The following is a 60948-nucleotide window of genomic DNA, read 5'->3' on the forward strand; positions in this document are numbered from 1 at the left end:
GTATTACTACTTTTACTTTAAAAATCTCACTACTTCTTCCACCACTGGATAATTATTATGAGAATGAGTTTTAAAATAAAGGTTTGCGGTGACATCCTTATCAGATAGAAGACATTTCAACGTTGATTCAATGTTCAATTTCATTTATGCTAATTTCCATCTTTGGATCTCCGATAAGTTACAGCTCCCATCTTCAAACACAATCTTGTTGACAAATGTAGCGTGTCATCTGAGGTCATTTAGATATCTTTGCTCGATAAATTCTGCTGAATGTGCATCACAGATGAATCTCAGAGAGCCACTGCAAAACACTGAGCTTCATTTAAAGATCATGAATAAATCATGAGCAACAGCTTGTACAGTAAGGTAGGTAGCGGCTAGTGTAATATATTTGAATCCCTTTTCATAATAGAGAACACAGTGCGCTGCTCTTCTGTGAGAATGAGTAATTTATTGACCAAATCTGTCAAGAGCTCTTGTCTTCTTAGTATCAACACAAATAAGCAAAGGCCAGCCGGCGAGTTTCGCCTTGTTTCAAGAAGCCCATTTAGACAAACAGTCTCTTCACACAGCGGTGGGTTTCAACTCCGCCTGATACTTTATTCCAGGACTCTCAAAGCAAAAGTTATCGTAGAAGTAGTGAAAAACTGAAGTGAGCCCGATCTCAAGGAAAATTATGCTTTTTTTTTAACCAAAAAAGTATTTTTCTTTGTCTGATATGTACAAAAAAAGCACATACAAACTGTAACTAACTCAAATCTTAATCAAAATACTTTCCTCTAACCCCAAAAAAGCATACAAAACACTATTAGATGACAATACTGAAAAAACACTTTTTATACTTTCTAATAAAAAGATTTATTAGATAAAAATACAAAATCATGACATGAAAACTTGTTTGGATTCAAGAGCTGTGACTATATGTATAGCTGAACATACCTTAAAATGTTTCCCAGTGCTCTATCTTAATATCTTTACAGTTATTTATCATCTGTGGTGTAGATGTAACAGTGTTGTTTACAGCAGTGGGTCCCACCCTGGGGGGGATCACAAGATAAATCTAAAGGGGTCACAAGTAAAGCAGACAAAATATGTTTCTGCTACACAAAAAACACAAAGTTCTGTTTATTTTTTGGGACTTTTCCCTAATCAGTGCTTTTGCTTGTTAATTACTGGATAAGTTCACTTAAAAAGCGGTCAAATAAAACAATGTGAGAAGGCTGGTGACATCTGCACTCTGTAAGGACGGATCGCAAGTAGACACCGCTTCATTTTTAGCCACAATCGTTAGGAACAACTGGTTTAAATCATTGTATAGATAATGAAATAACTATGAGATGTTCTTAGCTGAGCTTTAGATGTGTGTCTATGACTTCTGGGTGAAATATTAGTTGTCTTAGAAGCTGATTGTGGTTTATTAGCTGGTGAGCTGTGTGGTTTAGTCATGATACACAGAGGACAGAAGTATAAAGAGAGCTTCTTTTAATGTTATAACTGTGATTCCTGGCTTTGAAATACAGAGTAAAATATTTTCATGAGAGTTTAAAGAATATTTAAAGAAATAATTATACTTATGTACTTTACTTACTGACATGCTTAAAGACAGCTGATAACATCTGAGCATATTAAACAAAGTAAAGGTTTAGAGCGTTTGAATACGCTTTATAAGACAGACTACTGTAGTCAGTTCCTCTAAGAGATCATTTTTATTAGACAGTGATGTTGGTCTGTGGGCCACTTTGGTCCAAAGCGAACTATCTTAACAACAGTTTGATGGATTGCCATGAAAGTTTGTACAGATATTGTGTCTGAGGACAAACAGTTTGAGGATAGACACTGTTACAAACCTGTACGAATGTTACCTATATCACTTCAATGACACTGTAAAAGGCTCTGGCAGTGCGCTCATTAAGGAGCCAATTAATCACCAGAGCAACGGCATGTTGTATGCGTAGATGACAGAAAGTAACTGTTGTAGAGACTGTTATGTGGTTATGTTGATGTTTGTCCGTCATTGCCTGTTGTTATCAGCTACCAGTGGCAGACACAACAGAGACAGAATAGCCCCCTAACGGTGGACGTCCCTCATTGCACCAAATTACACGGGACACAACACTATAGAGACAAACGTTTGAAACACTATTTCCATATTAACATTACAAAGAAAACACTCGTCTTCATAGTGTAATATTTTGGCAGCTGGTGTACAGCAAATCAATGTATTGCACTGACAGGAAATGACAGAAATATCAAAAGCTGCAAAAACTTAAATGAGCTGTTATCAGAGTCAACCACTGTCCTGCTGTGTCTGTCTCCCTATTCACTGTATAGCTCATTGTCTTTACTGTCTGCCGTTTTATTTGAGTGTCTGAGTGTGTAATTTATACACAATATAGTGCCCTCAAAAGTTCCCACAATGGAACAGTGCCTAAACAAATATAGACTAAAAACAACAGGGCTCAAGTTGACTCACTGACTCATAGAAACATACATCCCCCCAAATTATGGGAGCTGTAGTTACAAAACTTAGAGTGTTTTTTATGTCCCAAATGAAAGTAAGACAAAGAAAAATAAGAGTTACAAAATGCATTAATATGAACTTTTGTCATACGTCACATACTGACCGTGTATTACAACCACTTATTACTGTGTCCATGTGAGGTTATTCACCACCAAGTGTTGCAAAAGCCAATCCTCCATTTATTACGCTGAATTTATTGACGATACGCATCATAAAATCTTCAGTGACTTACGAGCAAATACTCTTCATAAAACAACTACCCAGGCTTACATCCTAAAGGGAGTCTCCTCATCTCAGTACCGCACACGACTGTCAGATTGAATGAAAACATACACTGAAACAATATTGAGTTTTCCTTCTCTGCTCAACCTCCCATACATAGTCATTTAGAATCAGGGGGTTATTTGCATCAGAGACCTGTGGAGGTTGAGGAGCGGTTGCTATGAGACAAGCTTTTCTCCAGCGCTGTAGATTAAAGTGATTGTGGAGAAGCTGCGTGCAGCTGTACATGTGCATGTACAGGTTTATGGGAGTTGAATGAGTCTTTGTATGTGTTTGTTTGTGCGAAAGCTTCTCTGCTCTTCAGATTAACCAACATGAGTTTACGGGAACATTGAGACATCATATCATTACAGTTTTAATTGAAACATTAAAGCTGTTTCTGTCTAAATATCTGCCAATAAATATTAGTAGATTTTTGGTAAAACAAGAATACTTTTAGCCGGTGATGGAAAATAACTCACTACATTTATTCAACTTTTTTGGGAAATATAAAAGTCTCACATCTATCTATTAAATGTCAAAAAGTTAAAAAGTTAAAAGTTCCACTTCCTACAAATACAACACTAAAATGCTGCTCCCACATGAATGCATCAGCAATAATAATGCATAATGAGTACTTTTACTAGTAGTGGATGGGTAGACAGTTAAAAAATAGGATCAAAATTGATGCAACAGAACCAGAAATATTGTCTTTTTTTATTCCACACATTCTTCTTCCTTGTCAAAACCAGGCGCCCACATTACCCACGATGTAGGCTACAGAGGTCTGGAAAACTCCACACCACGCAGTAGTAGTACTCCCAAGACCTGTAAGCAGACTTTAATGTGTAAAATCTGCTCTGAGATGTTTTAAAGATGTCAGAAGATTTGTATCCATTTATAAATGTGGATGTAGCATAAAAACCGTGGGTCATGATAAAGCACACATGTGAACGGATGCTTCAGTGGATGTGCAAAGCTTTCATCGCCACTCATTTGTACGGCAAACATTTTGATATTGATCAGTGGTTATCAGTGTACTTTGAACTTTTGTGAAGCCTCGCTGCATGTTTGGTGTTCAGTCAATATTATTGCCTGTGATGTTACATTTGCAGTCATTAAAAATATCAAGTGCTTAGAAAAAAAGGTTTGAATAAATAGATAAATAAATAAGCCTGTATGAGAGACCTTTGTTGATTAAAACATGGTCTAGAAAAATTAGCTGTATGTTCTGCATATGTTTCTACAATTCAATCTAACTGCATGTTAGTATGTATGAGGACCATATATGTTACCGCAGCGTAATGTGAAGCAGAGGAATATGGGAGTCTCCTTTGAATAACCATTTCTGCAACCAGATTTGTAATCGTTAGTGATTGTGCATACGTCCTCTGTGTTAAGAGACGCCTGGCTGTCCATATAGCGTCACCACTGTGAGAAAAAGGTTGCGTATTTAATCAAGTCTTGTCTATCAGTGTTTAAGTTTCATCTGAGCATCTGTATTGTATTTTCTGTTAAAAGCATGAACATTAATTATTGCACTGACTGATTAGAAATGATTCATATGACGTAAATGTATTTGGCATGGAAAATAAGGAACACTTACAAGGTTCAAAATTCCATAACATGTGAATTTCTGCCCTTTTTTCAGGACATATACGAGCCCGAGGCACTCAGCAACAACCAGACTTCATACACATAATTGATTCATTTCATACAAATGTCAAAAGTGACATTTGTTGTCGTGTTACTGTAATGTCAGTGGTGGAAGAGGTACTCATATGTTTTACTTAAATAAAAGCAGTATTACTGCTTTGTAAAAAAATACTAGTTTTAGTATTAACAGCAAAATATACTTAAAGTAAGTAAAAGTACTTGTTCAGCAAAATGGTCCCTTTCAGAGAGTTATACTATTATATATATCATATTATTGGAATATTATTACTGATGTTGGACAGCATTTTAATGTTACAGCTGGTGAAGGTGAAGCACATTGTAACTACTTCATATACTGTTTGATAGTTTAGTTTATAGCTCAGTATCATGTTTCATAATTTGATCATATGTTTTGTTTGTAAAATCTTAATCTGTAAAGTAACTTGGAACTCTAGCTGTCAGATAAATGGAGTAAAAAGTACAATATTTCCCTCATAAATGTAGTGGAGAAGTATAGTAAGTATAAATAGTATAAAGCTGAAATACACAAGCAAAGTAAAAGTACCTCAAAATTGTACTTAAGTACAGTACTTGAGTAAATGTACTTGCCTGCTGAATATGAAACATAATTTATTTAACATAATTCATATGAAATAAAAAACAACTTCCTGATCACTGGTTATGTTGTAGTTGCTCATTTGATGCGTTTTGACAAAATTATGTTAGATGTTGTCACAAATAAGCTGGATGGATCTATTTATTCTATTTCTTTCGCACAGTCAGTATCTATAAAGCATTAGGTATTGCATGTTAGTTGGACATGTACTGTTAAATGCCAGAACTTGTTGGTGAGTCATCCAACTTATTCTTTCTGACCGTAACATTTTTATAAAACTTCTCAATATAACTTCCCTCCAACGGCTCTTTAAGTCGTTCAGGTGAAAAACACATTTCATGTACAGGGTTGGTCAGTCGTGATCAATACTCTCTGTTCTGCAATCAAAAATGTCATAAAGAATCGCACAGCAACGTCTCATGAATTGATTAACCGTGTGTTATGATATTTCTAGGAGCAACACGGCCGTCAATATAGAGTTGTCAATTCATATTTTATGTGTCCCTGGAGGGGAGGTTTTTCCTCTACGCTCAACCCCTAAATGTGTATTATTGTGTGATTTCTGATTAATAGAAATCAGGATAATAAATGAAGAGAAGCAGCCCAAATTACAACAAGTAACAACTAGTTTGGGATTGATCTCCATTGTGTCAATAATTTCTTATTAGTGACACATTGCTTCCTTTGAAACTAATATCAGCTCAACACAGAAACAACACAAAGACAATAACAACCACGTGGCTGCAAAAAATGAATATGATTATTTAAGCTTGTGACAAGAGCAGCCATGCTAGCAGCTCTGTGAGGCTGTTGGCTCACAATGACAATGCTGGGTGACATGTGGGTGTTTAGCAGGTATAATCTTTACCATATCACCAGCTTATATTAGCGTGTTAGCATGCTGATATTTGCTAATGAACACTAAATACAAAGTGCAGGTGAGGCTGATGGGAGTGTCATTAGTTTTGTAGAAGTAAACAAACATTTTGACCTGATGATGGAAAGTTAAGGGATCACAAAAGTTATGTCTGAATGTTTGTACCATGAGACCATTAATATCTGTACAACAAGTCATGTCAGTCAATGAATAGTTTAATAGTTGCTGAAATATTTCAGTCTGGACCAAGATGGTGGACGGACAGACCGACAGACAAATCCTGCCGTCCTGCCGTTATAACATGGCTAAAAATACATTAAATAAGCCCTCCGCCAAAGTACTAAAGTCAGTTTTTATCTGATCTCTCCTTTGATCTGCCGAAGCAGACAATAGAAAGACATATTTGAGTGATGAAAGGCCTACAAGCTGCTGCTGTCTTTATTACGCTTCTCACAAGAGGAGCTTAATTCAGCCAGACAGCTCCATTTCACTGGCTATGTCAACCTTATTGCAGCTCAGTGTCCCTGCAGTTATGACAATCTCTGCTGCCATTATTAATCTGCTCTTTCCCCCCTGACATTTGCTGTTGTGTTTGTGCCGTAATTCAGCCGTTGACTGGATGCGAGGTCTTTCATGCTCTACTGAAAACACATACGACTCTGCTCATAAGATGCTTCGCTCCAGACTTACCTCATATCAGTGTGGCGTCTATAAATGAGAGTTTTGCTTGACTGCTTTAAATATGAATATAGAGCAATCTCCGTCATGATTGAGAGTTAACTTCCAACATGATCTTACAGTAAGTACGTGTGATTACAGGGACAGCATGTGGGGGGACAACAACACAGCTGAAAGTCACACTGGGGAACATAAAGAAAAATAAAGGATTAGCAGACGTAACACATGTGGCACTCATACACGTGTCTCAATTCATTTGGTGTTACACTTCTCACACAGGAAATTATTAATTAAAACACAAAAGTAGCTCAGAAAGAAATTCCCACCGTGATCCTTCTGGGACTCCATACATAATAAAGCAGTACATGAGCTTTTTAGTGCCTTTACTACAACTACAGCAATGCTAGCAGCTCTGTGAGGCTCTAAAACATCCATGGTCAGGTAGTACTTAGACACAGCAGATGAAAAGGCAAAGCAAGGCCAACGTCATGACAATCCATACACTTTGTTTGTTGTTGTTTTTTTTTCTTTTTTCAAGCGTTCATTAATCATCACAAACGCTAATGGGAAATAATGGAAATGTCGTCAATATTTACATTTAATTTCATATATTTCACTAAATACAGATTGTTGGACAGAATTCAGGGAGGAATTGATGATTTTGAGATTGTTGCATCATGATCCTTAAGATATTAGAACAAAATAATAATAGCAGAATAGTTTCTTTGATGCGATGTGATTTTCATCATTTATGCACGCAATGTATTTGTAATTTAGCCAATAAAACCCACAGCCTTACAGTTAGACTTAAATACATTCTTGTGCATGATAAATCACATGATATTTGGTGAGTGAAGCAACGTGACGGTGTGAAAACAGCCTAGTTAAGAAATATATGCTACTTATTACAACTACAATGATAGCACTCATGACAAAACCACATTTTGTGAAGTGCTGATGTTGGTTGAAAGCTGCATTTGAACTTTATCTTGTTTGCTCTAGAGAGGCTGTCTGCATCCCGTCCAAACCTTCAGCCACAACAGATCAATACGCCTGCAGACAAGACAAGGCACAAAATATTGTAGGAAACCAGCTGGAAAGCTTCAGCTGCTCATAATTAAGAGGTGAGGTGTAACATTCAGGGGGAAAAAAGATATATAGAAATATTTTTTAGTCAAGTTTATCCCATAACGAAGGGATTAAATTATATTCTTTAGGAAAGTCCCAGAAGAAATGACATTTTAGGAGTCAACAGCAATGTCCCTTTACCTTGAGCCAACTTTAACCTGAATGAAAAAGTGCCAAATTGAGTGAAATAAAGGTCTGAAGTAATAATGCAGAGGCAGAGTGGAGGCTCCGGGAGGATCATGGGCAGTGCGAGCTGAACTCTCAGCTGGCTCGGCCTTGGACTTGGCAGCAGATGGTCTCCCTCTCAGAGTCAGGCGTCAGCTGTTCACATGAGCACAGGTCGGACGCTGAGTCTCACCCACAGCTCACAGAGGGAACCACACGGTCACACAGACGAACTCCTGACAGCTCGCTCCCGGTTGGGTTCACTGGAATTTGACCCACTGCCACTAAAAGATGCTTTTGTTTCTCTGTTAAAGCTCACATTTCCTCTGCGAAGATATGCCCCGTTCCAGGTAGGCCACAGAAATATTATTTTGTCATTTCATGCCTTCTTTCCTCACAGATTCATCACTGTTATTTATCGCTGATCTTTTGTTAGGAAGTTCTTCGATCTTGTAGGTGATGATCACATACTGCGGAATGAAGTTACAGATTTACATCTTTCATGAAGTGGAGTTTCACAAAAACATATCAAACTAATAAAATAGGAATTATCTCAGTAGCTTTTCATCCTCCACAGAGCTTTATTTTTTATTTTACCAAGGTCCTGTAAGAAAGTGTAAGTGTTTTTGTGTTCAACCCTCACCTTTACAAGAGGACACGAGCAGACAGGAGGATCGCTCACCTGCTAAAGCTCCTCTAATTCCATTTGCTGACCGTGAGATCTGCCTGAAGGGCTTATAAAGTCCTCACAGTGACACACACTGTAGGTAGACAGCTGTACTCTGAGCCAGTGTGAGAGGAGTAAGTAAACATGCCTTCACACAGTTAGATTTGTACTCTCCTTGAGTTAAAAAACAAATGATTTATAGTGATTTATTTCAGTTTAGAAGTGATGCAAAGCTGTGACCAGTGGTGGAATGTAACTATATTTACATATGTAAATTTTGAGGTGTTTGTACTTTACTGGAGTATTTCTATTTGCCGCCACTATATTCTACTTCAATTCAGGGGGAAGTATTCATCTATTTTTATCTATTTGATATCTTTCATTACTAGTTACTTTGCAGATTCAGGTTGAAATAAGATCAGACTTTATTGATTATTGCTCATACTTTTGTACTTTTAAATGCAGGACTTGCAACAGAGTATTTCTACACTGTGGTATTGCTACTTTTACTCAAGCAAAAAAGACCTGAGTACTTCTTCCACCGCTTGCTCTCTTTATTGGGTGTTAGAATAGCTTGTATTGTTGTTGAGCTGTTTGTTTTTGTTGTGCTGTTCAGTAAACAGAATACCTAACCACATGCTCAGAACAATAAGCCCGTGTGACGATGGCACCGAGCCACCAGGTCATTTCCCCTCATCTGTATCCTGTTCTTGAACAAAAGAACCAGGAAAGAGAGACTAAACTCAGAGGGGATCCCCAGTTTCCTTCTCTGGTTCCTGAACAGGGATTTGCACATGTGAAAGAGTCACATCCTCTCATATATCCACTTAAATAACAACATCTGAAAGCGTAATGATGGAATGAAAGTAATATTTTGAAGGATTACTCAACAGGATGTTCATAAAACTTGATGATTTATAACTCTAAAAGTTAGCAGCCTGGAAAAAAAGCCCCAGAGCTGACTTTTTGTTGCCATGAAAGCTGAAAACACTCTCCTCTTTTTGCAGGTGCACAACAGGAAATAGTTCAGTACAAGTTCTTCGTTCAGGAGTTTCCTCTTTCCCTGGACGCCACATGCGGGACGATCCGGTTTCCCATCTTCAATGAACAAAGCGGGTTCGCATCCAGACCGACCGCACAGCAATAGAGGCAATAATCCTCTGAGATGGCAGTCACTTCACTCTATGCTACAGAGGAGCCAGGAGCTGGCTTAGCTGAGGTGGACATATGTACGCTTGAGATTAATATCAAGTATGAAGTCATCCCATCTATTGTCTGCTCTGTTTGCCTTTCATTCGGCCTCATCTACTGCTTTTTCGGTATGTATTCATGATACCAGAACTAATGTTAAATGTCAATGTACACATATCATAGAGGCTGCTTAAAGCCACTATTTCAACACATCCCTATAGTCACTGTTTTCATACTCTAAATGTTTCAATAGCTCACCTGATGGCTTAAACCCACAGTGGCAGGTGTCTGAAAGCTGCCAGGGGTTTAGGGTGGATGAGCACAAAGCTGGAGGAGGCAGATGGGTGCAGGCCTGTGTCTATCATTAATAAAGTGCCACCTGTTGCACTGTGAGACGTCTCGCTGGTTTCACTGTGTTAAACCTGACAAAAGCTCATGGGACTTCTGACAGTGATGTTGTATTTTTACAAACAACTTCTGCGTTCCAGCAAACAGCAGTTTGTCGAGCTGTACGTGGAGTAAAATGCTGTGAGGGAGATTTACCAAAACAATAAGAAAAAGTCTGCGTCTCAGTTTTTACTGAGAAAATATATGGACACAAATCCAATAAGCACAAATTGTGAGGAGCACAGAGTCCTGTTGTTGACCTGCTCCCTGAAACATGTGACATTATGCAAACACACACACACACTGCCAAAGTCTGTGTTCCCAGTAACACTCCCAGAGTGTTAGCGTTGCATGTGAGGACTATTATGAATGAGAAAAATGAATCATTTCAAGGACAACAGCAGTTTCAGCGGTGCAGTTGGAGGCAGTATCGTCAGAGTTGTGAGCAAAAAGATGAAGAGAGAGCGAGCTCTGATATTACTCACATTATAAAAATGTTAATGACAGATGTTTGAGCTGGACACGAATACTGGAACAAATTCACTTATAGAATACATTTCAGCAATGTGTGACCCGTGAACGTCAGCAGGGTCGGCCAAGCAGTGAGATTTCAGTTAAAGGCTCGAGCCAAGAAACCAGTGAAAGTACTGGAGGAGTGCAACTGTTCCTCAGTGCTTGAGCAGGACGTACTTCTCCTCCTTGGCTTCTGATCAGAAAACATGTTGACGGTGTTTTAAAAAGGCCCAATTTTCACAAAATAGTTTGCAAACCTCAATATGCTTCAAATGAAACAGACATTATCAAATAATGCTGTGAAACAGTAACTACTTCTGATAAAATGAGGGTCTGCGTGCTAATTTCCAAACAAAATTATACAAATAGCCGTGAAACAAAGATGTGCAATTAAATAAGGATGACATTTGAAAACCTATTCTATTTCCTGAATATACTGTTTTACTGTAAAGATAGATTATGTGGTCTTGAGTCTGACTGACATACTAGACAAAATTATCAGTATCAACCTCAAAGTTTGTTTTAATTCAAGACGCCAAACCTTAGATATTTCAATCAATTATATATTTAATAATAAATTACAATACAGTAGTACTTAAACCACAATTAACATGAGTTTGTAACAAACACTAAATACATTGGAACATTTTGACAGTAATCAAAAGCAAATAAACTGCATTCCTTTTTCTTTTTTTTCTTTTCAAGTAGAACTTTTGTTGCAAAGCTGCTCACAAATGCAATGTAGGTAAAATAAGGAGAAATGCTCACAAACAAAACGCTGCACTGATCTGTACACTTTTTAATAAGCATCGAAACTCTTTTTTGTTTTTGAATTTGTTTACATGGATGAGTAGATGGAGTATGGATTTTTTTTTTTTTAATTGAGTCTAACCTTGTTTTTATTCCACTTTTCAGGATACCGCTGCTTCAAGATGGTCATGTTCTTCTCCGGCTTCATGTTTAGCTCAGCAGCCGTACTCCTCCTGTACCACAAGGAGCCTGTGTTGGACGTCCAGCTGGGGACAGAGACCAAGGCGGGGATCGGCCTGGGCGTGGGTGTGCTCTGCGGGCTGATGACCATGCTGGTGTCCACCATGGGACTCCTCCTCAGCGGCCTGCAGCTGGGGGGCCTGCTCTCCCTCGCCATCCTGGTGGTTGTCGGACAGTTTCACAGCCTTACTCCGGTGTGGGTGCCTCTCAGCGCCGTTCTGGCTGCCAGCATTGTCACTGCTGTCTTCACACTTCAGTGGCAGAAACTGTTCACCGTCGTCTACACATCTGTGTTTGGAGCAGCCACTGTGATGCTGTGTGTGGATTACCTGGTGGGGACGTTTATGCTGCCAGATCAGGTGTATGATGTGCTTTGGCAAGTTGCCCCACGTCCCCTCTGCTGGTTTAACTGGGCGATCACTGGGATATGGCCTGTTATGAGTCTGATAGGTGTGTTGGTACAATGGAGGTTTACTGCCAAAGGAGTATCACACACAAAAGGTGAGTTTAAGTCAGTCTGCACCTACTGATGCATTCAAACTCAGGCTGTTTTCATGTTAAATATGTCCCCCAGAGCTCAAAACCTCCTTCTGTGATGTGATATACTCATTATATTTTTCCCTCCCCTTTGGATGCTTCCCAGCTGCACCCAAAAAACAGAAGAAACATGCCAAGAAGTACAAATATAGAGAGTCCAGTAGAAGACCTCCACCACACCGTCGGCGAAGGCCTCCACCGCTGAAACGCTACGCTGGGGACGTCCTGGCGCCGGTCAGTGGCTGAGCTTTTCATTCAATCTCACCCTGATAATCAATGTTTTCAATTCCCTGAGGAAGTACTCAGATACTTTACTTGAGTAAAAGTAGCAATATCATATGTATGTATGGAAGTATTCTCAGCAAAACTTACTTAAAGTATCCAAAGTAAAAATACTCATTGTGCAGTAAAATGGTCCTTGTCAGTGTTGTACTTATATGTGGTGTCTCTGGATTAATATTACTGATGCATTAATTTGTATGTTGCATTTTACTGCTGCAGATGTTTATGGTTGAGCGCATTTTAACTACTTTATATACTGTTGGGTATAGTGGTATATTCTGGTGGTATAAGTACAATGTTTGCCTTTGAGGTGTAGTGGAGCAGAATTATAAAGTTGCATAAAATGGAAACACTCAAGTAAAGTACAAGTACGTTGAATTTGTACTTAGTTTACATCCACCAGTCAGTTCCCTCTGACTGCATGAGAAACAGCCTCATCATGTCTGATTTTCTTCACTGTGTAAAGTCACAGTAGATGGTCAGCGAAATAACAGCGTGTTGTTCTCCTGTTTTCCTTTCAGAGTTATCTCCAGAGCCTCCAGGAGCGCCGCATGGGAACGGGCTCCTCCACCAGCACCGTCAGCACCATCACACATACTCTGATTGACTTTGACTTTGAGACGGGCTCCATGGTGCCTCTGACCGCTGCCTCCCCTGCCTTTGCAGTCTGAAGGAACACACAGCATCAAATATCTGTCATACTGAAAATTCAACTTTCCCTTGAAATGTTCACTTCCACGGAAACAATTCAAACATTTTCGACTGCCGGCGTGAATCTACTTTAACTGGCCTCCTCAGATAATCATCAACATGCACATGGTGGGATTTGAGATGCCTGGAGATTATCCCGTTAGTGATGATAACACAACATACGCAGTCATCAGACTCGAGATCATCACATCCTTACGCACACTTTGTGTTTCACCGTCGAGCTGTTTTGTTTCACACTCTCCAAATACTATGTACCATGTGTCTAGATTAGTTTGGGTTGTAACTCAAGTATCACAGTTTTAAACAATAAATTCATACCAACATATGCAATTAAATTATATAATATATTAAGAAAGTAAAACGGGGAATGTTGGACGATAAATCACTGATTTAACGGGAATAAAACTGCTTGATAATACCCTGTTTTTGGAGTGTTGTCTTATATTAATGTCTGTTAAAGTCAGACTGAGGGCTACATATTGACGGTGGCCAGAGGTGAAAATTACAGTATAAAGGTAAATGCTAAAAAACATTGCGCAACAGTAGAGAAGAGTCATAAACTCAGCAACGGCAGATACGCAGCAATACCTAGCTACAGTTTGCTAACATTAGCTGTGATAAGCTACTGAACTGATCAATGGTGCGTTTTATTGTTTATAAATTGAATTTTTCATTTGTAAAAGGAAGCATGTGCTGTTTTCACTTAATCTGGCTTTAAGTTGGACGGAGGTCACAGAAGTCCATGTTCTCATTTTTATTTATTTAATTTAATTTGTTTATTTGAAAAGAACTGTAAATTAGCCTAGACGGCGAATTTTCATCTGTTGTCCCTGGGCAGATGTTAAAAAGGCACCGAGAAAATAGAACAAGAAAACACATCTTATACAGTTAATATAGACAACATAATAAATATGCACAAAATAATACAGTACACATCCACCAATAAGTATTCCCACGGTACACAGCCTTTTTCAGAGAGGACATTTTGACATGTCACAGTAGGAACAGCACAAGTGGAAATAACAAAATGAATGATGGTCGAATTCCATTTAGCTGCTTCAGTTTCAGGGCCCTGGTATTGTTGTGCGTCATGACTCACTGGGACACTTGAACAGAACAAAGCCGTCTTTAATGTTATTAATAACACCTTTGCTTTTCCTATATGACTAAAACGCCTGCTGAGAAAAAAGCCTATTGATAGAAAACTGTGCTGTTATGATTATTTCAGGAATATTACATCCTATAGATGTCTTATCAGTGGACAACCACATCCAATCACACACCACGAAGTTTGTCTTAATCCACTGCGTGTATGTTTATAGTTACTTTTTAAATAATATCTTATTGCCACATAAAAGAAACTCCATGCAAATATTTCTTCTGTTGTTGTTGCAGACTTTTTTTCCAAAAAAAAAAAATAATGCTCTAAATCCTCACACAAAGGTTTCATGCAGTATGTAAACATCTTGTTTGTCAGGGTCCAAATAAATCTCTCACTGTTACTCTACTGAATCACTGTGCAGGATAAGGTCTGTGTTGAATCCCTGGTGGCCTCTGGTGGCTCAGTCATCACACTGCATCCAGTGTGTGGCGGTGCTCAGAGGATAGGCCTTCTCCACTGCTTGGTGGTGCTGGTTGACACGCCAGTACTGGGTGCCTTTAAACAAGTATATATGACCGTTTGCCCAAGTTAAAGCAGCATCAGTGTTGCTGGGTAACCCCTGGAAGAGTTGTCCAATAGGTTTGGGATATGAGCTGAAGTCTGTCGGGCCAATTTCATCCCACTGCCAGTACCCAGAGCCCTGAAATAACGAGTAAATGATTTACTGGAAAATGAAAGAGATTCTCAACAAAACACATATCCAAGCAAATATCTTTTGCACTTACTTTGAAGAAGATAAGTTTTTTGTTCTTACTGAAGTACAAGGCTGAGTCGATATTAGCCGGGATGTTGACCAAGCGCTTAGGGAAGCCATGGTCAAGTTTGAAGCCGGTGTATCTCCACACTTTGTCATCTGTGAAAAAACACGTGGAGAGAGAGAGAGAGAGAGAAATGTATTAAACACTGCAGTAACAGACTTTAAAATGTTAAAATCCTGCCAGCGTTGTACATCAGACCCTCGTGAGAATTTTTGAAACTGTGAAATGAATCCACCTTTCAGAAAATAGGACTTGCCAGTCCGCTGAGAGTGAACAGCTGCATCGAGGCTCCCTGGCAGCTCCTTCCACAGTGCAGAGATGAGGATGGGAGTGTTGTAGCCAGAGCTGGACACCGTCCACACGTACTGACCACTGAAAGCATATGTCTTACGCAAAGGACCTGCGGGGACACAATGCAGGAAAAAATATAGCTGTACTTAGATACATCTCCCTGTTGGGGGAAATACTGACCAAATATCTTTTCTTAAACAAAATACAGAGGCATGGTTTATGATTTTCCTATATAGCATGAAGTCTGACAGCATCAAAATCTTTTTACCCAACATCACTGCATCCAGAGTGGCCCTGCAAGGATCTGGAACAACCCCTGGCACTAACTGGCTCGGACTCCTGGATGGAGGATTCTTCTCTGGCTTTCCTGAAAAGGGACGACAATGCACTTTACATAAACTGTACTTCAAAGATCACACACACACACACACACACCCTGACATTGTGATTCTGACATTACCGTATAAAGCCTGAATCCCTCGTATGTCATCTGGATGCAACTTGAAGTCAGGGTGGTATCCGTTGTATACAGGTCCCATCAGCGCACTGTAGTACTGTGAGTGGCCCAGGCCGAGAGCATGGCCAATCTCATGAGCTGCAACAATCCTCAGGTTGGAGCCGTAGGTCTTCCCCTCTGTCCACACTTCATCCTCGTCGAAATGCACAATGCCTGACTCAGGGGCATCAGCGTGGGCTAAAACGTGACCTAAAGATGAAGCAAGAAGTCTTATCAAACGTCTCAGTGTGTCGTCTCAAGAGTCAGCTCACAGCAAAAGTTTAACAGTTCTGCTCCCACCTCGCCCATCAAAGGGAACTGGACACGTGTTGTCTTTTCTGTGGAAGGAGATTTTGATGTCTGCTCTCCCTCGCTGCAGCTCCTTGAACTTTAAAGGTGACACGTCGCTCCAGTACTTAAATGCACTCTTGATGGCCAAACGGGTCTTTCCCTGACCCAAGTCAGGGGTGTAATTGTAGATGCGGTAGGTCAGCATCTTCTTGCGCCAGTAACCTGCTCAATTAGGAAACATTTAAGTGGCTTTTTATTAGATATTTTTTACACATGTTTATCAAGCAATACTGCAATAACATTCTGAATATGTAACGTGAATGCAGTTACCCACCCATGACTCGATATTTGAGAGATTTGTTATTGAAAGAGTCGTCCAGACCACACCGAGGTTTGTTCATCATCTCCACAGTGGCTGAATCTAGTTCTCCTGATATTTGCAGGTTTGTTGCTTTCTGAAAGATTCTGACGCACAAAGAAAAGACAGGACATTATGATATTTGTACTGATTCAAATACACAAACCAGCCTGGGGGTAAAGGTAACATGCTGCTTTTTACATGTTAAAATGGATGAAATACTTTCACCTTAGGGCTTCCACTATCTCCTCAGGTGGATGGTTTTGGGCTTTACTGTCCAGTGGGGTGTGCAGGTAGCCATACTTCTTTAAATACACCTAAAGAAAGAAAGAGTACTAATTGTAATACCGGTGGAAGAAGTATTCAGGTCATTTACTTAAGCAAAAGTACCGATACCACACTAATTAATTAATGTTGTAAACGGTTGTATTGAAACTACTCTACATAATGTTGGGTAGTTGAGTCTACATTATTTTATGAGCTGATGGTGTGTTTAGTTCGTAAAATCTAAATCTGCAAAGTGATGAGTAACTATATCTGTCAAATAAATGTAGTGTTCGCACGGATGAGTGCAGAAAGCTGTTTTATTGGTATCTTCTTAAGACACCAAAGACTCAACAACGTCCTTGATTTTGTTTTCCAAGATGCTGACCTTCAATAAGCTCTATCATATCACAGGGATATTTCTGGAGCTCTATATATATTCAATCAATTTGAAGCATCCTAATGAAACAAGCAACACCACATTGATTTGTGATTTACATCTGAAAACATTTCTTCCTTTCTCTAAAACAAATGGACAGTTTAAATTCCATATTGCCCAAAATGCACCATAACTATTTATTTGATTATAATATTCCATAATCAGTGTTATTAGGCAGCTTAGGACGTCCCAGCAACTTTACGTGTCAGCATCTCTACTTTTCTGCATTTTCTTACCATCGCTTCTGTAAATTCTTCACTGCTCAGGGCAACGGATGTCGCTGCAGTCAGCAAAACAAGAAGCACCATCAAGTCCAGTCTATATTGCATTTTCAGGTTTGGGTCTTTCTCCATTACCAGGGAACTAAAAACGTTATCAACTCGATCCAAGTTTCAACCGATAAACACGTTCTGGATCTTTCTCAGCATCGCTGAAGACTCCATCCTTTGTGCATTACTCCATCTGTGTTCCCTGTATCAGCGCTGAAGCTGGTGTCTTAGTTTAGGGATCCAGTTTTTATACCAGGATCTGCCTCAAAGCCACATAATAAACCTTCACAAGGAATGTGATGTGTGGACGACACCAACAGCACGATCACGCCTTCTTCCACCATCATTTAGAGCCGTTTGTCTTGAAGTGTTTAAGAATAACTTCAGAGTAGTTTTGTTTACGTCAAAGGAAGCAAATAAATTCAGTATTTAGTCTGTTAAAAGGGAGATTATCTGCCCACCATCTATTAAAGGTGATGACTTATAGCCAGTTATGTCATTGTGGTGAATAAAACCCCCACTCTCTTGATATCTAATAAAGCTGCACCACTTTGTAGGTCAATTATTTCCCAGACGACATTAATTAAGGTGTGACAGCTGCTGTTGCTCATTCATGATTTATAATCGTGAAACAATATTCCACATAAATCTGAACATTCTTTCACTTCATGGTTACGGCTCTATGAAGAAAACAACTAACCGCACTTCCTCCGTGAGACAACAGCTAATTATAATGTTCACAATGTAGGAGCCCATTCAAGGAAAAACAATGACGCCCCCATGTAACCATTGCTACAAATCGTCCTGTGAATGGAGACGGAGAACGCCTCCTGTTCTGCTGTGACGCTGCAGAATAAAGCTCATAAAGAGGGAGCTGACAGATGGAAAGAGACTCTGCTCACACACGCTTAAAACAATTCAGTTACTAAATTTAACCCCAGGTTCAATTTGAATGCCACAGGACAGTCCCCGGTTTCTCATCAGTGGAGGGCGTCTTTTATCTGTAATTGGGCAGTTTCAGCACAAACCCATCTTCCTTTGCCAGCTTAAACTTAACAATGGATTGTTATTGACTGATCAAGCTCGCCGGAGCAGAACAAAACCTTAAGCCGTGTAACCAATTCCAGAGTGCACACTCATTATGAGCAGGTTTTGAGCGTGTAGCGTGTTCACACTGGAAAAGGGACAAAAGTATACTCGAAAACTGTCAGTATGTTAAGATAGTCATGATTTTTGAATATGCTGTTGATGTACAGTTGTGTTCAAAATAATATCAGTCCAGTCCACTAGTAAATGGCAAGTAATTTACTAATAGGTGTAGTAGACTAATAGAAAACCAACAGACCCAACAGTCATGGCATGCATGCTGCTGATTCTGTGTAATTGAATCATTAATTGAAAAGGGTGTGTTCAAAATAATAGCAGTGTGGAGTTCAATTAGCGAGGTCATTCATTCTGTGAGAAAACAGGTGTCAAACAGGTGGCCCTTGTTTAAGGACGAAGGCAGCAAATGTTGTACATGCTGGTTATAGTGTATTTCTCTCTGAAAATCTGAGTAAAATGGGTCGTTCCAGACATTGTTCAGAAGAACAGCGTACTTTGATTAAAAAGTTGATTGGAGAGGGGAAAACATATAAAGAAGTGCAGAAAATGACAGGCTGCTCAGCTAAAATGATCTCAAATGCTTTAAAATGGCAACCAAAACCAGAAAGATGTGGAAGAAAATGGAAAACTACCATTCGCATGGATCGAAGAATAGCCAAAATGGCAAAGACTCAGCCAATGATCAGCTCCAGGGAGATCAAAGAAGGTCTAAAGTTACCTGTGAGTACTGTAACAATTAGAAGACGTCTATGTGAAGCCAAGCTATCGGCAAGAAGCCCCCACAAAGTCCCATTGTTGCAAAAACGACATGTGCTGAAGAGATTACAATTTGCCAAAGAACACATTAACTGGCCTAAAGAGAAATGGCGCAACATTTTGTGGACTGATGAAAGCAAGATTGTTCTTTTTGGGTCTGACAGTTTGTGAGACGACCCCCAATCACTGAATTCAAGCCACAGTACACTGTGAAGACAGTGAAGCATGGTGACGCAAGCATCACGATATGGGAATGTTTCTCATACTATGGTGTCGGGCCTATTTATCGCATACCAGGGATCATGGATCAGTTTGAATACATCAAAATACTTGAAGAGGTCATGTTGCTGTATGCCAAAGAGGGAATGCCGTTGAAATAGGTGTTTCAACAAGACAACGACCCCAAACACACCAGTTAGCGAGCAGCATCTTGGTTCCAGACCAACAAGGTTAACGTTACGGAGTGGCCAGCCCAATCCCCGGACCTGAATCCAATAGAAAACTGGTGGGGAGACATCAAATATGCTGTTTCTGAGGCAAAACCAAGAAATGCAGAGGAATGGTGGAATGTAGTCCAATCGTCCTGGGCTGGAATACCTGAACACAGATGTGAAGCAGTTCTCAGAAACAGTGGTTATACAACTAAATATTAGTTCAGTGATTCACAGGAAAGCTAAATCTTCAAGCATTTCTCAGTTTATACAGTAAATGTTTGAGTTTGTAAAGAAAAATGCAGACACTGCTATTTTTTTGAACGGCCTAATATTCCTTTTTCTTCACTTTCTGTAAAGTAATAACACATTTGATAAATTTTTCTTCATGTTTTGATTTGGAATAGAATGTGTAGTGTTCCCAATGCATTTGCGTGTATGGAAATAAAAGCTATTATAAGGATTTTGAGCTTTACTTTTTTTAAACACACAGCTATTATTTTGAACACAACTGTAAATGCAATGCACAAAGGAAAGGGAGGTGGTTACAATTAAAACGTAATTAAACTGCGCATGGTGGGGAGCCATCTCCAGAAAGAAAACTAAAATATTTGGGAAACCATTTTGCTTTGGTGTTGTTAGCAGTGACATTTACTTGATGTCCGATGGTGTACATATTGTATAATTTCCTAGGTAGTATAAAACAGTGAAGTATGTTGATTTCTTGTATACTAACTGCATAAAATGTATACTTTCATGGCAAGTACAGAATACATTATATACAAGTAGTTTGTAGTATGAAATCAGGACATCATATTAATAATAATTAGTAAGAGTTTAAAGGGCACTCCGCTGATAAACTGTACTCAACTACAAAATACTATTTTTAAAACTGTTGAATAACATCTTCTGTGGCTCTGGAGGAGTGACTAAACATCAGGGTGTCTCGGTCTCTGCTGCTTCGATTTTAGCCATTCTGTCTGAGTCCCCAAACTTTATGAAAGTGCAAGATTAACTTGCAGGAGCGGTGCCTGACAGGCTCGACTTAGGGAAAGAAATAGAAGCTGAAGCCGTCCTGACAAAAATCACTTTGTTTCATTTCAGAGCGATGAGAAGATAATGAAATTTTAAGATGAACATTTTAAAGTTATTAACGGACACATTCGGCTTTATTCTGTATTCTATTTGTTGCCTTTTCGTTCCCACTCTCTTTAAATACAAGACACAAATGTTTAGTTGTTGATTTGTTGGGGACTATTTTCAGCTGCGGATTGATACACATTTGGTGCAGGACGGTGCATGTGGCATCAACTCAAAGTAACTGCAGTGTCCATGTTCATCATAATGCAGGAACACAACATTGGTGTGTTTTTGTGGACATCAATGGAGCTCTATGGCACAGAGGAAGAGGATATGACAGGCTTCGGCTAAACAGACGATACTTGTTGGTAGGATCAATTCACTGTTGGTTTGGGTCTTTTTCTAGGACTTGTTGACAATAAGAAAAGCATAGAAATACCAGCCTTATCCTTTAAATGTATAACTTGTTTCCAAAATATCCATCCAGTGACGCCAAAACATAGATTTGTTTTGCCTTTAAAAATAATATCCCTGTTATTCAGGCTACTCAAAAACTACTACAAAGCAATATGAGATGAACATTTTACGCAGCATGTAGTTTTAATTAATGTCGTGGCTGTATAGACAGTGCCTCAGCATTACGGTGACTACAAGAAGCCATCCAATCATTGACAAAAATGTTGTGTTAATTCTTAGAGCAGACAGGTCAACAAACTATATTCTCTTAAACAGAAAATATCGTTTCCATTTTATGTGCGAGTGAAACCCGACGGCATGAAAAAGGTACAAAATGGAAAAGACAGACACGCACAAAACAATTCACAATGATGTCTTTAAAAGATATTTATAAACGAGTGGCCTGGCCGATACAAGTGTACGAGCAGGAGTCGTAACGTTATGTAGAGATGAGAATCTAGAACACAGGCTGGTCATTTCTGAAGACGTGGTGCCTGCTACGTAGACGTCCTGACGTTCTCGGCTCGAGAGGCGCTGGGACTGTGTTCACTTCCGAAGTTCATGATGAATATCAAACAGGTGGAATATGTTTAATGGAAGCCATGATCACAAAGCTGCAAAAGGTCCCTTCCCTGTCTTTCAGTATGTAGTTTGTATGTTCGGTCTGTTCAGACTCTTCTGCTTTCCTTTATTGCTTCAAGAATCACACTCGAGCTGCTGTAACTCATCTCGTAAGGCCAGAACCCGACCCAGCTTTTCCAACTGATCCTTTGTTGGCTCTTTTATCTCCCCTGAGTCCACTTTCTGCTGCAAATCCTCAACTTGTCGCAACTTCTTTTTCAGGTTTTTGATCTTCTTGATCTTTTCAGCTGCTGCTGCTGAGGAGTCATCGGGAGACGAGACAGAAACCACTGCAGCCGCCCTCTTGTTTGAAGACTCCATGGCCTCTGAGATGGACACGTTCTCGACAGCATCGCTCACCGAGTCCACGTCGGCATCCTCATCCCCATCCTGGCCCGGGTGCTGCTGCTGTTTTCGTTTTTCTTTGCGTTTCATGTTGCGTTTGGCAGACTTTGAGAGACCAGCTGTGTCACTGTCCCCGCAACCGGGGATCTTTTGCTGCTGCTTTGGCGGAGCTGACTCGGACGGATTCATGCCCGGTGGCAGGTCTGGTTTGCTCTTGAAAAACTTCACATACTTGTTTTCATAACTACAAATAGCAAGAAACAGAAACACAAGGTGAAACTGAAGTCAGAGGATAAAAAATACTAATTTCTTATGAATCGCCTACTGATTTATGTGTGATTTATCTGTGTACAACTGCAGGGAAAAAAGAACTGCACTTACACTGGTACTTCTTCCTGGGGGACATAACCGTCCTTCACCCGCCTCGGCTTCCTCCATGTTCCATCAGGTCGCTGAGTGGCAGCAATGTATTTCCCTGAAGAGCAAGAGGTACAACATTTTAGAGAGCGCTAATATATTTGCATGAATAAATCTGCGAACTTTAGTCCAACAGACCTTTAGTTTATCCTGTGGGCCGGCTTTGACTGCTATCATGACAAAGGAAGTAGCTCAGTGCACTCGATTCCTTTAGTTTGTCAAACTGGGACATAAATGAGCGACTCTGGTTGTGATCATCATGTTTTTAAAAACATTAACACTCTTCTCCTTTTATCATTGTTCTGCTTATAAACTATTCCAGTAACTTCTAAAATTAAATCTTAATCTTATTATCTTTTTTCAGGGTGACAATGTAACATATTTCCAAGTACTACACTTGAAAAATAGTATTTTTGGCCGACTCTGTCCATTTAAAATGTTTATTAATGTGAGCTGTCCCTTTCAAACAAAACAATAAATAAATCAAATAACTGGATGAAGGGGAAGCAGCCAGTTAATTTTATAAACTGTATCTTGCCACATTAATACAACACAGTGCATTCACATCATTTTAAAACTCCACAAATTACCACAAAACTGTGTTGTTATATATTAGCTGAAATTGCACTGAATAGCTGACATGTTACGTGGGAGATGATGTTTTTGAACATTATGTCCATGTGTGCAACTCTTGTGTCGGAGCTTGTGTTAACTAAAGAATACCACGTGACTGATGCAATCCTGGGCCTCAAGCATCGCTGGTGCTTCAGTGCTTTCTTTAGTTTGACAGTTTTGAAAGTTTTGCAGCTAAACTACGGGCTCAAGTGATGCACACATTGGTGGGACAAGAAGAGAGGAGATTAACTGTCAGATATGACGATGTACACTAAAAGACATAAGTAGTATTGGAGCATTTCCACCTGATACCAAGTAATAAGGTAATAAAAGTATGATTTTAATGGATATCATTCTCCAGTCACACATTGCAACTCAATGAAATGTCACATAAATATCGACCTAAAAGATAAAATGCATGAGCCCACAGTGGACACTGGGCTCACACCACACCAATAAGGTACATTAATAATTCATGTCAATGGAAATATTTTATATGTAGGCTTGGACAATGCATTTTTTAATTATTATGTGCATTTACTGCCACACTTCTGAACAAGGCTATTATAGATTTGATAAATAACACATAGGCTTCTTGGACTTTTATGGGACACATGAGAATGAAACTATAAAATCAGCGAGGTGTTGAAGTGCTTGGGACTCAGTCTTGGAGGGCTGCTATAAGTTTATAAAACCACCAGATGTCACTGCGAATGTTGAGTTTAAAGCCCCAAAGCTTCAAATCTTTTTTGGGGGGGTATAAACACAAAGAAAGCTCCAAAGCTTCATAAGGCTTCATTCACCCTTCACTAGTTTGACAAGCTGTTCACAGCGTGTGTGTCTGTGTGTTAACGTCCATCCCCTTGTGAACACACACATAGTCTAAACACTACAGTAACATTACAGTTACCCAAAGCGTAAAGACCGAGAAACACATTTAAACACATTTATGCACAGAAACAAAGCATTGTGTGTCACAGCTGGGAAATATACTGATATAATATGAGGATTATTTGGAGGTAGGAATCATATCATTTTGATTATTGTACTGTATTTATGTAATAAGGGTGGGCAATAAATACTCAATTATTCTCAATTGATTTTCCAGAAAATATACTGTATCACGATGTATATCCATATCATGATACATACTGCAACACAGGATCTTATCCTCATCAGCCACTCCTACTTGTGTTTTCAGTTTAATTACTGCAGTAAGACACAGTTGAATGCTCTCTGAAGTTATCATAGTGTTCTAGCTTGTGAATTAACAATAAGCTATTATAGCTATTGCTAGTCATTTTTGTCTTTTCTCAGAGACCAAATAATGCTAATAGTTAAACGAAAACAGTTTTTCACACACAAAATCTTAACAACAACTGGTGCTGTGAATAAAACATCGTAGTAATTGTTTGTTTGTAGCTCTGTGACCACTAGCGCCACTTAAATCACATCATTAACTCACTGGCCATTCACAGTTGCAGCAGAAATAGCTAAGTAACGTTAGCTCGCTAATGTAGCAACTGTCAGGTCGTTGTACAAACAGGTAATGTAGCTAAATAAAACAGAGATAAGTTACAAAAGTAAAGAGGGGAATATGTTCCTGGCAGTAGTATAAATACCACTTACTATTCCACATTGATAACTTGGCGTGCGATAGCTACAAGCTAACTAGCAATAGTAGAGAGTATACCATTAGCCATTTCAGCTACAACTAGCATTAGCTAGCTGCAAAACAAAACATCGGAATCAACAACGTCGTTAAACGTGTTATTGTCGACAGTCGAAACTGCAGAAAAGAAAGACTTGGACTCGATTGTAGTTGCTATGTTTAATGAATTGGATTTTGTTTCGGTTAGACAAAAGGTCTGGCACACGTATCAGCCTTACCAGATTCATCTGTAACATAGGGGGTTGCCATTTTGGTGAAACGTGTTGCTCCGCTCCCCTCGGTCGGTGTCGGTGTCCCCAAACGTCCCCTCGCTCACTTCGATCCCACACGGCAGCAAACCACAACTTTTTCGACTTGTGCTTCCCTCGAGGTGAGAGCTGTCATGGCAGCATCTACGGACGGTTAATAGAGTGAAGACAGCCGCGCGGGACAGCTAACGCTAAACACCGACCGCTGAACTGTGCGTGTAATCGGGCGGTACGAGGCGGCAAACCAAGCGAACCCCGTTCTTCGACTTCGGAAATGACGACGTGGACCATGGGTTGCCAGGTTTGGACAGTCAACGGGGTATTTTAACGCTTGATGTAAGAGCTCGTCGAAGTGGACAGCATCGCCCTGTCCGTTCACATATTATATTATATATATATTCAATCAATTTCTGGTTACACATTAGGCTACTTTTGAAATGCCTCAACTTTATGGAAGTGCAAAATGTTCTTACTTTCTTTTATACTCACACATTTGTGCAATTCAATTGGATTATTGTAGGCTACTGGCCTTGTATTCGTTTGTTAGAAAGGACAATTACATTACTAGAACCAGGAACTTTGATGACGCGACTCAACTTAAGCATCTTCAGCATATCAACTGTTTTCCCTTACACAAAGCCTCTTTTAAAAAATCATCAGTTATTCTTACCTTTTGATTTCCTGTAGACCTATTTTATTTTGTAAAGCGCACATTTATGAAAGCATTCAGAGGCTGAACTCATGCAAAAGAAGGTAGAGATAATAATCACATAAAACTGTAAATGCATGTATGTGTCTTTTACTGATTGAGTCACATTTTCTCACTTTTTGGAGGCAGGGCTGTATACAATTCTTCTTCAGCCACCATAAAAAAATCAGTTAAAACTGTCACTGTTGAATGCAGAAAGAATAATAAAACTACTGTGAAAAGTACAAGCATTAAAGATAACAAGAAAACACAACAGACAAGAAAAGAGCAGTTACAGCAGTACTAATATATAAAAGGAAACAGAGATCATGGGGGCAATAACCATATGTGTTTACAATCTATAATTTTGTCATCCTGGTTGTCCATACTCTAAAGTTACTATGTTCGTCTATTCTATACTCTAGACATCTATCTGTATGTCTTGGGAGAGGGATCCCTCTGCTGCTCTTACTGAGGTTTCTTCCGTTTGTTTCCTGTTAAAAGGGTTTTTTGGAGGAGTTCTTCCTTATCCAAATCAAGGGTCTAAGGATAGAGGGTGTCCCATGCTGTACAGATTGTAAAGCCCCTTTAGGCATATTTGTGATGTGCAATATATATGGCTATATAAATTAACTAACTTGACTTGACGTAATGATAATATGGGTATGAATACCAAATAATAATACTAATAATAATAATAATAATAATAATAATAATATAAACAATAATATTAATAAGAATACTTACTAAGGTGTAGGTTTTTGATTGACCATGCTCATTAAATCACAACTGGACGACCACATCACTTATTCCAACTTGGTTAGATATATGTCTAGACAAGTCTGCTCTTGTGTCTCATACTCATGTTTAATGTGAAATTAATTTATATAAATTGAATTTGGTCTCAAGCTGTCTTTGGCAGCGCTTGGAAACCTTTATGTTTTCAAAAGAGCTCGAAACGTATTAAAAGGGGTGTTTTTGAATCCAACCTGGCAACCTCGAAGGAGTCTGGTCTAGGAAAATATTGCCCACAGCAGACAACTTGGCATTAAAGACGGCTGGCGGTAGGAGCTGCGGTAACCCGTTTCCAGAATCTACTGTGTAGTTTTCTTGCCAACACCAAGTACGTATTTAAAATTGTTTAGCTACTAACACAGTGAGCTAATAATTGATCTAACAACTAATGCTTTAATAGTGGCTCAGCGGCTTAGTTGAATAGCTAAAGGATGGCTAGCCTTACAGCAGAGCTTTGAATAATAAAAGCCAAGCAGTCTGCTAGCTGCGCGCTAGCTAAGGCTGCATTCAAAGGTCCATCATTAAAGAAGGCGTTGATACTTTATGCTGCATTAAGTCGTTGTCAGTGCTGTTTTGAGAATTTAACGTTAATGGCAAATTACTGCGGCCAGTAATGCAGAGCCGTGCAAAGCTAATCACATAATGTTAGCAAGCTAACGTTAACGTAACCTCCGGACTTCAGCGAAATATGTGAAATGAGCTGCTCTGAAATGATGAACGATGGACGACAGACCCGGTTTGTGCAAGTAGAATTCAGCACGAAGTTAGCAGGATATGTAAAGGACGGAGAAGCTTTCACACAGCCGTGTTTCATAAGGAAATTAATTCACACCGTCCTGCAGACAGGGTTAGTTAGCTAACATTAACACGAAGTTGGCTATTTAATGGTCAGCAGTCGTGTAGCTCTTGACGCCAAAGCTCTGGTTATTTTCATCCGAGATTGCAGGAAACTCTGTCCATTTTGATTTGTTTTTGCAGCTATTTTGCAGTCAAATCTGGAGGCTAATTTGTCTTCTGCAGCAAGCCAAATTGCATGAAGAAGTATATTATCTAAAATGTCAGCTAAACTGCGGCAAGTGATGACAGGGATGTCTGTCTGATAAGCCAGCTACAATTTGACATTACCTCCATTCAATTAAGCATATTTAGCTTTCTAACCTCTATTAAGAAGTGCTCCATGTTTGCAAATACTATGAACACAGAGACAACTGGTGTCTCGCTGGGCAAGAAATGATTTGGCTGTGGTATTAAAAATATTTCTAATTAGACTTAAATGTGACTTCCATAAAAACTGTTACCCTGCAGTCTTGTTTGAGATTGACAGTATGTGACTTATTGCTGTGACAGAAGCCCTTTTTGGTTTCCTTGGATGCGTCACACATCAACACCTTATTTCAATTTGTCGACTTCCTCAATTCAAACAAACTTTGTCACTTGTCACCAGTCTTGTTTGAGTGATGAGTTAGCACTTCTTCTGAATGGCATCACTCCAACACAAGTGCACCTGGCTCTCTTGACGATTCAAGCACCATCCCTCTTAATAAACATAATGCATCCTAGTGTTTGCGTGACTGGCTGCTGCGGTGTCACTTATTGATTGCGCTTATGTGAGTTTGACGTCTGCAAAGGTGTGGTGGAACCAGGACTGTGGCATGCCGTGTCCTAATCAGGAGGGTGTGGGTTTATACAGCTTTTTAAGTTTCTCTTTCTCATGAAATAGGGTCAGAAAGGGAAACCTAAAGGGGAGGGAAAAACAGCTGGCCCATAAAAATGAGTCCAGATTGCTGAAGGTCTGGTTGAAACGTTTTTAAGACGAGATGGGACATAACTAAAGTTGAGTTGGATTTTGGCAGTAGTCTGTAGGAGGGCTTGGGTTATCAGTAGAGTATTGATAGTTCAGCAGGGTGATGCCATCATTTCCAAGATGAACCAAGAAGAAAACCACCTATTGCATACTTAATTTGAGAACAGGGAATGAATAAGAAGTGCCTAAAAAGATGAACCTATTTTTGTTGTGTATTTTGAGCTGAAACATTTGTCAAAAACAATCTCCTCTCTGTATTATTAGTGTATCTGCTAGTCAGCTTCCTTTCTGGCCAATATTTCAATTTCATTCACAGTGACAAAAATTAGTTATGCAAATTAAAAGCACATTGCAAGGCGAAACCGTGTCCAACTTAGGCACGTAGTCAAATATCTTTATTTCAGTTGCAATTGCTGGCATCACTGACAACCATTTGTGCCATCAGTTATGACTTTGGCTGTAGGAAAATCCAACATATTTGAGGTGGTTCTTCATCATGCCTATTAAAAACATTTGTCAACGTGTCAAATTGTTGGATTTACAGTCATCGTCAGCATTCAAAAGGCCCAGACCGTGAAGGCATGGTGAATATTCTGTGTAGCCGTCATAACATTATCACCCACCACTCCTGGAGAGAACTGAGAAAAAGGAAATGCCCTTCAAAGATGCGTTTCTCTGCAGTCCTACTAACTCTTTTCCCCGCAAACTAAAGGCAGCGTTTCTGCCAAGGACAATATTAACTGCAGATTTTCTTGAGAATGCTCTGCCAGACAGACAATAACTTATTGAAATCTGTTTTTCATTCATATTTCAAAGCCAGAAAAAATGGTTTTCATTTGGTTTCCGTTCACATTTTCAGATCTTACAGGAGTGGAGATTTAGTATCTGTGCGTTTTTGCTTCTTACATTATGGCTACAGTTACTTTAAATGTAGATTTTTTTCCCCCCACACTCTAGATCACGGTGCGATCTCTGGTTCTTATAACACAGCTGATGTTTTTTTTCTCACTTTCCCCCACAGATTTGGATCAACTTGGTGGAGAAACAAGAGGAAAACCTGAATCTTTGCCTAAATGGTGGAGGCCTGATCTGAACCTCCCGTTCTTCCAACCCTCCTGCCAGTTGTTGGCGTCGTCTCTAACAAGAAAAACTCAAAGTGAAAGTTACCACACTTGGAGCCCTTATTTGAATACCATCTTAAACATATTTCAAGGGTTATTAGTCTTGAGGAAGTATACAACCAAGCGTTTCTCGGTTACTTCTGTGTGACAACATGGCAAAGAAAAACAGCCAAAAGGGTATGTATTTGCTTTATTACCTTTTTAAAAGAAAATAGCAGAAATCTATCTTCTTTTATCTGTCTTCTATCTTTTTTTTTTTTTTTTTAATGGCTACAGCTTTTAGTCGAAGAAGGTTTAAGTTACAGTTTGATCATAGTTATAAATTATTTAACAAATAAATGTGTGCGTAATTGTTTTCACCTGGAAATGAATGGAGTAGTCCTAAAATTACGAGTGTAGTCTAAGAGACAGCAATACTTTAACAGTGAATTTGAATAGTTATAAAGAGAAATGCTGTGGACATTTACAGTGATATTAACTCACTGTCACGCACAGGAAAAACAACTTTTATGAGGGCCCTGTCTTTCTGTCTTGTCTTTAAATGGCCATAGATTAACTTTGGACTTTACCCTGACTCTTCATAGTCAGCTGTAGGGTTTTGTTTATCAGTTTTAAAAAGAAATGTCCTCAGACCTTTTGTTGAAAAGGATTTTTTACACTAACTCTGATAACAGAAACATAGGGTTGTTCCTCTTGCGAGAATGTCTTTTCAGAAACCTTCCTTGGTTTTTGGTCATTTAAATAAGAGGCAGATTACAGACGAATGATGAATTTTGATGAATCTTTGGTTATTTTTATTTTCAGTGCTTGCTGCTTGTGCTGGTCACTGAAGTTGCTGTGCTTAAAAAGCCTAAATTACATGCAAATGATGCCTACAGTAAATAAATCTAAACTTATTTGATAAGTTGTCTTGAAAGTTTTCTTTAATTTGGTCATGTCGATAAACATGACTATTCAAGTGTCAGCTTTTAACTTGAGACGAAGACAAAAAGCTTCACAGGCACAAATCTGCCATTGTGACGTGATTGGTACTCATAAACGTAGCCGACTCTTCCCAAGATGTCTGGTGGCTGTTTTGTTTTGCAAATGATGTTCCACTGTGGTATGCAAATGTGATTTCAAGTGCCTGAGCACACAATGGAGTTTAGTTTTTGTTATATTTTTCCAGATACGTCCGGGGTGGTGTTTGACACCCGCTCAAAAATGGCCATGTCCCAGGGAGGAACAGCTGAGAGGATGAAGGAGAAGGTAAGGCGATTACACGCTGCACACGACTGGCGTGGAGAGCCTGCAGGTTTTTTAGTGAAGGGTTACATTTGAAACATAAAATCACAAAATGTGTGTAATATCAAGGACTTCTGATCTGTTCCCGGAGTGAAACATTTCCACTCTGTGTTGGCGGATTCGCTTCTAAGCCTTGACATTCAGTTTCATTCGTTGTGGGCTCTGCACAGCAGATTCCCAGTGAGCTGTTTTTTTGGCAACAGTAAACACGAGAGGGCAAGTTGTCAGAGCATGAGCAACAGTTATAGTATTACTAAAGGAAAAATGCAGTGTTTAGAGCCGTCTTCACTCTCGGGTTATAATGGGAGTTAATTTATGAGTGTCTGTTTGCTTGAGGTATATTATTCTGTAATCTCCTGACAACGAGCCTCGTCCTCTTTAAGCCTCGTTAATATATAATGGAGCAACTTAAGGAAAATGGGACACCGCACAGTTTCTCAGTGGTGTCATAATGTTTTTATGGCAGTTTTTTTGGCAGGATTTTTGCTTTCTAATTCAAATTCTTTGTTGGGTTTGCATGCTTTAAAGTTTAGTTTATTAAATGTATTTATATCAGGGACCATGCACAAAATACATTAGATGCTTTGTACCAGATTTAGCAATTACAAGCTAATTTCCATCTGTAGTCCCTGGGCAGGTGGAAAAAAACTATAAAACCCAGAGCAAAACCTAAAGCACATTTTGAGTTACATTGAACGTAAGTGGGAGTGAAGAATTGGTGCCAAAACTGCTAACACACATTTTATTTGTGAATTAAAATATACTAATAAATAGATATGTTAAATATGAATATTTGCATTGGAGCTGTTTGCAAAACACTCTTAAAACATTTGTGTATTTGCACATTTGTAGTATATGAATGAACTACATTGTACATGGCTGTGTCCTTGTTGAAACGCCTTCATTGTGAATTTACAGTAAATGTTGAGTCACCTTGAGATGTTATTAAACTGTGTTCCTCCCATGCTTTGTGCTTCCTTTTACAGATCAGTGCTGTCAGGGCAGTTGTGCCCAACAAAAGTAACAATGAGATTGTGTTGGTGTTACAGCATTTCGAGAACTGTGTTGACAAGGCAGTGCAAGCATTCTTAGAAGGTATGAGGACGTCAGTGTTTGACCTCAACAACAGGATTGGCCATCAAAGCTTCTCTATAAATAGTAACTGTAATTACATTATAACATAACGTAGTATTGCATTACATTTTAGAACAATAATGCATTGAAGACAGTGATGATTACACCACATGACCTATATTATGTTTGCTAGTATTATGTGATGCACCTTATCTGCCTACTTCTACAATGGTGCTACTGTAATTCTGTAATGTACTATAATTCCCTGTCCTGGCATGCCACCCACATTGCTTGTGCTAAACGTGACCTTGAATAACTTTTTTCTTCATGCATACCATGCTACGCATTCAGAAGTCTGAGCGTCATTTGCATGCCTTTTTAGTTTCGCAAGTATAATTATAGAACAAGCAGGTTGTCCCCGAACGTCACACTGCTTTGTTCTTTATTTAGCGGCATCTAAACAGTGCCTTAGGTCATTCCGATATTGAGATGATTATTACAAGGGTTTAAGTCTGTCATGTGTCACTGTGTACCTTCGTCATCGTTGTTTGCTTTACACCCCAGGCAGTGCAGTGGAGATCCTGAAGGAGTGGAATGTCACAGGCAAGAAGAAGGTGAGAACCAGGAAGGCTGCATCTTGAATGCCTCTGTGTTGATTGGCTTGTATTTTGTCAGCCCTGATTTTAAGTATTTTAAAGTAATTGCTGTACTTTTTATAATTGTCCTAAAAGTTCAAAAATATGGTTTAGGAACGTGGCATCTGAGGGCTAAAATGTTTATTTCAACTTTAGCTTAAAACAAAACTTTTCTCTGCACTGAAAAGTCACAGCTCTGATTAGGATGCAGATAATGAACAAAGACAGTTTGACATTGATATCTCCACGTCCAGCCCAAGAAGAAAAAGAAGCCCAAGCCTCAGCCAGAGGCCTCTGCAGAGCCTACTCCACCCGAGACCACTTCACCTGAGGAGGGAAAGGATGAGATGAACGGCTTCCATGCCAACGGATCGGTAGTGGACGGGGAGTCGCTCGATTCCCTGAGTGAACAGTTGGACTCTGCCTCCCTGGATGCAGCCGAGCTGGACTCTGAACCTGCTACATCTGAAACCACTGGTAATCACAGCTCTGATTAAATGATGAAGGCTAAAGAAAGAAGATTTTAATTAATTATTTTTGAAGTTGTCGTGCTGGGGTGAAGATTACCTGCTTCAATCAGCATAGATAGTATGAATATGGAAAAGTCTGCTCTGATCACCATTTAAAGAAAAACTATTCCAGGACTCGTATGGATATTGGGCTGTACTGTAAATGAAATGAAAAGAGGGCTTGAACAGTGCAACACTGATCCCTGTGTTCTCAAAGGTCTAGTGAAAATAGTCCTCGTGCAAGAGCCACTCTTTCGAAACCGTCCTCATGAACAGGTGGCGTTCATTAGATCGAAACGAACAATTTACAACAAGTTAGTTACGAAAATGTTCTTCATTGAGGCCTGATGCCTTTTCTGTGCTGTTACTTTATGTGACTCGATATATTGTTATATAATTTATTGCTATATGCCAAATTGTCAAATTTATCATATAAAATTCCACCATTTTCTCTTCCTTAAAAGTGTAATGTGACTTAAGGAATCTTGTGTTTCAAGAAAAACAGCCTTAAAAAAACTCTACAGTCTACTACAAATATGTTGAGTGACATGTCGCCTCTTCTGGTTCATTTCTATTTTTGGGGGGGAAAGTTAGTTTGGAAACTACCTACTTTCCTTGTTGTTAAGTAATCTGTCTTCTCACAGGTGCAGAAGCAGAAAGTCAAGGTAGCGTTCCAAGTCCTGCCTTACAGCCAGCGGGAAGGAATCACCAGGGTCCCAGAGGCAACAAGACCAGACACAGGCCAGGCTCAAATGCACATCCACCCACTCCCTTATTAGCACCCACCACTGATGAGCAGGGATCGTCAGGAGCCAAGAAGATAGGTTAGACACGAAACCTCTTACCTCCCAAATCAACCTTACCCGCATGTAGTTTGTTGTAAGAACACAGTGATTGATAATGCACTGTGAGCTGTTGAAAGCTAATCTGGGACAAAATGTGTCGTAGAACTTCTTTTTCAAACGTGTGCCAAAGTCATGTTTAACGTCTACCCCTCAGCTTCCAACATTGACCGCTCTGTGAAGGACCTGCAGAGGTGCACTGCCTCACTGACACGCTACAGGATGGTGGTCAAGGAGGAGATGGACTCCTCAATCAAGAGGATGAAGCAGACATTTGCTGATCTCCAGAGCTGGTGTGTAAATCTCTTCTTTTTTTTCTTCTTTTTTTTTTATAAACTTGACTACAGTTGAATCTTAAGGTGATAAAATATTTGAGCATGTTGAAAAGTGAGGTATAACAAAACACCTTGGCATTACCACCGCAGGAACTTTCCCAGGGGACCAAGAAACTTGTGAGGAACTCAGGGACTGAAATCAGTCCCTGTATTAGATTTCCATGTGCTGAAAAAGTTCCTACTCCAGTGGTACTGCTTTAGGGGCGGGGTTTGCAGGGATGACCATCACTGATTGGTCAGACGCCATGGCAACTTCAACTTGCACTCTAGTATCAATGTTAAGACGAGGGGTGGACATTTCATGTTTGTTTATTGAAGTTAAAAGCAAAGTTAGCTTAGATAGTTGGAACTTGCGGAAAGCAACGAGGGAGGGAGAGGCGGACGTATGTGTGAGAATTGCGCTTCACGATTATCAAACTTCACGGTTTGTCAGATACAATGGAAACACAAATAGGAATGCACAAAGGGGGCTTTTAGTTCCTCCGGGTCCATAGTTCCTGGAACTATTTGGTCAAGAAGGGCTATTTTTGTCCCTTGATAATTTTTTCTGTAGTTCATGTTGCATGTTTACTAAAGCCTTATTGCACTTTTATAGGTTTCGCTGTGTCATCAGTGAGTCAAAGGGCATTTTTCTTACCTTTGTCCTATTTGATGAAACTGAGACTGAGCTTTGCATAATAGGAAACAGACTGTTGAACCTGCGGTAGCTTTTACAGAGGCTCTGATGTGACAAGCCAAATATTATAGACTGACGAGCAACTAGAGTGTAGTGGAGTATTACAACTATTACAGCCATAAACCATAAAGTACTGCAATCATTACATCTTATGTTTGTCTTTAGGCTTACAAAAAAAGAGTGGTTGTTTTTCAATTTTTAAGTGTCAAACACCTCAAAATTACTATTTGTATTATCAGAATTTGATCCATTAGGGCCAGTAGAATTTGATAAGTCTGATCAGTAAATCATTTTAATGTCATTCATGCGTGCGGGACTCGACAGGATGTCACCCGGCTTTGCCAAAGGAAATCTCGTAACGCACCTGCTCACAACCCGTTTGGAGGACTCGGATGCACATGATGTATGGGTTGAAAACCTTGAGGAAGCCTGTAAAACCTTTTTTGCACCCAGTGAACAGCTTTATATTGGAACGGGGTGCCATCTCAGAGCACAGTATCCAGTTCTCTTAATACATCCATGATTTATGTGTTCCTAGTTGCCACACTCGAGGGCGAGATGAAAAAGCCTGCCGTCATAGCCTCCTTCTGACTGCATTACACTGAAAGGCATCCATGGTGTTGCACTCGTTTGTACACACAGGAAGGGCGGAAGTAGTTGTGTAAAGAATACGTGGGGGAAAGAGAGCCTCGGGGAGAACTTCACACCTGGCCAATTGCTGCGGAAAGGGGCGTGATTGTTAGATTGTGTTTTGTAATGTAATTTCACAGTCAAAAAGGGGCACATTACTTAAAGTACAGTGAGGCCATAAAGGTACCACGTCGAGTTTTCTTGTAATCAAAGTTGTGTTTACTGTTGCTGATGCATTGTGTGTATCCTTGAGACCAAACACAAGTGATGAGTGTAAACATACTCCTCATAAAACATTTGCAAAGTCCTTCTTTTTTTTTTTTTAATAATAATTCGAATCCTGCATCATTTTCATCCATGTTAGTTTACTGTCAGTCTTCTTCTTCACTGCCTTTGCAAACACATCCCCGCACGTTACCACCACCAACTGTGAACAGAGTGCTGCAGGAATGAGTCCTAAAACCTGGAAATGAGTTGGCATGTTTACACTTCCAATTCCCTCGCCTCGAAGTCAATGGGTTTTTTGAAATGGGCTTTTGGTTAGATGCCTGAAATAAGGTCTGTGGTTAACCCAAGCTTAAGAGGTTTACATGTTTAATTCTACGACATAAAATACGTCAGTGGATACCCCACTCCTGAATTTAGAAGTTTTTACGTGTCTTAAGTCATCTAGTAGAAAGTCATCTACTCACTAGTCCGCCTTTACAGCCTCGTTGTGTTTATACTCTATATCTATCTGTCTATATATCTAGATCTATCTATATTCTCTTAAAAGTTTAGTTTAGTGGTGGTGACGTCGAAGTAATGCGACCGTGGTGTAGTTCATGTATAGCCTAACATTTTACTTCTTCCATTCCATTTACGCTTCAAAAAATCATAAAAGTGGAGTTCATTAGTGACGATTATCTTGCTGAACAAAACATGCAAGCATCATAAACTTTTGTTTGCCACAGAGCTTATTTTCTGCAATAATCCCAAATCCCATAGAAAAATCCCATTGGCTTTTTGTGGAGGGAAGCAAGGCGATGCTAACTTCCGAGTTGGCATGCATGTGCATCCTTTGGCGCATGAACAATACAAACAAAAGAGGGACCCACTCTTAAAAATATTGCTCCATAGTCAAAGAGCAATATTTTACCCATCATCTTTGCATAATTTATATGAACTTTCTCTTTCAGCTTTTTGTGTCTTAGTAGCTGCTGAGTAACTAAACTGTGGTAAAACAGGCTTATGATTTATGACTCCTTTTGTGTATGAATGCTTGTACTGATTGTATTGTACTTGCACTGTTTCTGCATGGTCATTCGTTGACGCAGCTGCCTCTTTGTTTTATCTTATTGGAATTGCTTCGTAATCTCAGTTCTTATGTTGAAGTGAGTAAAGAAAAGTGATCCTTCCGTCTCTGTTTTTCTTTTCTAGTTTAATGGACAGAGAAGTGACTCTACTGGGAGAAATGGACAAAGTGAAAGCAGAGTCCAGTAAGTGCTATATTTTCAAAGTATGCAGACTGAACCGAAACCCTGCTGTTAGTATTCTTCACATAATATGATCACCTGACTGAAGGGCTTGGAGAGTCTGACCTAAATCACTTCTGGAGAGGTAGTAAAAGAGACTGTTGTGGAACAGTAAGTCCCAGATTCTTCAGAGGTGCCCTCAGGGTCCTTATATACCTAGAGCATACCACCCTGTGTATATGTGTTTGTAACATGACAGAGCAAGACTGCATATTTGTACAAGTAGGCCATTCTCTCTCTCTTATTCTGTCCTCGCAGTGTAGAGTGTTGTGTGTTTCAGGCCTGGAAAAAGAAGTGAATAGTGTCAGGTGTCAAGGGAGGCTCAATGCTGTCTTTGTGGAAGGTGTGTAGGGAATTGAGAGGAAAGCAAAGAAACTCTAGTATTTCTTCAACATTACAAAAGCCAGGTTTCTTCAAAATGAAGCTTCCACTAATCTGCTGATGGTTTCCGTTATATCTTATCCTGCCGGAGAGCGAAGTAGATATACAAATGGCAAAAAAAGGGTGTTCTCAGTATTATATAGTATCTTAGTACAGTCCATGATGTAATGATCCTTATTGATCCTGACTGTGGTACCAGGTACTATCATCTAGGGCTGCAACTAATGATTCTTTTCAATCATCGATTAATCTGCCAATTATTTGTTCAATTAATTAATGAATCGTTGGGTCTATAAAATGTCAAAGAAATTGTGATGGGCATTTTTTACAACTATTATTATAGAGTCCAAGGTCACATTGCTTGATTTGTCCAACCAACAGTCAAAAACCCAAAGATACTCTGTTTACTGTCACAGTCAGAAAACAGCAAATCCTCACAACTGAGAACCAGAAACTAAGGATTGTTTTTGCATTTCATTATTAAAAAAATTAACAACTAATCAATCAATCAATCAATCAATTAAAGTAGTTGCGGATTTGCAGATTAAATTATCTGTTGATCGACAAATGGATTACTTGTTTCAGCTCTGATGGATTAATCTGCAGATAATTTTTTCAGTTCATCGTTTGGGCTATAAAATGCCATGAAATTGTAAAAACGATTTTTGACGATTGATCGATTATCAAAATAGGCGATTGACTTTGACAATCAGTTGACCGACAAGTCATTTCAGCTTTACTATAGTTCAATATACAATATATCTAGTACAGAGGCACATGTGTTTTTTTGTGTTCAAAAAGCGAGCACATCTGTGTACATCTGTTTTGCACAGATCCTCAGCATTATACTGGAAGGCGTCCATCATAGAAGAAGCAGAGATGCTACGTTTCTGCAGCTTTTCCTCTGGCACACCACAAGGCAGCACGGTCACAAGACATATTGTGTTTTGACTAGACGTGTAACACCGTTCTGGCATCGCCAGACCAATCCACAAATGCAAATTAGTCTTGAACCTCTCCGTTCATTTTCGATTTCCAAGGGGCGTTCTCAACAGGCGCAGACCAAAATGCCTCTAGACGCCACAACCAATCAGAGCAACGAAATGTGTGACATAGGCTGTTAGGCTAGGTAGCTCATTCCAACATCCAATTCATTTGGCTTGTAGTTCAACATAATACAGAGAGACGTTCGGCATGACATGATTTAGAAGCCAACACTTCACATTTTTACGTAAGGTGAACTACCGTCCAGTTTGTTTAATACTGATGCTATAGCGGATTCAGAACGTTGAATCGGGTCAGATGTAAATCTGTCTGAAAGGGGGGGGGACCCAGACGCATCTGCCAGAGCAAATAAAACATGATCTTGCAGATTGGTCTGGTTCCCGGGCTACCTGTATGAAGATTTAAATGCTTCTTTGTTTGAAGTTCAGGCCAAATGTAGTAAAACATTAACTGAGTTTAAATATGTAGAGCAATGTTGTTTAGTGTGTAATGACGCTCGCATCAGTTACGTATGTGGCACGTATGTGTGACATTTTCTGACATTTTATAGACCAAACATTTAATAGAGAAAATAATTGGCAGATTAATCGGTAATGAAAGCAATTGTTAGTTGCAGCTCTTATTGCTACACAGACATGTAGAAGACATGACGCATGAAGACATTTAATTACATAGTGAGTTAACTGGACATCTTTCAGTCTTTTTATTGCACTCTGAAACAGCTGCACAAAAAGGATTGAAGGTCTTCTTGTTTGTGTCATAAAACAGACAGCGTTCACTAAAACCACCTTCATATCTGTTAACGATCACATTTCTTTGTGTTTCAGTGTTGATTTTGGACGCCCGGCAGAAGAGAGCGGAGGAGCTCAGACGGCTGACGGACCAGTCGGCATCCATGTCTGAGGAGCAGTTGACTGAACTGCGTGCAGACATCAAGGTGCTTTAACAATACTGCTGCTTCAGTTCGGCCTCGTCTGTCTCCTTCTCACAATGTTCGACTCAGTACACAGCTGACTGTATGTGAAGTGGGTGTTGATCGTTGATCGCCACAACTCAGAGCAAATTAAAAAGCTCATTTGTCTTCTCCAAGGTGAAACACTTGCAAGTAGAAATGATAAGTGAAAGAAAACAGCAAATTAAAATACATGAACCTGCTGCATTTTGGAGCCTGTTGGTGGTTTAATGTAATTGGTTGGATCCTTTTCTCTTTTTTTGCAGCACTTTGTGAGTGAGCGTAAATATGATGAGGACCTTGGGAAAGCTGTAAGATTTACATTTGATCTTGAACCTCTGAAGACGAGCATCGTAGGGTTCGGATCAGGTACAGTATCCTGTTCATCTGTTTTATCTTTTTTATTTTGTGTTAAAGTTGAAATTTCTGAAAATACTCCCCTTTCCCATTTTATTAATCCTGAATGATACAACATTTCTGCTGTTCAGTTTCAGCATTTTAGAAGTTCATGGCTGAGATGTCTGCAGTTACAACAGTTAGTCAGCAGACTGGAAGTACACTGACACTAGCTAATAAACTAATTATTAGAATATGTCAATAAAAGGCCAAAATGTGTTCCATTTCAAATGACTTGAAGAGGAAACAGACAAAGCTAAAAATACAAAAAGACGAAAGAGGAATTTTGTTCAATAAAACGTGTTTTTTTCCTTCAGAAACGTTTTCATTTAATTTTTAACAGAATTATTCTTCTCAAATGTTTCCGTGTTTGTCCTCCAGCTCTGAATGGTTAAAGGTTTCCCCTCTCACACTGCTCTGGACACAGATTTTATTTTTTATTAAAGGCTGCAAATCAATCAGTGAGCTCCAGTCCCTTTATTTCCCTTGGAACAAATATTTTAATTCATTACATGTCATGCTGCGACAAAACATTTTATTAGACTCATCTCACACAATCTATCTCAGAGGTATTTCATGCTTCGTGAATTACGATGTAAGTTTAAAAACAATAGAAAATTAAAAAACAGCTGCAAGCAAAGAAGATGTTATCAACATCTTGTTCTTGAAAACAAAACAAAACAAGCTTTGGTGATTTAGCTGACTCTTCTATGGATCGAAAAACCTCAAAGTAGGAGGAGGAGAATGAGGAGTGTGTGTGTTGTAAAGTGGGTTTGAGGCAAGGATGTTGTTAGCAGTAGCGTTACTAGCTCACCGGTGTAATCTGCATCCTGTCATGTCGTGCTCTGATTGGTTGTGTTGACAACCAAAGATTTCACCATGTTTCTCTCAAGTTTGTTGACAATGGGCCTTAAAACTCAGAACCCCTTCAAATCCCAAATAAAGACCTGGCTTAAAAAAAGGAGCTGTTCTGTGTTTTACTCGGTGATCAAGCTAGTTTAGTAATCCTGCTCCATGAGAACAGGTCCCAGGTTGTACTGTTTGTGATTTACCTCGTCGTTTCTTTTACAGTTTACCATCCGCGTACAGGCTACTCAAATCGGTCCCGTTGCAGCTCCACGTCCTCTTCTGTCACCAGCCCAACCCTGCTGGAAACTCCTCCTCTCACCACCCAGACCCAAAGCACCCCCAGTGAAAACCGCCCTCCACCAAACAAACAGGTCGGCTGGAAAAGCAGTTTTGTCAAACATTCAGACCATAACGATGTTGATTCACTTTGTCAACGTAAATAATCCTGACTGACTCTTAATTCCCCTCTCAGATTTTCCAAGGCAACAGGCGTACTTTCCAGGGACAGGGGTATCACTCGGGTCAGCGGTATAACGGCGGTTCCTACCATGACAGGAACGCCGGTCGTGCTAACCACCGCTACCAGAGCGACGGTGGCTCTTCTGGTCCTACTTCACAGCACTCTAACAACTCGAGAGGTCCCCCCCGCTCCTCCACGTCCTCCTACAACCAAGAGCGGCCCTCTCACAACGGGCTGCCCCAAAGGCCTCCGCGAACGCACTGCCCTTGACATTGGAAATACTGCCCTCAATCAAACCCATCTACTAACCCTTGCACTCCCCTCCCCCATACCCTCCCCATACCTTCCACGCTCTCCCCCTACTAACTCCTTTCAATGAAGAATAGAATACAAGTTTACATATTTCCGTCAGTTGAGCTGTAGTGCCACCTCTTTACATCAATCTATTCATGCCTCAAACTTTTAAAGCTCTCACTGTCCTGTAATCACTCCTCCTTTTGCATTTCTCCCATCCTGGTAAAGGTAACAGCTTCTATCTTTAGGCCCCCTTTGAGAGATCTCATTGCTATGCTAATGTCAGTCTTTTATTAATTTTTGAAGTTAAGCAGTCTGCCAGAGACTGACAGGATTACCTGCAACAATTTGTGCACTATTGAAGTTGAACTCTTAGTACTGTTTCTATTTTTGCTGTGGCTTAACATCAGCTCTCTGATTTGCACCTCAGATCTTTATTTTCTTCTCGTCTCCCAGAACCATTTCAATGCCTTCACCGTGGAAAGCGTTGTGAAAGTGCAAAAGTAGTTCCAGCATTAACAGGGATTATTGTCATCAGGAGAGCAGACATGCAATCAACACTACAGACTATCGTTAATCTTTGCAAGGAAAAAAAAATGAAACATATCAGACTGTAATCCAGAGCTTTTCGTATGGCTGCTGCAAACAATAGGGAACTTGTTAACGCTAGGACTTAGATGTGTTTTGAGAGTGACCGAGGTCGTCCTCTTAAAGGAATAGTTAGACATTTGAGAAATGGCTCATTCCCTTTTCTTGCAGGGACTCGGATGAGAAGATCGATACCACTCATGTCTGCCTGCTAAATATCCACCCATCACCAGCCGCTGGTTAGCTTAGCTTAGCATGAAGACTGGAAGCAGCTTTGTTAGCTGTCCTAATGTAACAAAATCAGCCTTCCAGCACCTCCAAAGCTCACTAATTAACACTTTCTGTCTTGTTTGTTTATTTTGTACAAAAACTGTGGTGTAAAAACTACAAGTTGTTGTTTTACGGGGGTTATGTGCCAGGCAGAGCAAAGCCACCTGTTTCCAGCCTTCGTGCTAGGCTAAGCTAAGCAAATCGGCTGCTGCCTGTAGCTTCATATTTACCGTAGAAAGTGGTATCAATCTTCTCATCTCTCTGCAAGAAAGCGATTAATTGCCTAAGGCAGTGATGTATCGCCCTCCCACTGGCCACCGGGGTGGTCGTGTGTGTGTGTGCTGTGTTTCTCGGCTCGCTGTCGTTATTTTATAACAGAGAGGGCTCATAACCTTTTTTTGTAGAACAATGTTAAATGATATGTTAAAACTCGCAACAAAGGAAACTGTCCACATGCTGTTTTATAGTTAGTTCTCGACATTGTTTCGGATGGATTTTCTTCCACACGCGCCGTTTGTTCTTTGTGTTTTGTTGTTATATGCACACGACTGGCATATTAATGACGTGCTTGCCTTTAGTCACAGCGAGACTTCACATTTGCCTTTCTAGAGACATGGATGTCTGCATCATGATGGCTTTCTGATCAGATGGTACTTGTAGAGCAGACGTGCGATTTATGAATATATGTGAGAATAAGATGCAAGATCTTTTCTTCCCCTTTTTTATACACTCACTTTATCTCATCTGTGAAAGTAAAATTGATCAAACCGATGAATGCATTGGAAGGTTGTATTGATTTCACAGATTTCTTTTCTACAACGCTTCTAGGCTGTTGTTGGGGTCTCATCGTCCGCAGTTTGTGAACAAAACGCTGGTGAATACCTCATTGCTGATCTTTTGACACGGCCTATTTTTTTCTCGCTGTGGGCTCTTTTTTAAGGGTCATTTTGGTATTTTTAAACCTGGGCCCTATTTGTACATATTTTGGTACTACAGAGCCATGAGCTATGTTCACCTCAAATTATGTAAAAAAAAATAAATAAAAAAAAATTGGGCCCAGGTTAAAAAATATCTTCTTTAAGGGACAGGGACCCCTGGTGATTCCTCATGTCTTATCACCTTGTAGTTATGTACATACAAGTATGCGGAGCTGCAAGGCTGTTGTGTAAAACTGGTTGTTACATTACTGCTGCATCTTCTTCATGTGTCGTCTTCCCTCGAGCAGACTTCAATGAATTTAGAATATTATGTCCCCTCTCCCCCCTTTTTGTGTTCTCGTGATTTTTCTTATTTGAGATTAAAAAAAAAAACATCAGTAATTATAGTAGTGAATATTGTGGAGAAAAGATTGCTAACTTGTTTGCAGTCTTTGGTAAATATGTGCAGTAATGACACATAAATAGGTTACCTTTGGAACAGTTTGACATTTTGGGAAATACATTAATTCCCTTTCTTACCGTTTGAAAACACTTCAGATGAAGCATAAATTTCACTGAGTGTAGAATGGGCTCACTGTTGCCCTGTGTGGCCGTTGGGAGTGAAAACACCCACTAAAACAGCTTTAGGTACCTTTGGACAGAGCCAGGCTAGCTGTTTCCCCTTGTTTACAGTCTTATGGCTAAGCTAAGCTAACTGGCTGCTCGCAGTAGGGTATCAATCCTCTCATCAAACTCTCAGTAAGAAAGCGAAAAAAGTGTATTTCCCATAATGTCAAACTATTCATTTGGGTGCTTTCAGAGGTGGTAACTTCATTATAATGTGACAAAGATTTCTATTGAATGAGGTTGACGGGGAAATTATACCAAATTTAATAACTTTCCTCAACCAGTTCTCCTCTGCTGAAAGATGGTGGGCTGCAGGACAGATGATACACAAATCATCTTTTATTGCAGCATGTCTCTAGTGTTAAAGGTGCTGGACTTGTTCAGTCAAAACTAAAAGAGAGTAGTTTTGTCCACCTGACTTTAACCACTTTTTTTTTCTGTTTTACATTCCAACTGTAGGAATATTAGTTATCGCCAAAGAAATAATTTCGTCCTGTTTAAAGTTACTGCCTTTTTCTTTCTTTCCTCGGCCTGTAAAGAATTCCAAAGGGGATAAATCCAACACTTCACCTTTCCTTCTTCTTCTTCTTCTTTCCACCCCACTTTGTTTTCCTATTCCTTACTGTATATACATATATGTAGCTATATAATTTTGTGCTCACATGGGGCATTTTGTATGTGATATTCATATTAGACATAATGGAGGTTAAACCATTTAGTTCGTTCATTCTTCCAGTAGATCTTGTGTCCTTCTTCTCAAGACAACCTTTCTGAGACAACTGTAAACTCAAGTGCCTTTTCTTGTCTCCCACCGATTCATTGACATCCCCTCCACCAAAATATGGACCAAAGACATCGACCGTCCCCGACACCCCTCTCCTCTCTATCTCCCACTCACTGAATTGCACACTTTTCATTTACTACGAATAAACAGTTTGCAATACTGATGGTGTATGTTTGTTTATTTGTAGTAATATTCACTAGATCTACGTGTCCCCAGTGGCTTAAATGCAGTAATGAGGATAAACTAGATCAGAACAAATAAAAAAAGTGATTAAATATTACACTCATACGCACAATGCATGTACAGCCAGCAGAGGGCACTGTCACTCTTAGAAAACGTTAAAATGTAATTTTTCAGAGGGAGGTTTGGGGGAGGACCATCAATCAGCAGTGCTGGCAGACATTCAGTATTCAGATCTTTTACTTAAGTAACAGTACCAACACAACAATGTTGTATGTTTACTTGTACTTTGTCGCAAGTAAACATCCTGCATTCATGATCTTAAGGAAAAGAGAAAAGTATTTGCAGTAAAATGTATTAAGTATCAGAAGTAAAAGTACTCATACAGAAAACTGGCTCCTGGGACTGATTTACTATATATTGCATTAGTGTTACTGTTGTACCTGGTTGATGCAGAGCTAGTTTATCTACTTTATATACAGTTTGGTAGTTTAGTCCAGTAGTTCCCAATCTAGGGGTCAGGCCCCTCCAAAGAGTCACTTGATAAACCTGAGGGGACATGAGCTGATTGATGGGAGAGAAAAAACAAAGTTCTGATACACATTTGTTTTCATTTTATGGACATTTCTCTAATCTTTCCTTTCTTGTGAATTATTGGATGCTTTTATGTCTTGGGCACTTTAAATGAAATCATCTGAGAAGTTTAGAGGGGAAAGGTCTGTTTAGTGAAACTGCTAACAACTCATAGACGTCAGAAATGTGACAAGAGGCCCCAACTAGACAAAAAGATTAGGAACCACTCGCTTAATCCTCGACAATGTATTGTATTTTGTAAGCTTGTTATATTTTTTTCAATGCAACATCATCTTAAAACTAGCTATCAAATAAATGTACTGGAATAAAAAGTACTATATTAAGTATCATAAAATAGAAATACTCGTACATTCCCTAAAAACTGTACTTACTGTATATTAGTTGAGTAAATGTAGTTACTTTCTTTCTCTACTGCAGAAACTGACATGAGCATCACATTTTCTGCTCTCTGCCTTTGCATACAAAATACAAAAGGATAGGAAATGCAATATATTTGTATTTCTATGTTATTCCCTCCTACTCTTCACTTCTGCCTTATTCTAAATGGCAAATATGGATCATTCTTGGTTTAAGAAATGTCACTACCCTCAAGCTCACCGTATTCACGATCAGCAGGAAAAGACCCAAAACACTCAATCCGGTTCCTTTTAGACCATAAAACATACCTGTGTCCATTATTGTCCGCAAGTATAAGTAGATATCAAAAACATTAACCATCACTTTGCATATTAATACATCTCCAACAGGCAACAAGTGGAAAATAACTTTAACCGTCAATAATGTCTCTTTAGAGATTCATGCACATGTTTGTGTTTTCCCACAAAATGTTTTCTTGATTTAAAGTTGTTAAATAGTCAAATTTATCGGACCCTTTTCTGGCCGTGTCACATGTGGGTCCGCTTCCTGAAAATGCAACATTATACCCACAACAACTCCCCATTTATAATCGGATATTACAAGGTGCAGAGAAGGTCAAAGAAATGAAAATGAAAACAGATGCCCCAGTGACACCTGACATTTCTGATGCAAAAATTCATCAAAGATGCAAAAGTGCTGGAGAGGAAGTTTCTTCACAAGAACGGCTGCAAAGCACGTGGAGTCAAACTGAATCAGGAGGGGAATTCAAAGCTGGATAGACGACTACTATCGTTTACGGGAGTACGACAGATCTTTCAAATGGAAGATGAACCTGCTTTTTAGCGCTCAACAAGGGTTTATAATACATTCTTTACATCCGCCACAGAATTCATTAAACACCTGAGAAGATCACTACATGTACGCCTTCAGAAGAAAGTCATGTATAACCTCAGATGTTTCTACAGATGTGGCAAACTTGGATCAACCTTTTACGACAGTAGATGGGTAGACCACTAATAATTGTATTTATTTATTCTTTTTTTTGTATTGATTTTTTCTCTTTTAATATAAAGCCAATATGAATATAAAATAATATAAAAACCCGTGGGAGATGACTGGAACGTGTTTATAAACCATTTGTACAACGGAAACGTTGCCCTTGCCTTATTGTTGTTTCAATGTCATTTTCACATTCTGAGGTATGTATTAAATGTTATCTTTGTACTGTCACTGCCTGTCACTTGGGTACGGCCCCAATCTGCCAGTAAATGTTATCGAACCTGTCAGGAAAATTTGAGACCAAGTACGCATAACACTACAAACTAAATTCATTGTTACATTTGAATAGACTTCTCTAAAAGACCATGAAGTGCAGTCTGTTCTGGTGATTACGTATTACAGTAAAATACCTCTCCAACTTCCTGGTATTGAACATTACGTTATCTTCTAGTGCTCATGATACATTTATTTATTTACATGCACCAAAAAAAAAAAAACACGCTGCATTTTGTTCTAAAAAGGCTCATAAATCATAAAATACAATTTTATTTCCTTTTTCTGAAAACCTTTCTTTGACGGAAAGTACAAATCTTGACATGATTAAAACAGTTTAGTCACAGAGCTGAAGCGGACTGTACAGGCAACAAAGACCTTCATTAACACTGTACACAATGCAAAAATGAATGCAAATAAGTACAAAATATGACACTAACTGAACTAGCAGTCAAAACTCTCCAGTGGGAATGTGTCATGGTGCAGCTCACAGCCCCATCACAGAGGGAAACACAGCAGCACCTGTTGAAGGGAGGAGAGTGCTTTCAATTCACTCAAACAGATTCGGTTTCTCATGAAGCCCTCCCATCTGAACTCATTGTTGCGTCATTCACATCAGCCTACGTCTGATTCAATGTTGTGTCGTACTTTTTGGGCTACCTTGACCATCTCCTGTGTCCGAGTCCGGGACTTTCCAGTCCAGCTGGCGGCCTTTTTCGTAGAGTCCCTTCAGGACCTTCCTCACTTCGTCGTTCCCGCCTCCGCGACTCAGCTCCAGGTATTTCCTGTACAGCTGCAGGGCAGTGCGGGCGTCTTCTATGCTGTCGTGGGTTTCCCCCTGGATGTTGAGGTCTGGGAGCGTTACAAATAAAAGGACAATCAGGAATGACTTAACGATACAGCAGCATTTCAGCCATTAAGCATCAGTTTACAATGCGGAGGGGATTTACACCACAACATTTTAGTGCCAAAACAAAATCATTCATAGAGACATTTGAGAAAGTAGAGAGACCTGAATAGTCACTACCCATGTCAAAAGAAAAAAGAAGTCTTTTGAACACCAGCAATAATAATGTATCTACCAACTGATGTTTAAGCCACCTGCCTGTCGACAGAACTCTTGAGATAAAAACGCCAGGTAATCAGTTCATAACTGGGTGCAGACATGCAGTTGTGTGAGTTCATTTGCTTCGGCCCTGAACCTGTGTTGCAGTCAGCTCATATCATTTTCTCCTTAAACCTGCAATAACAGATTTTTTTGGCCACTTGGGGGCAGCGGAAACAAGCGCTCAACAAAACATTAACACGTTATCATGTTTTAAGTTCATATGGTGAAATGTTAGCATACAGTTGATTGTTTACACACCCAGCAGGCACAGAGCAACATTAGCATTCATTTGGAGTCGTTTTTTCTGACCACCTGATCAATGTCCAATATTCTCTCTCTTTTACATCTGAGGGAAATATTTGGCTCCTTAGCTGCTCCACTATGTTCACCAGCTAATCACTAACTGTGTCTGTCTGCTGTTTGGTGCTGGGCAGATTGTGTACAGGGGGGTTTGCCAACGCTGTGAGTGCGTTGAGAGTGAAACACAACAGTAAAGTTGTGGGCCGTAAACAAACAGCTGAAAGACACTTCAATGCACCGTTGAGGGAACTGCAGGTGGATGGTTATTCTCTGTAGATTTGTCACTACGAGCGAACCCTTTCACATTACACACAGTCATGTGATCCATTGTTAATAGATAAATATTGATTATAGCCGCCTTAACTTACCTAAAAAGTACCAGGCGAGAAATCTGAGAGAAATCATCCTCTTGCGGGGTAAATGGAACAGGTAGACCGTGTCGATGACTTGGTCTTTCAGAACCTTAAAAACAGCAAAGAGAAAATCTGTATCGAGGTGTCTGATGTTCCCTCACAGTGCTTTTCACTGTGCGCTGCCATGCACTACACAGTCAACTGTAATCCTAAAATATCCATCAACAAAACAAATATGACTTTAGGTTGTGAAATAACATACCAACAAATTGATAACCCGGAAGTCCTTCTGTAAACCGTGGCCAACAAAGCGAACTCCCGTGTCGATGAGGAAGCGCAGCTTCAAGTAAGTGGACTTCAGTGTCGTCAAGTGCTTTGAAGAAATCTTTGCATCCAGGTCTCCTGGTTTGATGCCAGAATATTGTGTCAAATAGTCGACCACCTGGAAGAACAAACATTCAGAAGTGTTAGGGATGCACACATGAGCAGACTTTTCATACGGATAAGTTTGAAAAAGTACAGTACTGCTTTCAGGGTTAATATTCATATTAATATAATATTAATATAAAGACTTTTCTATCAAGTCCTCTGTCTGGTAGTTTAGTCAAGTGTATCCTGTTTCCACAACATTCAAAACTCCCTTTCAACGTTATGTTCATGATGTATTTCTTGGTGTTTTGTGCTCTGCAGCCTCTCACCTGCTCCTGAGTAGAGATGTAGTCATCGATGAAGGGCACCCCCTCGTTGGGCCCCTGACCCCTCACACAGGTGATCCTGGCCACAGACATCTGACTGGGCTTGATGGTCGACTTGGTGCCGTCACTGCGAAGTTCTGCCTCTTCCTGCACACACACACACACACACACACACGCGCACAAACACACACACACACACACACACACACACACACACACACACACACACACAGTCACAAGTCAGCTTTAATTAAAGTGTGTCATCACAACAACATCGCAGCATTAGTGCGAGCATCAACACACCAAACAATATAGAAATACTGAACAATTCATCACTGTCACTTTGTTTTTTCTTCTACGATTGAATCAGACTTTATGCAGCTCCCTCTGGAGCCATAAAAGCCTTAATACAACTCACATATGCAGTAGCACTTCTTCTGAACATCAGGAAGCAGCTAACCTGACATCACCAAATGAAAATTGGTCTGGAACCTTTCAGTTCATTTTCAATTTCCAAAGGGCATTATTAACTAGCGCAGACCAAAATGCCTCTGATCGCAACTGGATTGACCTACAACTAATCAAAAGCTTTAAGTGCAGTTGTTTGTTCTTCTTTTAGAGAAAATATATCGTCCAGTTTGTTTAATACAGACGTGATTGTGAATTCAATAAAACTTTCCACATCAGCGGCAGCCATCTTGGTTGTTTGCCATCGTATCAAACCCGCCCCATATTATACGGTTGTGATTGGCCCGACCCGGGCAAGGTTGGCTGGAAAAATGTCTGAACGTGAAGGGGACCAGACGTATCTGCCAGAGCAAATGAAACATGAGCTTGCACATTCGTCTGGTTTCCGGTTAAGGAAGCAGCACCTTCTCATACCGTTCAAGTAAGCCAGACGTGATTCCAAAATCTGAGGACTTTCCAGTAAACAGGTTACTACAGTGCATGTAAACAGACAGTGGGATTATAATCCAGACTCACCTGGTTGAGTGTGACAAACTCAGCGTCCAGCCCCACCAAGTCCCCGGCCTGCGGCATCTCGCTGACCATGAGGGGGATGAAGGTGGCGTGACTCTTCCTCTGCTTCCGAGCCAACGAAGCCTCCGTCAGCAGCACGCTAGCATCTATGGGATTTTTAACTGAGACAGACAACAAAGCATGGGCAGGTAAATGAATGCACTGAATGCAAACCTATAAGTAGAATCTGCAGATTTACTGTCCTCAGACTTACTGCGGAGGTCGTATTTGGTATGGTAGTTTCTCTTGGCGTAATACAGGATGGCTGGCACTTTCCAGCTCACGTCAAACTGAGCAGCTTCAGTCTTTGACAAACAAAAAAATACAACTTTTACATGACTGCAAACATGACATTTCACTCAATTAAATATGGCCTATATTTACCTTGTCAATAGGCTCAATTAAGAAATCATTGAAGAGGTACCACTGCTGGTGTGTGACTCCCTGAAACAAACATTTAAAATGTCAGTTTTCAAACACAGAATCCATGCGACCCACTATACTACATCAACTACACTTTGTCTGAACTTTGACTTTGCAGGTCTCTCTCACACTGTATTTTCTAATCTAAGCTTCACTCACCTCTTTTCTTTGATGGTAGGTCTCCCCCACTTTGATGTGTGCAACCAGGTTTCCACCTGTGCGAGCGTCCAGGACATGAGGCACCGTGACCACCAAGTCGTAGAGAGACGCACCCTCCGCCTCTTCAGCAGCACTTAACTGACGGGAGACGATGTGACGGGTCATTAGTTGCATGTAAATCTTTACACCGCGATGAAAACCCAGTTAATCCCGCAGTCAGCGAGCCAAAATAAAAAACAACATCAGTGTTATAATCCGGAAATCAGCTGAAGATCTTTCTCCCTCACCTCCTCTCCTTCAGGCCAGCTGCTGATCTCTAATCCCTGACTTTTGCTGATGGACATCTTGAGAGTGACGGGGATCCAGACGTGTCGCAGATCCTCCGCCCGTGTGTCGAAGGTGAAGCCCTCCATGTTGCAGTCCTCCCCACTGCAAGGATGTACAGTGACGTGAAAGTGAAGTTGCAAGTTGTGTTAAGACACACTCAAATTATGTTATTTGTTTGAGCTGAAATGATTAGTTCATAGACAGAAAATTAATTGGAAAACTAAATGAATAATCTATTATTGTTTAAATACATTTTTGCTAAATGTATTACAGTTCCAGCTTCTCAAATGTAAAGATTTACTGTTCTTTTCTCTTTTTAATATCATCTTTGGACAAGTAATTTGAACATGTCCAGGTAATCATGATGGACTTTTTTTTTTTTACAATTTCCAAATGTTTCATAGACTAAACGATTCATCTTTTAATCAACTGACGTTGCAATCCTATGTATTTCATATTAAAAGGAATCTTACTCCAAGCACCACTCAGTGGGCATGGGTGGGGGTTCTTTAGGTTTTGCAGGTTCCATCGCCTCTTTTTGCATGGCCTTATTGAAGGCGTACTGTGAAGAAAACCAAAAAAATTACTTTATTCATGTAACTAACAACAGGCAAGTTTTGACTGTGTATTTTAAACAACTTAAGGATGGAAATAAAACCAAAGCGAGCATCATTTACCTCCGCCTGAACCTTCCAGAATTCAGCCTCTTTAGCACTGTTCACCTCACAGTTGATGACCAGAACATCTGGTAGACATCGAATATTGCGTGTCTGCACCTACAGTGGCACAAAAAAAGCAGGATGTATTCAAGACTACAAATGTATTGTGTGTGAATATGAGCAGCTGATGTGTCTGAATGGGAGCTGTAACTCACTGTGGGTTGATACTTCTCACAGTTCTCACACCACGCCTGAGTGCTCTGCTCCAGACAGATGCTTTTCTTCAAGATCTCAGCAAAGTCATATTCCTTTATTGTTTTTTCTGATGAGTCAAAGTGAAATGAATATACTGTCAACAAATACAGAACTATCTCACTGGTGTTTTATCCGCCCCAGGTTATCCATACACTAGTTTCTCAGGTCCAAGCTTGAGGTACATGACAGCTACACAAGACTATCCATGCACAGCAGTGTTGACAGAGTACTATACACTCACCTTGAGAGTTCTGTTCAGGGTAATGCATGGTGAAGAGCAACGTGAGGGAGGTGCGGACCGTCTCCTTGCCACAGCGACACAGGCTGCTGTTCTCAACTTCACATCCAAACAGTTTTCCGATGGCAGACTCTCCAGAGGAACCCAGAGAGCTGAATCAAATGTATCATCGGCAAAAACAAATTAGAGATAACAACTTCCCTAAACTTGTTTCTGCAAAAGCTTTGTGCCTAGAATGCCTCCAGACTCCGTGCTGAGCATGTCAAAAAGCTTTGTCCCTGACCTGCTGCTGGCTCCCCTGTAGGCCTGTGGGCCCTCCTGCTCCTGTGTCTCCTGGTGGAGCTGGGTGAGGATGAAGCGGTTCCAGCTTTGGATTAAGCGGCCGAGTCTGGCCTTTCCTGTTTGCTCGTCAGAGTCTGCGAGGATCAGACCGAGCGCTGAGGCTTCAGGGATGGTACGAAACGCTCTGAGGAAGTTACTGGCCTTGGGAGGAGGAGATGGGAGAGGTCGGATTTACGAATCTATGTGGTGGACAATGTGCAGTTGCAACACACCTCTGCTTTGCCACAGGGATCACCCTGCTGTTATTCAGAGACAATAACAAATGGCTACCTGACATGGATCTCCTCGTGACAAATCCAACATGTGGAAGAGGAAACCGAGCTCACAGGCCAAACAAAACTCCTTCTGGCACAAATGATTCTGCACAAGACACCGGATTGGCTCCAGGAAATATAAAACCTAATGTGCCAACACAGAAACAGGAGAACTATTTTATAATATCTGTCAAAAATACATTTAATTTCACGAAATTCAAATTTTTAAAAAACACTCTAAAACCTTTGTAGTTTCTTACCTGGATCATGCAGTTACAGTAGGCATTGGGGATGTGAGGCTCCAGGCCAGCAAACAAGGTCCTGTTGTAATGTTTGAAGTCAAAGTCCTCCAGTCCAAGTTTAGAGTATTTAATTGTAACCTGATCAAGCACAAAGATGTCACATGGTTCAGCAATGTATTTTCATACACAGTAACAGCAAACAAATTATTATAAGATAATAATCAACCATTCTTTTATATGAAAACCGTAATGAAATATGGTAAGTCCAACCTTTCTGTACTTTTTGGGCACCATGTAGAGATGAGGCTCTTCATCACGTCCAATTGGTGATTCAGGGACCTGGTTGTAATTATCATAATCAAGCTCCACATCTTTAATTTTGTAAGGAACCTGAAGCCAACACAGGAAATGGATTTTAGATCATTAAAATCTATGTATTTACGTGACACTGAACACAGCAAAAATGTTTGTTTTCTAAATTTGAATATAGTGGAAAGGCAGTTAACAAAATACACCTCGGAGAAATATGCCCATGTATTTCACTATTTAGTGTTACAACAACAAAAGGCTGTTGTAAAGGAGCATAAGATCTACGTTGTATGTTTTTGACATGCCTGATTCCGAGGGCGCATTCGAGGATTTGCTGCATAACCAATGAACCCAACAGTTTTCATTGTGCGCAGGATTTCTGGGTCCACAGGAGGAGCTCGTCTGTTGGAAAGAACCGTGTTTTTTTTAGATGAAAACCTTTATTAAATCGTAGCAGTTGAGAAAAAAACAACAACAGGGAAATGCTAGCCACTAGCCAAATGCAGTGAGTGATATACACTCAGTTACCGGTGTATTGGGTACACCTAGCTACTGTGGTTAAGTAGCCTTGTCCGCTTATACTGAGGTGTTTCTAATATTTTGTCAATTCCATTTATATCAATGAGGGTAGACTGGATATTAGAAAAACCTCTCAATGCAATAACATTCAACAGCACCACAAACTCCAGCCTCCACAATGACCAAATAGTTGAACCAACATCTCTATAAAAACAGTTTTAACCAACCTTCAAAAGGGTACCATTTATTGCAGGACAGTGGCACCTAAGTGACTGAGCAACTGAGTGTGTTTACTTTTGGAGACACTCAAAAATCATCATTTGATGGTGCTGTTACATGCTTATCAATCTCCCTGGCTGGGGAAATTGTTTGTTCTTAGGTGTTTCCCCACTGAGTAAGACAGGTTAAAATCTGCCATGTTAGGACCAGCAGTCCACATTCACATATGGGCCAAATGTGTGATGCGTCTCAGTCTGACCACTCAAATTGTATTTCCAATTGTTCCACAAATTACTCACAAAGTGACACACTGACATTACTTCGGGAGAGTTACTGACTAAGATGAGCTCAGAGTGAGGTGAGATCCTACATGTCAGTTTTGTGTGTTTTGGTTTAATTATGTCAAGTTGCACCACCGGTTAAAAGATAAAGCTGGTGACATCATATATTTCTGCTATTGTCAGCAAATCCCATGAAAAGACAAAAACCACCAAGTGGTTTAGTCTGTCTCTAAATACTTTCCAACTTCCCTATCTTGTCAGTGGCGCTCAGTCCCTTGCCCACAGGTTCCTACTGAAGACGTAAATCTTTAAAACTGGTCACAAATATATAGTTTCATTTTTAACAACGGCTAAATGAGTTCCTGAAACAGCTGAGCACTGCAGTTTTTAGCAAACGTAACTCAAACAGGAGTAAATAGTGCGTTTGTTTGGGACTACTTTCAGGTGCTGTGCACTAGTGGGTATTTCCAGCAGCAGGGCGGTGTATGTGAGGTTGATCCAAAATAAACTACAGCGCTCATCTTCATAATAATGAAGGAACATGTCAGCCAGTACAACAGCGTGGCTCACTGATGTGTTTTTAATAGTTTGTGGACAACTATGTCTACTGTACTTGTGACTGAGTTACCTGGGGCTGGGTGTAGCCAGTGCAGTGGACCAGTCTGACAGCAGCGGCTCCGTGCTGGTCAGCGGCATGGGGACAAGCGAGAGGGGTAGCAGGTCGTGGTTCCAGTCCAGCTGAGGCAGCGTGTCCACAAGGCAGGGGAGGGCAAACTCTGTCTCCCGGGAGTAGTCGTTAAATGAGACCTCTGGGGCATCAGACCACAGGTGCACACAGCCCCCAGAGTCCCCGAAGGCCAAGGCTTGTTTGCTAGACGATACTTCAAAGCTCATGAGCAACTGGCCCACGGTGTTGACGTGAAAAATGTCCGCCAAATTAGCGAGACCAGTGGGCTCACAGAACTGGCACTGACCTGGTGAAAGAGGAGGAGGAACATTACTTCCAAGGCTTAACGTGCCAGTATTCAGGAAACATTTTCACTCAAATACCTGAGTGACTACGGTGGAAATGGTTCCTAAATACTGGTACATGTAGCTTGGACAATAAGTACCACTATTCAGGAAATACTTCCACTATTTGAGTGTGATGCCAAAATACAAATCTTGATGTCATTATAATAAAAAGCATGTGTCACATTTATTGACCAAACTCTACAAACACACTGATTACAGAACTTGCATGACGGAGACCCCACATTTCCCAGTTGATACCTGTCTGTGAGATGATCGCCAGGCGAGACGTGTAGGTAGGGATGAAGCGCAAGAAGAGGGGGTCCACGTGCACCTGAAGTGGCGTTACAGCTCGCATCATACGGAGGTCATACACCATCAGAAAACGGTCGCATGCCAACCCATTCAATCCACGACTGGAGAACCCACATGCAGCCAGAAGGTTTCCATGAACGTCGAAGTCTGAGAGGCTGCCAGAAAACGCATCAAAATCGTGCTCCATCTTGAAGGTACGCAAGTCCCGAAGGGTTATCTGTTTTTAACAGAGGGTGACTGTGAGTGACATGTAAACCAGTAAAACATCTTTCACAAACTGATTTGATCAAGTCTTCCTTACCTTGCCAGAAGTGTGCCCACAGAAGAAAAAACGACTGGTTTGACGCATTATTGCCATTCCAGGTACCTCAACAGTAAACTGTCAATACACATGACAAGAAACAGTCAATCACTTGCTTTTAAGTATGTTATTCTTATATCATATGACAAGTTATGTCAGTTGGTCCTTTGCTGCATGCTTAGATAGCTGTGGATGTTGATTGACTTAATCCCAATGGCTCACCTTTTGAGTTTCTTGAACAGTATTCAAGTCAAATTCAACCGCATAGTTTTGTAATCCGCCCATGAGCAAGGTGTTGTTATCGGTCATAAGGAGACTATGCATGTCAGCTCCTTCGTCCATCCTGGAATGTAGACATACATTATTAATAATCATAAAATTGAATCAATCAATTCAGTGAGAGTATAAATCATGTTACAGCTGCACTTTGTCTACAATCAATCTGAGCACAGGGACATCCAATATTTTGTGACACTTACGGGTAATCAAACATAACAAGGCCCCCACGAGTGTGGCATTTGAGGTTACACTTGGAAAGGAACAGGACGCCTGTTTCCAAACTCTGAATGTGTCGGATGTCGTCCGTTGCATGCGCTTGGAAAGAAGAATGGCGGCCCATTGTAGGTCCGAAGAACGAGGTTACATGACCCTAAAGAGAATAATTAAAGGAAAAAGACAGAATGACACTGGCTGATTTTCTCGCATGTTTCAGAAACAATCTATACTCCATCATAATCAAGGCTCTCACTCTGTGGTTTCCCATCCAGATTATTTCCTCCTGGAGATCAAAATGTGTTGCAGTGACTGGGATGCCAACTTCTGAGACTGCACTGTGTAGCTCGGAAAACATCCCCTCCATGAGGTGCACAGGCTCTGGGACTGTCACGGCCAGCCCCTCTGGGTCAAGCTCCACACCCTGCAGTAAGTTGGGGTTGAGGTGGGGGTCCATGGAGGGCTCCATCCCTGCGTCTAAAGTCCCGTGAAGGCTGGGTGGGTATTCACCCATCCCAGCGTCGAGACCGTCAAAGTTCATCATGGGTACAGCTAATTCAACCTGCAGAGGAATGACAGCTTCTGTAAATACTAATGCTACCCTAGATAATAAATATATTAACATTTTTTGTTTTGTTTTTTGTAAGTATCGGCCCTAATTTTGTCTTGGCTAACAGTAGCTAGCCCCGGAAGCTAACGTTGTGGCTAACTGCTAGCAAGAGTGTGTGTGTATATATACACACATATATATATATATATATATATATATATATACATATACATATATATATATATATAGCAGTGCTAAGTTAAGGTTTCTTCACTCACAGCAGTAAGTTAGTGTCTCATTAATGGTATTTGGCAACCACTATATGGTAGCTGCCGTTTACGGTTAGCTAGTTTAGCTAGCTAGCTAACGTTAGCCGACAGACACACTGTTGTGGCTGCACACGCAGTCACTTTTCGGCACCCAGAATATCCGCATAACTGGGGAGTGTGTGTCACTTGTTACAGAAAACACTGAAAGACTTTAAATATCAATGTAAAGTGTACACCGACCTATTCTAGGTCTGTAATACGATTTACCGCACAGGAGTCCATGCTCACTTCATTCACAACAATAACACACATTAAGAAACCACTTCCGGAGCAAACAGTGGTGCGTTCAAGAGCAGCGCTGGAGCCCCAAGTTCATTTGGAGGGGTCAGTGCTTTCTCACAGCACTCTTTTTTTAAGAAAACAAAAGTAAAACGGGAAAGATAAAGGAAGCTCAAAATGATCCCTTATCATTTTCATTCTCTGAAAAAAAAAAAATTCAGTTGAAAGGTTTTTCTCTGGTAGAGAAGAGGGACAGATCGCGGACAGAGATGGAATTTCAGTTCATTATCGCCCTGAGATGTAAAGGTTAATCTCACTTCCTCAGCAAAGCCATAGATGTGAAACCTGATTAGGACACATTTGAGTTAATTGGTGTGTCACTCTAACTAGTATTGTCTATCACACACACATAGCTGTAATATTTTATGGGCATAAATCATTTCAAATAAAAATATTGAGTATATGTAATTTAAGTAACCACATATCGCAATTATTCACTGAGGACTGGAGATCAGGGAAAACATCCCATTTAAAATATATATATATATAATATTAATATTAAAATATAAATAACCTTGTTCATAATAGCCAAAGTTAAGCTGATCGTTTAACTTTAATTATTGAGACTACAACAGAAAAGCCACGTTTTTTCTTCCTTTTTTGTGTACAGTAACATATTCCTCTTACACCCATTCTGAGTCTTCCGGCTTGCGTGTTACATGAATACTGATTTGCACTCGCCATGAACTCACCTGAGGGATGCCCAGGCAGGAAAATCCTGCATGAGTCACTGCCACGCTTAAAAAACATGGTTTAAAAGCAGCAGGACTCGCTCAACACTCATCACTCAAAGGGACGAGCACACAGCAGGAGACACCAGCTCACTTCAAAACCCACCATGGATTCTTGTTTCGCGACTTTAGCTGCTCTTTTCTTGCTCTTCGCGGCTGCATCCTGCGCTCCAGCCGGGCTCAGTCTGCAGGATGCATGCGCTGATGTACGGAGCAGCTCTCTGGAGCTTAATCACGTTGCCAAGATTGTATCAGTAGAGGTAAGTGGGTTTTTTTTTTTATAGTTTGCTTTATTTGGAATTATTAATGCAAAATACACCCCAAAATATTGGAAATAACTTTTCCATACAGCCTCTGGAACATTTTTGGTCACTGAAATTATGTTTTCTGTGACTGTAAAGCTTTTACAAATATGTTGAACCATCTGTAAACACATTCTGAAGTGTTTGTTACCAGCAATATATCAGTGATATTAATTACATTCAATTAAAATTGCTGACTGGGCAGATTTTGCTCACCTACAGACTGCTTTAAAATATCATTAGTGTTAAAATTAACACACAATGTTGACTTTAAATTAGCTGTATATATTAGTATTTATTATCTTATATAATTCAACAGTGTACTGAGCATGTTTGTCTCAAATGGTCTGTAGGCACGAAATGGATCCAAAGATGTGACAAATTTCACCACCTCACTTCTTTGGATGGAGGCGAAAGACCTGTGTGATCCTGAGACCCTCAAAGAGAAGTCTGCGGTAAGCAACAAAACCAACAATACATACAACAAATATCAGATTAATGCCATTATATCGGTGGTAGTAGACACGAATAAGAAATATAGCAGTTTTCTATTTGCAATACAAAACCACAAGTTTCTGATTGTGATGTGATTTCTAAGTTTCCTTCTCCTCTCTCCTTCCACAGCCATGTATTGGGAAGATACTCGATGTCCTAACGAGCTACAACTCTGCAGTGGAGAGGGTTGCTGGGTTTCCAAGCTGCTCAGTGTTTGTCAGCAAAGTGAAGCCAGTGATGCACAAACTGCACAAAGACATGAGCAAATGTGTGAAGTCCAGGGTAGAGATGAATCACCACAAGGTAAGCTTGGTCGACTGAGATAAGTGATCCAAAAAGCCCAACAAGCTTTGGGAGATTTGTAACAGCATTACGCCTTGTTGGCTCACGGCTCAGATAAAATTGATTAAAAACAACTTCTGATTCTGCAGGAGTCCCACATCAGTGGAGAAGAGACTCAGTCCATTGCTCGCTGGCAGGAGAATCTGCTGTGCCACTACACCATGGACAGACTCTTCTCCTTCTCCATCCTCACCGCTCGGGTCTTTGCTGTTGGAGATCCGGCTCGTCACGCAGAGGGCTCGGCTCAGAAATGCATGTAGAGCATGAAATGTGGCTGACAAGCAGCTGTGAAGTGCACAAGCATCCTTTACTTGATCACATTGATCAGAAAGTCTCTAGTACAGCCTTCAGAGGCGGATGATGTGTCTACATCAGTGTTTCCACTCTTGTTCCTCCCATGTATACATGGAATGTATTTCCAATGGAATTATTATCTAACATATTTATTCAAATCATATTTATTGTATTTATTTATTGATATTTATTGAAATCAGTTTGTGTGCTTATCTCTATGTCCTTTGTTATGCAAAATAAATACAATGTGCATAATAAAACAATGACTTTCATCATCATATGTCTTGTGATTCATAAATTATGTCATAGTATTTTTTACTGCGATTGTTCCTTCCACTGAAAATAAACATGACAAATTCCTGCACTGACAACTCTTTTCTTGAATGAATTTCCAAAACAACACCCAGACAAGTATGAGATAACGAGGAAGCTGTGCTTTCCTAAAAGATTCCTGCTGCTCTTCGGAGATCCACAACTTCCTGCAGGCTTGGCACACTACCAGTCAGTGTGTTCATTATAGCAGATGTGCTCACGCTCTGATGATGCAATGTTACCCAGTAGTAATTCAAAGCAAAAAAAGGAAGGTGTCACGTTTTAAGGGGAAGAGGAAGTAGCAGTGAGGTCAGTGCAAACGTACCGGATTGCTCAACAAGGAAGTTTGTTCTCTGAGTGACTTAATATTTAGAATTAATTCAAGCTCCCTCAGCGTGTCCCGCCC

At 40.1% G+C, this 60948-nt stretch overlaps 5 protein-coding genes across 5 annotated transcripts; 2 read left to right on the forward strand and 3 right to left on the reverse strand.

The window, feature by feature from the left end:
* The first annotated feature begins 9734 nt into the window (after window positions 1–9734).
* Window positions 9735–13140, forward strand: LOC139289307 (transmembrane protein 198-like). The gene is made up of 4 exons (XM_070910886.1): window positions 9735–9888; window positions 11576–12151; window positions 12294–12421; window positions 12991–13140. Exons 1-4 carry the CDS (start codon window positions 9735–9737, stop codon window positions 13138–13140), a joined length of 1008 nt encoding a protein of 335 aa, XP_070766987.1.
* A 1602-nt stretch (window positions 13141–14742) lies between these two features.
* LOC139289259 (matrix metalloproteinase-19-like) lies at window positions 14743–17592 on the reverse strand. Its single transcript, XM_070910824.1, has 9 exons — window positions 17476–17592; window positions 16765–16853; window positions 16513–16643; window positions 16188–16400; window positions 15852–16097; window positions 15660–15758; window positions 15336–15500; window positions 15068–15195; window positions 14743–14982 (listed from the first exon to the last, which is right to left on the reverse strand). Exons 1-9 carry the CDS (start codon window positions 17590–17592, stop codon window positions 14743–14745), a joined length of 1428 nt encoding a protein of 475 aa, XP_070766925.1.
* A 3868-nt stretch (window positions 17593–21460) lies between these two features.
* On the reverse strand, window positions 21461–25453 carry pym1 (PYM homolog 1, exon junction complex associated factor). Its single transcript, XM_070910758.1, has 3 exons — window positions 25224–25453; window positions 22683–22776; window positions 21461–22545 (listed from the first exon to the last, which is right to left on the reverse strand). The coding sequence occupies exons 1-3, from the start codon at window positions 25252–25254 to the stop codon at window positions 22032–22034; spliced, it is 639 nt and encodes a 212-aa protein (XP_070766859.1). The 5' UTR covers window positions 25255–25453; the 3' UTR covers window positions 21461–22031.
* A 4283-nt stretch (window positions 25454–29736) lies between these two features.
* On the forward strand, window positions 29737–41804 carry spats2 (spermatogenesis associated serine rich 2). The gene is made up of 12 exons (XM_070910964.1): window positions 29737–29838; window positions 30830–30909; window positions 31932–32040; window positions 32584–32633; window positions 32909–33131; window positions 33808–33987; window positions 34163–34298; window positions 37066–37124; window positions 39374–39483; window positions 39765–39867; window positions 40966–41114; window positions 41216–41804. The coding sequence occupies exons 1-12, from the start codon at window positions 29814–29816 to the stop codon at window positions 41471–41473; spliced, it is 1482 nt and encodes a 493-aa protein (XP_070767065.1). The 5' UTR covers window positions 29737–29813; the 3' UTR covers window positions 41474–41804.
* A 5535-nt stretch (window positions 41805–47339) lies between these two features.
* Window positions 47340–58037, reverse strand: pan2 (poly(A) specific ribonuclease subunit PAN2). The gene is made up of 26 exons (XM_070910054.1): window positions 57968–58037; window positions 57165–57470; window positions 56896–57065; window positions 56639–56759; window positions 56417–56494; window positions 56062–56332; window positions 55418–55763; window positions 54076–54172; window positions 53732–53851; window positions 53480–53599; window positions 53236–53364; window positions 52907–53106; window positions 52627–52775; window positions 52346–52452; window positions 52149–52247; window positions 51945–52033; window positions 51432–51573; window positions 51145–51282; window positions 50947–51006; window positions 50777–50867; window positions 50527–50684; window positions 49546–49689; window positions 49110–49289; window positions 48863–48956; window positions 47747–47938; window positions 47340–47608 (listed from the first exon to the last, which is right to left on the reverse strand). The coding sequence occupies exons 2-26, from the start codon at window positions 57450–57452 to the stop codon at window positions 47574–47576; spliced, it is 3618 nt and encodes a 1205-aa protein (XP_070766155.1). The 5' UTR covers window positions 57453–57470; window positions 57968–58037; the 3' UTR covers window positions 47340–47573.
* Between the last annotated feature and the right edge of the window lie 2911 nt (window positions 58038–60948).

Source organism: Enoplosus armatus, chromosome 8, assembly GCF_043641665.1.
Source record: "Enoplosus armatus isolate fEnoArm2 chromosome 8, fEnoArm2.hap1, whole genome shotgun sequence".
In the NCBI taxonomy this organism is placed as follows: domain Eukaryota; kingdom Metazoa; phylum Chordata; class Actinopteri; order Centrarchiformes; family Enoplosidae; genus Enoplosus; species Enoplosus armatus.

What these genes read in the sequence shown, in the direction of transcription:
- LOC139289307 (XM_070910886.1), top strand. Translation starts at nt 9,735, where the DNA reads ATGGCAGTCACTTCACTCTATGCTACAGAGGAGCCAGGAGCTGGCTTA. An exon ending in AGGAGTATCACACACAAAAG is followed by an intron (nt 12,152 to 12,293) that starts GTGAGTTTAAGT and finishes GATGCTTCCCAG; the next exon opens with CTGCACCCAAAAAACAGAAG. An exon ending in CTGGGGACGTCCTGGCGCCG is followed by an intron (nt 12,422 to 12,990) that starts GTCAGTGGCTGA and finishes TTTTCCTTTCAG; the next exon opens with AGTTATCTCCAGAGCCTCCA.
- LOC139289259 (XM_070910824.1), bottom strand. Translation starts at nt 17,592, where the DNA reads ATGGAGAAAGACCCAAACCTGAAAATGCAATATAGACTGGACTTGATG. An exon ending in TCTGGATGCAGTGATGTTGG is followed by an intron (nt 15,501 to 15,659) that starts GTAAAAAGATTT and finishes GTGTCCCCGCAG; the next exon opens with GTCCTTTGCGTAAGACATAT. An exon ending in CAAGTCCTATTTTCTGAAAG is followed by an intron (nt 15,196 to 15,335) that starts GTGGATTCATTT and finishes GTTTTTTCACAG; the next exon opens with ATGACAAAGTGTGGAGATAC.
- pym1 (XM_070910758.1), bottom strand. Translation starts at nt 25,254, where the DNA reads ATGGCAACCCCCTATGTTACAGATGAATCTG. An exon ending in CTATGTTACAGATGAATCTG is followed by an intron (nt 22,777 to 25,223) that starts GTAAGGCTGATA and finishes CTTGCTCTTCAG; the next exon opens with GGAAATACATTGCTGCCACT. An exon ending in CCCCAGGAAGAAGTACCAGT is followed by an intron (nt 22,546 to 22,682) that starts GTAAGTGCAGTT and finishes TGCTATTTGTAG; the next exon opens with TTATGAAAACAAGTATGTGA.
- spats2 (XM_070910964.1), top strand. Translation starts at nt 29,814, where the DNA reads ATGGCAAAGAAAAACAGCCAAAAGG. An exon ending in GTCAGGAGCCAAGAAGATAG is followed by an intron (nt 33,988 to 34,162) that starts GTTAGACACGAA and finishes TCTACCCCTCAG; the next exon opens with CTTCCAACATTGACCGCTCT. An exon ending in GCCCTCCACCAAACAAACAG is followed by an intron (nt 41,115 to 41,215) that starts GTCGGCTGGAAA and finishes TTCCCCTCTCAG; the next exon opens with ATTTTCCAAGGCAACAGGCG.
- pan2 (XM_070910054.1), bottom strand. Translation starts at nt 57,452, where the DNA reads ATGATGAACTTTGACGGTCTCGACGCTGGGATGGGTGAATACCCACCC. An exon ending in TCTGGATGGGAAACCACAGA is followed by an intron (nt 57,066 to 57,164) that starts GTGAGAGCCTTG and finishes TATTCTCTTTAG; the next exon opens with GGTCATGTAACCTCGTTCTT. An exon ending in GGACACAGGAGATGGTCAAG is followed by an intron (nt 47,609 to 47,746) that starts GTAGCCCAAAAA and finishes TCCCTTCAACAG; the next exon opens with GTGCTGCTGTGTTTCCCTCT.